The sequence below is a fragment of the Quercus robur genome, chromosome 6, assembly GCF_932294415.1.
Source record: "Quercus robur chromosome 6, dhQueRobu3.1, whole genome shotgun sequence".
Lineage (NCBI taxonomy): Eukaryota > Viridiplantae > Streptophyta > Magnoliopsida > Fagales > Fagaceae > Quercus > Quercus robur.
Genome location: NC_065539.1, coordinates 22,660,931 through 22,733,019, shown reverse-complemented (window position 1 = coordinate 22,733,019; position 72,089 = coordinate 22,660,931). Strand labels below are relative to the sequence as shown.

General features: G+C 33.7%; 5 protein-coding genes across 5 annotated transcripts; 1 reads left to right on the top strand and 4 right to left on the bottom strand.

The window, feature by feature from the left end:
• Window positions 1-10,343: 10,343 nt before the first annotated feature.
• On the bottom strand, window positions 10,344-12,384 carry LOC126689681 (cytosolic Fe-S cluster assembly factor NBP35-like). Its single transcript, XM_050384888.1, has 3 exons — window positions 12,342-12,384; window positions 12,107-12,208; window positions 10,344-11,272 (listed from the first exon to the last, which is right to left on the bottom strand). The coding sequence occupies exons 1-3, from the start codon at window positions 12,382-12,384 to the stop codon at window positions 10,344-10,346; spliced, it is 1,074 nt and encodes a 357-aa protein (XP_050240845.1).
• Window positions 12,385-22,379: 9,995 nt separating this feature from the next.
• Window positions 22,380-28,302, bottom strand: LOC126733296 (glycine-rich cell wall structural protein 2-like). The gene is made up of 9 exons (XM_050436530.1): window positions 28,136-28,302; window positions 27,830-27,964; window positions 26,028-26,108; window positions 25,857-25,945; window positions 25,690-25,764; window positions 24,449-24,510; window positions 24,255-24,329; window positions 23,558-23,815; window positions 22,380-22,758 (listed from the first exon to the last, which is right to left on the bottom strand). Exons 2-9 carry the CDS (start codon window positions 27,950-27,952, stop codon window positions 22,670-22,672), a joined length of 852 nt encoding a protein of 283 aa, XP_050292487.1. The 5' UTR covers window positions 27,953-27,964; window positions 28,136-28,302; the 3' UTR covers window positions 22,380-22,669.
• A 2,494-nt stretch (window positions 28,303-30,796) lies between these two features.
• LOC126733295 (polypyrimidine tract-binding protein homolog 3-like) lies at window positions 30,797-37,580 on the top strand. Its single transcript, XM_050436529.1, has 15 exons — window positions 30,797-30,969; window positions 31,406-31,474; window positions 31,591-31,662; window positions 31,795-31,871; window positions 32,078-32,156; window positions 33,304-33,436; window positions 33,697-33,761; window positions 33,861-33,910; window positions 34,018-34,059; window positions 34,155-34,206; window positions 34,339-34,396; window positions 34,492-34,505; window positions 35,797-35,904; window positions 35,991-36,134; window positions 36,843-37,580. Exons 2-15 carry the CDS (start codon window positions 31,418-31,420, stop codon window positions 37,236-37,238), a joined length of 1,347 nt encoding a protein of 448 aa, XP_050292486.1. The 5' UTR covers window positions 30,797-30,969; window positions 31,406-31,417; the 3' UTR covers window positions 37,239-37,580.
• Window positions 37,581-40,660: 3,080 nt separating this feature from the next.
• LOC126733292 (uncharacterized) lies at window positions 40,661-47,890 on the bottom strand. Its single transcript, XM_050436527.1, has 13 exons — window positions 47,073-47,890; window positions 44,918-44,996; window positions 44,736-44,792; window positions 44,204-44,259; window positions 43,090-43,321; window positions 42,871-42,957; window positions 42,709-42,783; window positions 42,449-42,532; window positions 41,914-41,978; window positions 41,642-41,840; window positions 41,482-41,570; window positions 41,049-41,163; window positions 40,661-40,968 (listed from the first exon to the last, which is right to left on the bottom strand). Exons 1-13 carry the CDS (start codon window positions 47,651-47,653, stop codon window positions 40,927-40,929), a joined length of 1,761 nt encoding a protein of 586 aa, XP_050292484.1. The 5' UTR covers window positions 47,654-47,890; the 3' UTR covers window positions 40,661-40,926.
• A 917-nt stretch (window positions 47,891-48,807) lies between these two features.
• LOC126733294 (protein LIKE COV 2-like) lies at window positions 48,808-55,323 on the bottom strand. The gene is made up of 7 exons (XM_050436528.1): window positions 54,915-55,323; window positions 51,857-51,909; window positions 51,656-51,765; window positions 50,718-50,885; window positions 49,924-50,021; window positions 49,351-49,477; window positions 48,808-49,217 (listed from the first exon to the last, which is right to left on the bottom strand). Exons 1-7 carry the CDS (start codon window positions 55,029-55,031, stop codon window positions 49,117-49,119), a joined length of 774 nt encoding a protein of 257 aa, XP_050292485.1. The 5' UTR covers window positions 55,032-55,323; the 3' UTR covers window positions 48,808-49,116.
• Window positions 55,324-72,089: the final 16,766 nt, after the last annotated feature.

Below are 72,089 nucleotides of genomic sequence, written 5' to 3'. Positions count from 1 at the left end.
CACTAGAAAAGACAGAAACAGACTTCTAAAATAAAAACCAAAATACAAATGTTCATTTTATCATCAGTATCCAAACAAATACTTGGTATTACTTAACTTAAAATGTCAAATGACGCGTAGATACCTAATAAAATCTTAACGGTTACTAAAAAAAGAACAAATAAGAAGAAAGGAAAAAAGGACAGATTCAAGCCGTCGGATTAATTGATAATCAAATAGAAGAATTAAGTCAACGATGTCATATTGAATTAATCAACGGACTATAATTTTGTGTTTTTGTGTGTAAATATAGGATTGAGAGCACAGGAATGAATGAAATGTAATAAATTAAAAGGCACATAATGTTCCAGCCGTCTTCATAGAACCAACGCTGCAGTTTCTTTTGTTTTTTGATCCCTCACACAAAACTCAAACAACACGTACCCTCAAAACCCGCTCTACGCCAAACCCTTTAAAGCAAAAACCGTCCAAAATTCATAAAGAGAGAGAAAACCTGAGAGAGAGAGAGTTGTTCAAATCCACTCTCCTTAGCTTTGTTGTCCAATTTCTTCACGTTTCAATGGCAGAATCATCATCTTCCGCACGTAAAACTAATCCCCAGAAGGTGCTATTGGATAGGGATATGACTGCGGTTCAGCAACTCATGCAGCTAAGCGATGAAGATAACAACAACAACAAAGATAACAAAAAGAGGAACAAGCCGGAGAAAGAATTAGGAGAGGTTGATCAACGCCTGAGTGAAAAAACTTCAGCAAAGATTGAAGAGATTTTCGGAAAAGAAGAGGCGTATCGGCCACAGAAACAAAGATATCGGTCTCTTGATAGCATTTACATGGCAACGAAACCGATGAAAGCTATAGGTATGGGAAGAAGGTGATCAGGTCTTAAACTAGTTTAATGGGGTTTTGACATATGTAATTTAGTATTTGAGTTAGTGTTAATGTAAGGGTTTTTCATAATTTTCTTAGAAAAGATAATTAGAGACAGTTTCTTTGTTTGCTTGTTAATCTCAATAATAGTTTAGCTTTTTCGACAACATATATAGTGTGTGTTGCATGGTTGGTGATGATGATGGAGATCGATGATTCAGTTCTTTTCTTTTTCTCCCCCATAGCCGCCTGCTTAATTGATTTTATATTTTTCTCCTTATTAGATTGGTTCCTTTGAGTGATTTAATATCATTATGGAGAGTGGATTGGGGAATTGAACCTTTACTTACCATTTATCATAATTCAGTGGGACAAGATCTTATTAGAATAGGCCAGACAAATAGGCTCATAGACAAGTTTGAATTAATGTTGCATGTGGTAATTGTAGTGATGGTGAAGTTTTATTGTATGGAAATTTATTTCTCTTTTGTTTACTATGGCAACTATGAGTTTTATAACTTTTATACCATTTAAGAGAAAGAGATCAGAGAAGGTTTTAACTTGTGTGTGTGCACACGCATGCGTGCGTGTAAGAGAGAGAGAGAGACTTTAATGTTGTGTATGTGCACGCAAGTTAGAGTAACTTAATTTGCCATAGATGGGGCACAAGAATGTGTTCTGTCCAATATTTGTGTTGTTTGGTTTTCCAGCAGTTAGGTATAGATTACAAGGGGTGGAGAGAAACTTTTCCAACACTGGTGAAATTCATTCTTTGTTTCAAATGAAGAAAGTATTTTTGAAGTTTGAACAAATTGTTATTGCAAAGAATTAAAATCTCTCTTTTTTTCCTTTTTTTTTTCCTTGAAGAATTAAAATCCATTTTTATATTTATAAGCTTTCTATGGTAAAATCAGTAGTAGTTTTTACATTTTTCTTTGTGTATATCAACGGCACATTAAATATTTTTCAATAGATAGCGCACTAATTAAATATTTGAAGCTAGCAATGATTTTCACAAAGACAACTAAGTTTAATCACATCTGAATTTTTCAAAAAAAAAAAAAAAAAGTTTAATCACATCTGTACGTTACTGCGTGCTATCCCTTTTCCACACAAACTGATCTTCTTCTCATTGGATATCATTTTTTTTTTTGGTAGGATAGATGTGTGTATTGATCAGTTCAAAAGTGACGTAGCGGTGTCTAACAATGTTTAACCTATGTTCAATTCATAAGCTCCGAGTAAGGAATGTCAAAACTTGCAGAGGCACAGTTTTTGGTTAGTTCATCAAGCTCTTGAGCACAGAGTGTATAACTTAATTATTACACTGATTTCGGTCATCCTAGCTAGTTCTTTTAACTGCTACTTTATATATGCACTAGTGATTTGTAAGATAGATAGGAGTAAAACAAAATTCCTAATATACAAATGAGATTGTGCAGTTAAATTGAAGCTACAGATGATGTTTGCTTCTTCAGTCTTATGAGAGAAATGGCAGCATATGTAAAGAGCAAGCGAAAACTATATACATGAATTAGTATACAGATAGTGCACACGGCACAGCAAACGTGCTCTTTTCGATTTTTTGGCTGATCAAGTATATTAGTGCACGCTGAATTAAGTAGCAGGTCAATATCATACGCATCAAAACCAATAAAAGGCCTCCTTCATGAGATAGAGATCTAACTGAGGATAGTACAAACTGTACTTCATATATCTTACATTTTCTTACAAATCAATGTATCAACTTAGTTCATATTCATTGTCTTGACACTTTCGTAAACCTTTTGTGGTAAAAATTTATACTAGTTTTAACATTTTCTAGTAGGAAAAATAAATTACCTCCAATACAAAGTTAATTGATCAATAGAGAGCATTTGGAAGTGGTCAAACCAAGAGACTTCCAAAATTGTGTGGCTTATCATATATCTGGTGTGGTTTGATTTGGCAAAATTGAACCTCAACTTATTAACCTGTCCAAACCCACACCTGATTTTGACCCATTCCGATGCAACTGGATCAAATCGGTACCTAACTCAACTTGTCTCACTCATCAAGCCTTTATTTTTGTATACTAAACAGATTAAATTTTCTATATTGTAGATGAAAATACTAATGATATTACTCATCAAATTGACGAGTAATTCTCAAATTAAAAGTTTCGGATCTACTACTAACATTGAGTAGTTTTTTAAACTGATTATAAATTTCCTTCCTCTTTTTTCAAAGAAAAATTGAAGTATATAATTTTGCCAACTTTCATCAAAGAAGCAAATAAGCTTTATAGAAAAATCTAATCTTTTTTTTTTTTGTGGTGATAGAAAAATCTAATCTAAAAGCACACTTATAGGTGTAACTTTATTTCATGTTTCTGTATATGTATTTTTTTTTTTCTTCTTTTGCAGAATTATTAGACTAGTAGACTATTATAATTAAATATTGAATTATAATCCTGAGGGTTTATGTATTATTGGACTTTTGTCCTCTAAGTTTTATTCTTTGTTGTTCTTTTATTTGTATTGATATAAATACACACACAAAAAGGTTAGAAAGTATATTAAAGTTTTTAATTTTTTTGGGTGAAAAAATGCGAGTCACTTTAGATTGACCCAGCCTATTAAAGTTTGAATAAAAGTTATAAGAACAATATAACCATTTTAGTTCAACAAATTTCAACCTAAACCCGATTGACCCAACTCGTTTGCCAGATTTAGTCCTTGAAGATAAAAAAATAAAAAAATGGAATTTTCCACAGCATATACTCATATGGAATAGAGATCAGGTCTTGGTAATGTTTAATGCTCTCTATGTAAATAATGTATTGTAAGGTAAAGTACAAGATTCAACCTTTCCAAAAAGTTAGGACTTAGGAGTAATAATACTTACCTACTGTTATTAGCACATATGTTATTGTTATGATGTACATATGTTTAGGCATGAATATTGATTTGACACAATGTATATCAATTAAACTTGTTTCAAGAAATAATCAAGGCTCCAAGGTCGAACACTATTATTAATATTATTACTCTTTTCGTATGTCCCATATACAAATAAATATGAACTGAATATAAGCGAATATAGAGATTTGCATTTTCAGGAACGCTTGTTCCTTTTTCCTCTATTTACATGGGTATCAATTCAAACATTTGACTCCTTTAGTAGCTACATCGCTATTTTGTTGAATATATGTACTCAAACATTTTCTTGGTGTTTTCTCTGCCCAAAAAGCACAAACAAATGTCTCCTGAGATTGTTCCTACACGTCCTTGATGAGATGGAGGTCTTCCCCAGCCCCATATTTTGACCTGTGACCACATGAGATGAATGATATTGTTGTATCAATCAATCCTGAATCCATTAAGAGGGTTATTATAATATTAAAATATCTATTTTTTTTTTTTTATAAAAGATAAGAATTTCTACTCTAACCTAATCTAAATGTATATATGTGTGAAACTCTCTTCTAGAGAGTTGAACCTTGGCCCTTTCCTCTCACACTCCACAAGTATTTATACTAGTGGAGTAACCACCATACAAAGGGTACATAGTGGTGTCTATTTTTATATTTTAAATTAGCTTAGGCTTGTACCAAGTGCTTGCTAGTGGATAGGTGACGATGCTATATAGCTCATGTGAAGTTTGAGAGATTCGGCTTCAAAGTTGGTCATGTAATGTGATTAAATAAAGTGAAAATGTTCTCAATTTGAATAAAAAGAAAGAAATAAAGATTCACTCGTTCCTGTTGATCAACAAATCGCAGCTTTCCAACTTTTATTAAAATGTATAAATGGTTGGAGAGGTGGACTTACATTCTTACCATAACACTTAACACCCAAATTATGAGGGTTTAAAAAAAAAAAAAATCTTATCCGTTTATTTTGAAACAGTAGATTAGATTTTAACATTTCATCAATTAAAAAAAAAAAAACTGACAATATATCATTATTTTTATATCTATTTAATTCATTTTAAAATGAAGTGATAGTATTTTGGAAAAATTTCTCCTATAATAAAGTTACCTTAAAAATTTTTAAAAATCTTATTCAAGAAAAAGCAATGGTTACCAAAATTGTTGTTTCCATCCTTACCTGAAAATATGGAAAATATTGGTCTGCTTGCTACCATTAGCCATTAGGGCTGGCAAATTCTCAACTAGTTTAGAAATCTCTGGGCCATGTTTCCCCAAGCAGTTTCTATGTAAACTGCATTTTATAAAATCACTTACATCAGCTATTGTAAAATATAAAAAAGGGTCAATTTTACACATTTTTTCCACACAAAAAACTACCCACATTAATGGGTCTATAACATTGTACATATACAAAATTGCTATAGTAACTATATAAATATACATGGTTACTGTAACTTTCTATTTGATTTTTTAAATCTTTTTGCCTCTCTCTCTCTCTCTCCAGACTCTTCAATCCAAAAAAAGGAGGAAGAAGAAGAAATCAACCTAAAATAAACTAACTCAAACAAACCTAATAACTCATCACAAATCCAACTTAAAATCAACCCCCCCCCCCCCAAAAAAAAACCAATAGAAAACCCATTTGAAAAACCCAAATCAACCGAAGATGACGCTTCCGTTGCCGCTGCCATGAGAGAGAAAGTGAAGATTCAAACCATATCGTAAAGGACCTAAATCGGGTTTGTGATGGTTGGTCCAAGGGTCTGATTTGTCTACAAATGCAGAAAATAGACTTGGATTGATATGGGTTTGTGTTGAAGTGAAGTTTGGAGGTTTGTTTATGGAGTTTTTATGTGAAAGAAGAGGAGAAGAAGAAGAAAAAATGACAAGTAGAGAAAGAGAAAGAAATTTCATAAATGAAAGTGACATGGTGAGAGAGGGAGTGTGTGTTTTGACGTGGGTAGGTGAAATAATAAAAAATGAATAAAAATGATTATCTAAAGAAAATGAAGTGTATAATAAATAATTTGATGTAAGTGTTTTTGCAAAGTACTTATGTAAAATAAAAAAAGTAGGTTCTTATGTTAAAATAGATAGAAAATTTTAGACAAATTGATGTGATACGAATGCACTAATCATCTAAAAACTTGACAATTTTCGTTTCTTTCTTGCCATAAAAAGAGTAAATAACAAGCAAATATTCATAAGGAATGTCAAAAGCCTTGTAATACATTTTTTGGTGTTTTCAATGAAAAATAAAACCAACTCATAAATTAGTGTTATACAATCTTTAGAACACTTAATACAACTAGTAAAATCTCTTGTCGTCAAATAAAAAATCTATGATTCAAAATCCAATTATACAAAAAACTAATTGGTATCTTAACTTAATCATGATAATAAAAGTCATCATTATAGAGTGGACATTATATATTTAAATCCTACCGTGTCTATCAAATAAATAAATAAAATACACTTACTACAAAAGATTATGTTTTATTCATGGACACAGACCCTTAGGAAGTCAAGCCCTAGCTACACCAAAATGCAAAAATCAATTGACGATCATAATGATAAAAACAATCATTATGGAGTGAAAGCTATAAGTTTAATTCTACTGTATCTATCAAATAACTAAAAAATACACTTAGGTGGCATTTGGATTCAGATTATCCTAAGTTTGCGTTTTGCGTTTTCTGCTTTTTTTTTTTTTTCACGCATTTTGCTTTAGGGGATAATTATCACTGTTCATGCACTGTAGCAGCACTGTTCACGCACTGTTCATGGGACCTACAACCACTTTATTCAAAAATATATATTAAAAATAAGTCACACAGCACTATTCATACATTTAAAAATTATTTTGCTACGTGTTTTCAGTTTTTAGCAAAATAAGTTGTATCCAAACGGACCCTTAATACAAAAAATTATGTCTTGTTTAAGGACTTAGACCCTTTTAAGAAATCAAATTAGGAAGGAAATTTATGGACCATAATGTTCTAAAAAAAAAACTCTTTCAATTTAAAACGTATTTGTATTTATGGCTCATTTTAAATATTATAATTATAAAGGTATATATAATATCACATCATTTAAAATTTTAAATAACAACACGCTTTATAATATTTATATATATATATATATATATAAACATACACACACCAAATAAATACTAAAAATTAAATCCTAGCCTTCACAAGAGAAGAAAAAAAAATGAGACAAATTCAAGCCGTCAATTGATAATCAAATGTGATAATTAATTAATTAATTAATTGTCTATAAATTTGTGTAAAAAAATATAGGACTAAGACCATAGAGTCAAGAAAAATAATAAATAATTATAAATAGAGAAATAATTATAAGTGACAAGTTGTTACTAGTTGTTATTGTTGAGGCAAAAAAGTAATCTTAGCGTTAGTTTGAAATTTGAACCAATAATAACTAACCACCTGTGATTTATTGTAAAAATATTGTAGACTTAGCATCTCTCAAATAAATATGGTGCAGATTTATATATTCCAGCCGTCTTCATTGGAATTTCTCTCTCTCTCACAAATTAAACTCAAACAATGCGTACCTCCAAACCCTTTAAAAGCAAAACCGTCCAAACACCATTAAAGAGAGAGAGAGAGAGAGAGAGAGAGAGAGAGAGAGAGAGAGAGAGAGAGAGAGAGAGAGAGAGAGAGAGAGAGAGAGAGAGAGAGAGAAATAGTTGTTCATATCCGATCGATCTCTCCCTTTCTTATCCAATTTTCTTCAGCATTTCAATGGCAGAATCACCATCTTCTACACGTAAAACTAATCCCCATAAGGCACAAATGGAGACTGACATGACTGCGGTTAAGCAACTCATGCAGCTAAGCGATATAGACACCACCACCACCACCACCAACACCAACAACAACAACAACAACAAGAGGAAGAAGCCGGAGATAGAAGAAGAGGTTGGTGAACGCAGGAGTGAAACAACTAGTTTAGTAAAGATTGAAGAGATCTCTAGTGATGAAGGAGAGGAGTATCGGCCAAATAAACAGAAATATCGGTCTCTTGCTAGTATTTACATGGCGACAAAACCGATGAATAATGATAGGTATGCGGGAAGAAAGTGATGAGGTCATAAAGAAGCTATAGATCCCTAATGGGGTTTTGACATAGCAGGCTAATCTAGTAATTAAGTTAGTGTTAATGTAAGGGTTTTTAATAATTTTCTTTTCTAAGAAAAATTATGAGACTGTTTCTTTGTTTGCTTGTTATTAATCTTAAGAATAGTTGAACTGTTTTGACAATTTATATAGTGTGTTGCATAGTTGGTGATGATGATAATGATGGGTATGATTCAATAGTTCTTTATTCTTCTTCTTTCCTCTCCATCCTGCTTTATTGATTATATATTTTCTCCTTTGTTGATTGTGCTTGAATTACTATCATTGTAGAGTGGGTTGGGTAATTGAAGCTTTTTATGTAAGCACTAATCAGAATTCAGTGAGAAAAGATCTAATTAGAATATTCTAGACAAGTATCTAGGCTCATGGGCAAGCTTGATTCAACTGGGAATGGTGATGATGAAAAGCTTTATTTTATGGAATTCAATTCCTTTGTTTACAATGGTAACTATATGAGTGTGTATGTGTACGCTTGCATATGTGTGTTTAAGAGAGAGAGATTTCACTGTTTGTGTGTGAGAGAGAGAGAAACCTCTCCAACTCCAGTGAAATTCTTTGTTTCAAATGATCAATATAGTATTATTGAAGAAAATTGTTATCGCAAAGATTCTGCAATGGTTTTCAACTAAGCTAATTCATGTTTATGTATGTTATTGCTTGCTATATAGTATATATCCCTTTCCCACACAAAGTGATCGATCTCCTTCCTCTCTATAGATATCATAATCTTCAACCTTTTCTCATTGCCTGCATGTTTATGTATATATACGTTAACATTCCTGCATGTGTGTATTGAGTTCAAAAGTAACGTAGCAATGTTCTTGTGCATCTTAACAATGTAACTTGTTCAAACTTCTTTACCTAAAACGGGTTTTCAAAAGGAACCTATGTAGTCCTTCGAATGAAGAAAATGCATTAAAAAAAGAGGGTATCCCCTTTGTATCTTTGTACATCAATAAGTATTTTCACCTGGTGGCTAGTATACTTTTTGCTCAAGACCGGTTTAGGAGAATTTTACATCTCCGTAATATTACTAAGCAAGTTGGCGGTTGGTAGATAAGTTAAACTGGATTATAAATAGCTTAAGAGGAATGATAGTTGCCTTGGTTTTAAGGTTTGTCTAGAATACTATTTTTTTATTATTTTAGGGAATGAGAGATATCTTAGCATCGATCAAAACTCAAACAAATTTTTTGAGTAAGTTGTTGGGATCGATTTTAATAATTTTGGATTTTTTTTTCTTTTTTTTTTATGCAGAAAAAAAAAATGACAAGAATGTTCAAACAAATTCTTCAATTTTGTTTGGCTTGTTAAAGACACTTGTGAACGATTTCTCTAGTCATTTTTTGGAAAGATCAACATTATGCTTAGTCTGTCTTACTAAATAACAACTTTAATTTTTTGAATAAGGTTGATTCTACACTACTCCCCAATCATTTTTAAGTGGAGTAAAGATTAAGCATTTTTTTCTTAGGTGTAATACACTAAATTTACTAATTAAATTCAAATGTACAACTGAATTGAATTTAATCACCCTTAAGAAAGATAACATTATTAATGTTTTATTGGTCAATTCATTAGTTGAATCAAATTTGAAAACATAATGTATTACACCTCATAAACTATATATTAGTTTTACGCTTTAGTGGATTCTATGTTTTGGATTATTACTCTATATGATGATAAGAGCAGTCATCATAAAACCAACGTCATAGATTGAAATTCTACAATATCTATCAAATAAAAAAAATTACCCTTTAAATGAATGTGTTAATGCACTTGACCCACCTTTGATCAATGCCTTAGATGATGAGTACAAATTCATTTGGTGCCCTAATGTCACTACGAAATAGGATTTTGTTAGTCTTGATATGGCAATGGACGCAAGAAAGGACGGTTTTTAGTCCTTCCTTTGAAACGGGGTGATGTGAAGATGTATGCATTCTTAGTTCTTAATTAGTAGCTTCAATTCCTCTCTAGTTACCCTCAGTTGGTCAGGAATTGATATTGGCCACTGGCCATTAAATACAACCCTCATAGGGTTAGGATGCAATTTGGCTTGAACCAAGATATCTCAGATGAGAATTCTGTTGTTTATGATCGAAACACCGTGATGCACCACCTGTCGGGAGATAAATTGTGGTTTTGATGTGCGAACAAATGCTTAGGGAGTATGCATCAGAGATAGATTATCCCTAAAAAGCATCATCACTTGTAAACATATCAAAGGCATATGCACAACGCCTGTTTAAGAAACCCCAGAGGTTAAGTATCATTACATTCACGTAGCAGCCATGTTTTGAACAAAGACATATTTAGTAATTCACACTAAAGAATCCGTGCTATAATTAAAAATAAAAAGGGGACAGAAAAACACAAACAAAAACACTAACTTGCCTATGCATTATCTAGCAACACTCTTAAGAATCCATTATTTTCAATCATTTTTTCTATGATGGTCTTCAGTGCAGGAGCGCCCACCCCGCATTTCTGATCAATGAAGCAGGATCTACCTTCTTCAGCTGCCTTGCAAAGTTGTGGATCCAATGGCACCTTCCCAAGAAGAGGCACACCCATTTCCCTACACATTTTTTCTGCACCACCACTGCTACTATCAAACACTTCACTGCAAGCAATCAAATCTTGAAGTTCTAGTGCTTTCTCTCTAAAATATTCCCTAACCCACTTCGAAACATCTATATGTTCACCTGTCTCTGTCATCCTCATAAACTTGAAATCCATCACTAGCTGGGACAAGCCGCTCATGTTCTCAACAACCCCAAGAACCTTAACACCAACCTTTTTGCATAAATTGATTTCTTTCCGCACATCAATCAAGGAGACTTGCTGTGGAGTGGTGACAATAATTGCACCATCTATTCCAGTAGCCCCAAGGCATTGAACAATTGAGATGTGCTCATCTGAGGTCCCGGGAGGAGAATCAAGAACCAAAAAATCAAGTTCATTCCAATACACTTCCTTCAGGAAATTCTTGATGAGCCCATTCTTGCGAGAACCCCTCCATATGATAGCTTCATCAGGATCAGGAAGCATGAATCTAATTGACATGACCCCAAGATTGGAATCAACATAGACAAGAGACCAGCCGAAGTTGCTCTGGCGGATGTCTTGACCTTCTAGGCCAAGCATCTTTAGGATGCTTGGGCCACAAATGTCAACATCAAGTAGACCTACCTGGAAGTCCGTGGCTGCTAGGGCGAATGACAGTTGAGCAGAGAATGTGCTCTTGCCAACTCCACCCTTCCCTGATAAAACAAGTATCTTATGCTTAACAGTAGCCATCCTTTCTGCAATAACAACCAAGTCTGTAGAAACAAGAGCGTATGGAACATTAAGACAAAAGGCATACCACATCTGTGACATAAAATATGTTCGCGGATTTAGCCACACTTTAAACATGTTATGCATCTGTGAAACGCCATCCTTGAATATTTAATCCATGCGTATACCATTCTTTTATTTCAGAGAGTGATGCTTTTTTTGGAATATTCACTTAGTTCTAATTGTGATTTTTTTTTTTTTTTTTGGCTAAGTGTATGTTTAAACAAATAGGTAAATCAAGTAATTTAATGCTCATCATCAGCAAACACCATATCAGGGTAAAGAAATAGAAGTTGGCACTGTGCCACATGCTTTCTATGGATATTAATATCAAGGGCTAACTAAAACCATGCTTAGCTGCCAGGATAAGAGAACTAACAATGCAGGGACTTAAATAAGTCACCTTTTCTAATCGAGCTCGCTCTACGCACCATCTCAATTCCCTCATTTTCTTTTCTAAGAGTAAGAAAAACCCTTCTATCTCCTTTGTGTTTTAACAGAAAATTTCCAAGATTTCTTTTATCCAACCACCACTTCTCATTGTCACACCTCTAAATAATTTGTCCAAAGTTGTCAAAAGTTCATTGTAGTGATTTCCTTTTCTTTCTACTAAGTAAATGGACAATTAATTACATAGTATTGCTTAATCATATACTAGCTTGGTATATAGGCAGCAAAACTTAACTAATGTAGGAAGATACCCATTACCCACAAACATAATAACCACCACAACAACATAAACAAAAAACAAAAACAAAAAAAAAAAAAAATGAAGAATTTTAGAGAACTGGGAAAAAAATGAAAGAAGAAGAGAGAACCTGGGTCAAGGCCTTTGGGGGCAGTAGCACAAGCTTCTTGATTAGGACAACCTTCACAAGCGTCAAATTTTCCTGCTGACTCTGATTGGGGACCAGGACAATCTGACATCAAACATAAACACATAAACAAAGTTTAAGAATGAATTTTAGAGGTTACCCAATTGACAAATCCCAACGATTATTTTTTGGAAGGTTTAAGGAGATGAAAATAAAACGAGGGAAAAAAAAATCTTACGCTCATTGGCATTTTCGGGAATTTCGCCGTTCTCCATAGTCATGACTTTTTTTGCTTCTACTTTTGCGATGCTATGGCCTATGACTATGAGAAAGTTGAGAGACCCAACAGGGAATGCGAATATATATATCTTCTAGTTGGGACTCTCTGGATGTTGAATCAAATCAATTCCCACCGTCAGATTGACGCGGAAAAATACAGTATACTAATTTCCAAGGGGTAACTTAGTAATTCTAATATTGAAGTTAGCAATATTTATACCCTAATTGTATCATGTAAACACCAAAAATAATAATAATAATAATGGATCATGCTAACAAGTGCCCTTAGGGCACTGATTAAGAATTCAGTTAAAGAAATTTTTGATATCACTTTTATGGGAAATGAAAAAAGCTGTCAAAACATTAATTGTTTTTTTTTTTCTCATAAAAATTTTCTTTAACTAGATTCTTAACAAGTGCCCTAAGGGCACTCGTTAGTATTTCCCAATAATAATTACCCCTGAAAAAATTGTATCATGTAAACCCTAGCCACCCTAAGAGCATCCCCATCAGTATGTGTAAAGTTGTGCAAAATGAAAAAAGTAACTGATTTTACACATTTTAAGCTAAAAAAACACCCACATCAGTGGGTGTAAAAGTTGTGCAAAAATGCACAATTGCTAAAGTAACCGTGCATATATGCACGGTTACTGTAGCATGTGCATTTAATATTTTAACAATTTTTTCTCTCTCTTGGTCTCTGTTACTCTCACTCTCACCTCACTCTCCGTGATCAACATCAAACCACTACCGCACCAAGAACTCGCCTAATCAACATCAAACCGACGACAGAGAATGATGAGAACTGGAAAAACAAAACATTAAGGCAAGTTGGGTCAGCTTCTTCCTTGGTCCTAGATTCTATTCTGGTTCTCAAATCTCAATCCTTCAAAGACCTTGCCATAACGTCTTCGCATCCCACCTTGCCATAACGTCTTCGCATCCCAGAACGGTCCAGTTTCGCATCCCAGAACGATGGTGTGTCGAGAAGTTGAGTGGGTGGGTAGGTGATGATTTGGGTTTCGGATTGAATAGGTTTCGGCTTGAATGGGTTTCTGATCTTGGGTTGGTTTGATCTTGAATGGTTCGCCGATCAGGTAGTAATGATGATGGTGGTTGGGTATAAGAGGGAGAGAGAGGCAGTGAAGAAAATAATAAAAAATGGTAAAAGAATGAATATTTTATTGAATAAATGTGTAGAATAGATAGACCAATGTGAGTGTTTTGTAAAATTAGATGTGTAAAATAGAAAAAAATAGATTTTTTTGTGCAAAATAGAAGGAAAATTTGCACCCACTAATGTGGATGCTCTAAGGATTTTGCTTTTCACACCTAAAGATTTCTAAGAGGAGTTGACGTCCACCCCCCACCCCACACCCCCACCCCCCCCCCCCTCTCTCGTCCTTTCTCCTGTTTAAGAGCATTCTCATTAAAGGTGCTAAAAATATTAAATGCTAGATTTTAGCATTTTTAGCACATTAAATGATAAAAATACACTTCCATCAAACATGCTAAATCTTAAAAAATTTAGCACTACAGTGAAGTGTTATCAATAACACCACTGTAGCTAGATTGTAAATAAAATAAAATAAAAAATTTGTTGGTTAGCTTCCAACAATTTACTGATGTGATGAAGTAAAAGGAACAATACACAGATCTAAAATTAAACAATAACACAAATAGATATAATAGGCAAAAGTAATAAACAAATATTGAATATAAATAATAAGAAATCTGCAAATAATTGAAGACTCACAGACCAGATACTTGAAAGGATGAACAATTGAGATCAAGTCTTGTGTTTTACACAATCTCCTTAAAGTAGATTTCGCCCCTCATACTTTCACTGTGGTGCTTTGAGACTCGTGGACGTCTGCCTCCCAGGATAAAATGATCTTTCAGTACGAAAACAAAGCACACAAGGTCATGCTCTGCGAACTACTCAATGCCTCTTTCTCTCTCTTTGACACAAAAATGAATGAACAAAAATCTCATTGGAAGAGTTTTCTTTGAGAAGTTCTTTTTCATGAATAAGGGACCATGAAACTATACGTAACTTAAAACTGAAACACTATTTCAGAGATAACTGCTATGCACAGACTAACTGACTCAATAATAAAATAATAAAATATTATTATTAATTGGATAAGTGGGCCTAGTCCACACATGCCTAAAGCCCAACCCAATATTCAGCCCAAAACTCATATTTTCTATTACTTCCAATGTGAGACTCAAGGATTTTCACCACTTATAATAACAACTTCAAGTGAACATAGAAAACATCAATTTCTTATTCACTCCATGCTATTTTTCCAACAAAATTTATATTCTCACCAACTCTCACTTCTCAATTCTCTCTTCTCTTTCCTCTCTCACTTCTCTCTTCTCTCTCCAACGGCTGTGGTCCGACGATGGTTGTGGGTCATGGGTCGTGGGCCTCTAACTGGCATGGGCATCAGCGTTGAGGGGAGATCGGCGTGGGTTAATTGCTTGGAGTTCGATGTGGGTCTCCGATCAGCGTGGGTCTAATCGATCCACCCAAAACACCTAGACTCCAAATCAGAACCCGGCAAAGACGCTAAATCCTGATGCCACCACTCAGTTTCACTGCCTGTCTTTGACCAATCAATTATGTTCTTCATAGGTCAGAGTTTGTGAAATTTTTGCTTCGTGGGTCTGAGTTTGTTCTTCATGGGTTTGAGTTTGTGAAATTTTTCCATTTATCATGGGTCTAGGTTTGTGAAATTTGTTCTTGGTGGTTCAACAGTTATGGGTTAGAGTTTGTGACTTGTTTGTGATTTGATTTTGGATTTGTGATTTGGTTTTGGGTTAAAGATTTGTTTGTGGTTTGATTTTGGGTTTGTGACTTGTTTGTGGTTTTGGTGGTTGGGGTTTAAGGTTGTGGGCAGTGGTGGTTGTGGTAGTGGGTGTGGGTTATGGTGGTAACAGGGGCGGCTTGATGTATTTGGGAGCCTAAGGCGAAAATTGATTATCTTGTTTTAAATGCAAAATTACTACTAATTAACATAAACTATGTAGAATTTTTTCTTTTTTTAGAAATTTTATAAACAGAAAAAATTTGACAAAATTTTTCATACTTGTTGATATAGTAGATTGATAATAGTATGTAAAAGAGTGGTGTTAGTGGTTGACTTAAATGAGAACTAGTAAAAGTTTGCTAACTAAACTCTTATTATTATTCTTATTTTTTTTTAAAGTACAACATTCACAATATTTTTTTACAACACATCCTAGGTTTTAAGTTACTTTTTTTTTCTCTTTGAAAATATCACTATAATTATTTTTTTGCCATCAATAACAAGTTGTAACAACCTACTACTTAGCATAATTGTAAAAATGTTGTAAAAAATATTGTGGACGTTGCATTTTTCTCTATTTTTTATTTGCTTTTCATCTAGTAAAAAAATATTATTTTATTTATTGATTATAAATAACCCTATTGCTTAAAATTTGGGGGTCTTTTTTTTACTTGGGGCCTTAGGCGATTGCATTTTTTGCTCCACTGTTCAGCCGACACTGGGTGGTAAGGGCAGTGGATTTCAGTTTTGCAATGGCTTGGGTTTTTTTATGGTGGGCGGTAACTTGGGTTTTCTGATAATGGTTGTGGCTGGCGGTGGCCATGAGTGATAGGTTGGGTGTTTTTGTTTGGGAGAAAAGATATACACAGAGAAAGAGAGAGGAAGAAAGAAAGAGAAAGAGATGCATTGACAATATAAAAGTAATAATAATAATAATAAGAAAAGTAATATTTTAATGAAGTGTTAAAAAATATAAGATGTTTGATGTTGGGTATAATATAAAGTGAAGTGTTAAAATAAATAAATAAATAAAAAAGTAGTGTTTTGAGTTGTTAAATGGGAATGCTCTAAGAAGCCAACCCATACGCATCCAGTTAAGCAAAATTTCACCACTAAAAGCACTACACTTTTATCCCATGATTCTTATTAAGGGCAGCGTAACTAGATGTTTGTTGGCCATTATGGGCATTACTGACTTGTCATGTAAGGGTCCTTATTGGTAGATAAAAAATGAAACCAATACCAATTATTTGAAGATTTCTAAGGACTTAGTCTTTTCATGTGTAAGGCATCTTTGCTTTGTTGTCTCTATGGTGTTAGATGGCATTGAGATTTGAGGTCCAAGGATCTAAGTGACAAACTTGTTTGGAGTAAATTCTTTATTTGGTTTGCTAAAAGGTTTACATTGGATTGTCTTGGGAAACTACAAGGATTTTGAATAGGCTTTGGATTGATGTAAGTAACCTTATCCGATTTGATTTTATTTTGCTTATACTACTGTATTTTAACTATTGAATTTTGTTTATAATTGTTACAATTTTATTTAATTGTTTTAGCTACATTGATTTAAAGTAAAGAATAAAGAATTATCACAAATATATTTGACTACTGAATATAGAATTTTATATATATGTATGTATATATGTATTTAAATGAGATATATTCATGTTTGAACTACAATTTGATATATATGATTTTGGACAATCTGAATATATTTTGACTCTGATACCCAACCAATGGGAGTTATTCATTGGTACTCTGATACCAAGCCAATGGGGGTTATTCATTGGTATTGAAACTAGTTCTATCTGGGGCATCACGAGCCTATCGTGTTTCTGGACCCAGCTAATGGGAGATATACATTAGAACAAAACTAGTTTCATCTGAATCTGATGCCCAATCACGGGGATATAACGTGACCATAGTCATAAAGATTGTTAAGAATATGAAGTATGTTTAAGTATTTGAACTATTTTAAAGTCCTTAAAACTACTTATGTGTTTTTGGAACCTATTGTAAATTACAGCTTTTGGTATATGGAAAACTGATTATTTTCTAATCCATCTATGATATATTTGTAAGATTAAAATATTCAATCTATGTACAACTTATTATTTTACAAATCTATTTGCTTGATAGAACTTAGGATTTTAGTTACTTATTGAGTTGTCAACTCACCCCCCTTTTCCCCCTCCAGTTTCAAATTGTGAAGAATAGCAAGTTTTGAGAGTTTTCTGTTGTGTTGTGAGCATGAAAGAAGCTTAGCGATTTTGGGATTAGATGGTCCTGTAATAGTCTTATATCTTTTGGCCAATTGGCATTGTGTACATGAGGTTTGAATTTTGTTCCTTTTGAATTATTGGAGATCTATTTATAAAGAAATTGTTGTGGTATTTTGGATTTATTTGATATGATTTTGAGGATAAATTTTAGTTACTAAGAAAGCCTTGCACACTTGTAGGGTACTTACTTTATAAGAGTGCAGTCGTTGTCACGTGTCTATCTTTATAGTTGGGTATGGGGCGTGACATGTGGGGTGTGAGGGCTAGGGCTAGGGCTAGGATTCAAGTCTCCTAGAGAGAACTGTACATACATTATTAGATAATAACATCAAGTTTGTTAGGTTCAAGCATAATATTAAAAGTTCAACTTGTTCATTTAATTTATTTTTTGAACATAAATCGAGTTCAACTTATCACTAAACAAAATTTTATATTCAAGCTTGGCTCATTTTTTTGTTGAGCAAGCTCTAATTTGTTCAAGAGCTACTTGATTAACTTAATTTTTTCTTATATACTGTGAAATTATGACTAAATTGTTTTACCTCTTCATAATTTTATAAATTTTTACTACAAATAGACTATATAATAATCTACAAATAAAATCAAAATTGTTTTACCTCATCAATAATCTACAAATAATAATTTAATATCATATAAACCTATTGACAAATTTATACAATCCAATTTCAAGGCTATATAAACATATTTTTAGATAAATATACCTATAAAAATATATTATTACATATAGCTAAATAGAGCTTTTGTGTTGACAAGAAGATCACACTGAAAACTACTTTTAAAAATTGAATTCATTAGTAACTGCTTAAAAATTAGTATAATTATAAATCTGTCAACAGTCGAAGTAACTAAGGCTAAAAGTGAGGTCAAAGAGCCTAACAACAGCAGTTTCCAAGTGGACTATCAAATCCCCCAATCCATCCTAGAATAATAGTTAGCCTCTATACAAGTTCGCTCATAAACAGACTAAATTCAGGTTGACCTTTATGGGTCCTTTATCCTACCCTTTTGTTCCATTTAAATACATGAGAATTCAAGTTGTGATAATCAACCTCTCCAAAATTGGGGGGTAAGACCGTAAGACTCCCCAGAAACAGGAGCCTTGTTTATGCACAACCAAACACGCATATGGTTTTAGATTTAGGTTGATGGTTGTTTCAAAGGGTCAGGCTTAAATTTTCCAATCCATTTTATATTTGGATTAGATCATATCAAAATAAGCTATCAGTACTAAAGCTGCTTAGTTCAACGAAACAATTGCTTTATACTCATGCATCCATGATCCATGAAACCTTTCACTTTTCCAAGCCCAAGAAAAATGCCTGAATTTCTTTGGGAAGTTCCCTATAATGGTTCAACTTGTTTTGCGTGACACGCAGTAAGTCTCGAACACTATCAAATTTATACCACCTATAATGGCCAATGTTATTGATAAATGCAGCCTCCATCTTTTCATCTCATTTCCCACCCAAAGCCACTGCTCCGGTACTTTCTAACACTTACAAGAGATCAGAATTAGTCTCCCTATCTTCCAATTCTACTCTGTCACTAGTGTCCCGAAGAAATGACAATCTCATCTCAGAAGTCCAGAATAGAGGATGGTGCAACACCTCCATTGCCTTTGGCCTGAGAGAAAATCAGAGGAAATCCGTCAATGAAAATATTACAGAAGGAAGCATTTATAACTGAAAGGGCAGCAAGCTTAAATGAGAGCGTAAGATCACTATATATAATGTACCAATTAATGCATAGTAGAGTCAACTAATAACTAATTCATTGTGTTCTATGTTCATTCAAGACAGGAAATTTTTCTCATAAGTATAAAATCATCTCTGGCAACTCCTAAATTGCCATGTAAGAACATCGCTTAACTATATATTTTTCTAAAATATCAGTTCAAAGTAAGCAATCTCTAAGGTCAGACAACCCTCCTGCCAGTAAAGCCTATACAAAGTTGACTAGAGATCAAGACCAATCATGATATGTCAATACTCACTATAAACTAAACCAGAAATAGTTGGTAACGTTGGTTCTGCTTTTGTGCCTTCAAATGCTATCAGAAACAAAATGAACTCTTCTTTTTTGATGGGGCATCCAAGTGCTGCCTTACCCAATGACCAGTAGGTTTCAGTCTAATGGTATACTTTTACCTCGGGGACAATCACTCATCATAGAAGAACAAAACTTCAACAGCTAGAATGGTCAAAAATGATTTAAGAAATAGCAGGCTGAAAACCCATTATATGGTAGAAAAGCATTATTGCCTATAAAATTCATAAGAAAAAAAAAAAAAAAAAAAAAAAAAAAAAAAAAAAAGAAGATATTGCCAGGCAGGCCGCAGGAGCACGTATTGAAGAAAAGTAATACCTTAATTGTGTGTGTGTGTGTGTGTGGTGGGGAGGGGGGGGGTGGTTAATAATTACTTGTAACTTAGGTATTAAATGAATGAGTTCCACAACTATGTCAACTGATCCACCACCATATTGGGAGATGTTTGAGCAATAGAGTGGCAGCTTGGTAAGAACTATAGTGAGTTGAGACCAAATTTTCAGTCTCAAAACTCATACAAGCCCTCCATGATTAAAGACTTTGCATTCAGATAAAAATTTGACAAGAACGAAATTTGCTTTAGCGAGTTTGGCAAGTCCCACTCACAAAAAGAAAACTCCACTCCCTCCCTTTTTTTATTATTATTATTATTATCATACTTTCAACAAATAAGCAATTATTTAAGCACATCCAAACTAACTTTGATATTTTAAGAGGAAACTAGGGCTGAAAGTAATTCATTCAGGATTGAAGATGACAAGTCTACTTTATGAATATTAAGATAGATTGACAAATACAAATTTGACTGAACCAATTCCACCAAACAACTTTGATAGTTGAGATCAGAGTATTAGATACACACATATATTTATACTCTCTCTATTCCCAATTGTTTGGCCTTTATTCCATTTTAGGATGTCCCAAAACTATGTCTTATTTGAAAAGTCAAACACCATTAATTTATTAACATTCCCCTTATGCCGTTAATTTATTTGTGAGAGCATTTTTTTTTTAATTAAAAACCTAAATTTTGAAATCCACTAAAGCTATTGGTTTGCCACCAGTAGAGTTTCTAATCTACCGTTTTAAAATTTGATTTAAAGATAAAGATTGAATTTGGATTAGGCTTGGTGGCTATAGAATTTGAATTTGAATATAGGTTTGCAAATTTTAAGAGTAGTACACTTAGAGAATTTGAAATCTACAATAACTTTGAAAGTTGCTTGGCAGTAGGCACCAATATTAGAATTTTTTTTTTTCTTAAATAATTTTTTGATAAATTTGTTTAAGGGTATTTTAGGGAATTTCTAACTTTTTTTTTAAAGAGATGAGGCAATTAATGATGTTTCTCTAAATAATTAGATTTTTCTAACTAGGCCAAACAATTTGGGATAGAGGAAATATATATATATATATATATATTTCTTGTTTTTTGATGAAATTTTTTTTTCTCTTGTTTGCTTCAAGAGGAAGTGGATATCTAAGTAATAATGTCTTGACTGTATTGATCGAGCATCAAAAACCAATCTATCGTCAATTTGATTTAAATAGCCCAAACTTTTTTAAAATTATCAATCCTTTGCATTATCCATTTTTGTATTAATCTGTCTTCAATTACTTTAGAGTTATCAAGTATTTGTACTAAAAAAATGTACTTGAAGTTCCGGGTAACTCAATTCACAAAATACATTTTACTAAAACTTAGGTTTCTGTAAATTTAATAATTGATGATCCTATATAATTGCCAATTAGCCATACATTTGGCTTCAAATCTGTTCTAGCTTGAATGAATAACATAAATGTCCTTATTTATGTGTCATGTACTATTTAATTTGTAGTGTGTGACTATGAATAGCTACTGGTAGAAGTACATCAAATATCACTATTGGTGATAACATATGAATTTTACCTTGGTGTTTGTGAGTTACTGGTTCATCCTATTAGTGATTTGGTTGCGTTTAAAGCCAATGTGAATGAATTAGTTGGTTTGGCCCCTATTAAGCAAGGGCTTGAGAAGAAATTCCATGATGAACTGAATTGCAAAGCTTGTAGATTTGAGTTAGACTCGTAAAATTTGTACATTATATAACCATGAGAGAGGTCTCAATTAGCCAAAATGTTTTAGTTCAAAAATAATGAGGCACTAATAATGCAAAACTAAGCGTTGCTTGATCATGCAAAAATTGGTCTTTAGAGTGGCATTAGCCAATGGTTCTCCAATGATTAAGTCAGTAGAATTCTCAATATCTCTCAGAGAATCAGAATGTAATTCTATATATTTAAATGTGCATACCTTTCTCTTGGTGCATGATGGCTTATTTAAATAATAATAACGAACACAAATAAATATAGCACCAATTGGTGCTGTCCTTGTTTTCTCAAAAAAAAAAAAAAAAAAAAAAAAAAATGGTGCTGTCGTTGTCTTATTCAATTATGAACAGATTTTTTTTTTTTTAAGCATCTTCGATCCACTTATCATTTCCACATAAATGCAGTTAAATGCCTCGACTTTCTTCAAGTACCAAAGCTATGCAAATACCAGAATCTTATGTATCATTCAATTCAAGACAACTTTTTTCACAACTAGTTAATGTGACAAGCTATTTTTAAAACATCACTTTTAGATGAAAATTTTCAACATGCCTCCGACAGAAGAATAAAATTACTATTGGATGGAGTTGCAATCTTTCCAAACCAAATCCAATTGGGAAAAGGAAAGCTGTTTAAGGCAATCAAACATATTAGGCATCAATTACATAAAAGTTTTGAATCAAGAACCATAAAAACCCAGTTCTCTAGTGACGTTTTTTTTTTTTTTTGGCAACTCAGTTCTCTAGTAAGTTTAGCTTGCAATATCTATTGAACTTAAGAATGAAAGAATGTACTGCTATAATTCCTATCCAGGAAAAAAAAATGTACAACCTTTTTTATAAAATCTTGGCCAGCAATAACTACGAAAATATTCCTAGTCCACAACCTACAAGAACAAAACTGCATGCCCATAATACTTGAGTTGAAACAAGATACAAAGCCCACAAATATCAGCAAACTTCACTAAGATCCAAACAGAGCACACAACCACTCGTTCTTCAACTCTGCAGCATAACACCACCCACTGCTCAATTCCCAGCTGCTGCTGCTTGTGCTGGACCATCTGATCTAGGATTACGACCACGTCCACGACCCCTTCCCCTGCCACGACCACGCCCTGCAAAACCACCACACATGTATTACCAGAGTACTCGCAGCAAAATTCCATTAACCAAAAATGTAACAAGTAACAAATAACAAATTTAAAGAGCAATCGGCAAGTTATACCCAGCAAAGGGGAATTTAAACAGAGCAGGTTAAATAAGAAAATGAACCACACCATATGTGCTCTTTTAGCAGGGGGCTCTATGTTGCCTTTATCACTTGAATTGTATGAGTTGCTTATTAACTAATAATAATGAAAATCCTATTGTCCACAAGTTGTTACTGAGAACTGCCATTTGAGTGACCAAGGTTTTGAAAGTTTCCCTTTCAATTAGACCTCAAATCTCAGCTCTGTTATTTAGATTTAATTTCCAAAATATTTATAATTATAGAATTTTTTTCTAATCATCTATATTTTAAGACACCAAAAATAAAAAATGCTAATTTTGATAAACATTTAGCATAAAGCATCTTAATTACAAAAGCTATAATGGCTTTAACAGACACTGCATCATGATTTAAACATCAAACAAACAATGACATTAATGAGTGATTGGCTAGCATATATACCCAAAGGAAAGAAAGAACAGCTGAAATACACAACCCCCTGCCCCAACCAAAAATAGGGACCTTTTTCTTCAGCTACAATAATAATATTCAAGAAACGAATCTCATCCTCCAAATGTTATCATTGGATCTCTCATGTGAAAATACAGTGCAACTTATGCATGAATTATAGCTTTTATCAAGATTGCCGGAAAAGGGAGAATAAAATAAACAGGAGGTTAAAACTGACTATTCTGCATGCTTACCACGTCCTTGGGCAAGTGGTGCCTCTGATTCACCATAGTCATAGTATCCACCTGACTGGCCGTATCCACCCGACTGACCATATCCACCTGACTGACCATATCCACCCGCTTGGCCATATCCACCTGACTGGCCTCCATATCCTCGTCCTCGACCCTGGTAAAAACGGCCTCTTGCACGGCCACGACCTCTGCCACCGAAACTACGTCCACCATCCCACCCATCCCCATTATTATACTCCCCAGGCCCATTATAATATCCTGCATGCAATAAAATGAAACACATCACAACCAACAAGAAACTTTACCAACTTGTCATAGTCTTCAGAGTTCAATATGAATTATAACAGTCAACTCAAACAGCACGTTCCAGTTGATCATCCAGAGTATTTAATTCTTATTCAAGAACATTTTTGAAGTTATAACTTTAGAAAAACCTAAAGAAAGCCTGAAATAAAGTCTAAAGCCAAAATCTGTATGCATCATATGTCCAAACAAATGCCATGTGCAACACAAAGTTAAAGTTGTTTTTGTGTGTGCATGTGTGTGGAAGGCTGTTTCAAAAACAAGGATACAGTTCAAGGAAAATAGCTCATTTTTTTTATTAATACTTTTATATTGTGATAAAACAACTATAACAACTAAAATCATTTGCCAGCTAAAGACACACATGTGACTCCAATAATGAGCAGTGGTATACCTCTACCTCTACCCCTACCCCTGCCCCAACCCCTTCCACGACCGCGTCCCCTGCCTCGCATCCTAGGTGAGCCCTCTGCATTACATCAAATTAAAGATTATAAATTTAACTACATCCGTAACAGCATCAAAGGACTTGAAACTATAAACACATCCTGCAAAAATAAATAAAAAAGGTAGAAACTATCTCATCACCTCCTTCATCTTCATATTCATTTAATGGTTTCACTTGATCATCTGGAAGAGGAGGCTGGTATCTGCATAAAAGCAGATAAACCTAAATTTAGCACTATCCAGGAAATTACAATTAGAATTATACAATAAAACCATATTCCAAATGGCAACAACATTTCAAATGCGGTTCAACATTTCCAGTTTACATTATAGTGTTTCTTTGAATTCAAAACAAAGTAGTATTTCAGACCATTATGAGTAAAATTGTATTCAGGCACCATAAAAGTTCGTTTCAAATTATACATTGTAGGTCAACTTAGATGAAACTGACTAAGAAGCAGATAAACTATATACTGATACGGCAGATACATGGTTCTTTAATTGCTTCTCATGTTTCGGAGGCTATCACATGCAACACCATTGTCTAGTATGATTGTGTCCTCTTGGTAAAGTCTTTTTTCACACGGCAATAAAATATAATATACATGCTACCCACAAGGAATGGCCGTGCGTGCCATCAAAGTTATATCATTCCAATAAATTTTGTAACTCTCCTCCAACATAGTAACTTTGTTTGTCTTTTCTTTTCTTTTTTAAAGAGAAATAAAATATAAACATGGTCTATCTACATACCACCAAAAAAATGAGTGCAATTTCTTTCATGCAAAGTAACACTTTTGACATGTGGCTGACCCCAATTAGTCTATTGAGGATAAATAGTCAAACCTAAAGTTTTAAGGCCTGTTTGTTATTGTTGTATAAATGTAACACTTACAAGTTACAACACATTACAAATATTCAAAACAGAGGATAAGATATATCTTAATCTTTATCCTGAAAGTTTTAATGCATTAATGAGCCACACCAGGCAGCAGTCTGTTGCTGTGGCTCAGCTAAAAAAAAGTGACTAGATCGGAGATAGATTGAGTTTGTTGAGTTCATCAAGTAGGTTGAACTAGAATTAAAAACCAATGAGCTAAAATTATAGAGCTCGGATTTAACTCACAAACTAGTGTTGAACGAGACTTTTAACTGGTTATCTTGAGCCAAGCTCAGGTAACTTAATGCATTTGTAAGAATCTAAAATGATCTGTATCTTAACTCTTAACAATATGTATAATTTCAACTACAGAACCAAATATACATATGTATAATCTAATGCACCAAGAAACATTGAAAAATTAAAAATATGAGACGGATGGGGGGTGTGGGTGACAGATTTTTCCTGATGTCAAAAAGGCATCCAAACCTAAAAAACTTACCCAGTGGATGAAGTATCCAACTCCCTCTTTGAAAAAGTAATTGTGATCATTGAAACATGACGAGTGGTCTCCAGACTGAAACAGAACAGAAAAATAATTGTCCCCATATATAATAAAACTATAGCACTTGCATGAACTTGATAACAAAAAAGAGTAATGTTTCATACGGAAGAAGGCCTTCTTCTAGTGGCTCCCACGTGTCAGTTATATCAGTTGATCCAATTGAAGTATTTTGATGTAGACCAGCAATCCTTCTCTGAAAGGGGAGAAAATTGATAAATAAAAAGTTCTCAGAGAGAGAGAGAGAGAGAGGGAGGGAGGGAGCACTGTCATCCCACCTTAATTAGTTCAGCAATCATCACAGTCTTATTAATTGCTCTGCCCATTGCTTTAAGGACAATTTCATCGGACCCTTTCTCCTGCAAAAAAAGATGGGATAATGAGAGAGAGAGAGAGAGACTTAAGGGTGAGTAGTACAAAATTGAGTAGAAGAAATTCGATAGTGTACAAGAAAAAAACATCAAAATCAAAGGTGAGTTGTTCGAGTCAAATTTCTCTTATGGGGGGAAAAAAATACATAATTTAGCAGGTAATAAAATAGAACAGCAAGTCATGTCAAATCTGGAAAATAATAAGTCATAACCATGTATGGTAAAGATATCGTATGAATTTAAAGCACATCATTACCAATGAATTATTTCTCCAACAATCTCACAAAATAAATTCATAGAATCAAAATCACAGTAAGTATATCCATAATCCAGCACAGAAAACGTGAGTCAGCATCAAGTATCAAGGTCAAGAAGTTAAAGGCTGCAATCCTTTCGGTTGACACACAGCTATTGCACCATTAGTTTTCTTAAAAATTTTATTCAATTAGCTACAAAACAAGCCATAAGTTAAGACAGTAAGGTAAACAAGGATTACGTAAATTCCAACCAGAATCAAGTGAAGTCGAGCTCAATGGGTGACAAAACAATTAACATTTCTACATTCTTCTGGTTAGGCAAGACTCAAGGAAGTCTAAAAAAGTTTAGCATGTAGACAACATATGTCATTGTTCAGTCCTAACACCAAAAAAACTAAATGGGTGTGTGTTTCAAGTTTGACTTTAAAATTGGAAATCTAACCCCAATCAGTCTTATAAGAATCCATAGCCGACCCAAAGTTTTGAGACTATGCCTTTGTTTTTGTTGTTGATGTATTTAGTATACACATTAAAAATTAATTAAACAATTTCAATCCCTCAGAGAAATAACTCGATTAACAGGAAAAAAAAAAATGTCGCTAGAGTATATTTCTAGTCATGTCTGTCATATACTAAGGTGTCATACTGTAAAAAGTAGTTGGTGACTTCAATTGCATGACTTCCAGGACACAAAGAGCTGTCAAATTCAAGTACTGCCAACACATACAACACCCAAAAAAAAGGGCTGTTTCTAAAGCAAGAGGAAGACTCATTCATAATAACAGTAGTGCAATCCCACCTAATGCCTTAATTAGTGGGACTCCAATAACACCCCCAAATAAGATCTATAATACATACATTCATATTTAATAAATAAATCTTGTGATTTTTAAAATATACTAAAAATAACGCCCAACCAACCAATACCATCAATAGAGTTATCTTCTTCTTCTCTTTTTTTTTTTTTGGGTGAAAAATTACGGGCTAGGAGCCCGATTAGCCCTGAGATTTCATGGGAAAAACTGGCAATTTGCAGTTTTAAAACTAGGCATAATGCGAAAATTTCATATCGCAGTTAGTGAGGTGCTGTTTTACAACATATATATATATATATATATAAATTAAAAATAAAAAATAAACCCTACATCTTCGAGTAAAGTTTTTGACAACAATAACATTTCACAGAAATTTTAGCGAACGGCTCTCCTTAAAATTAAACTTTCATAGAAATCGCTGCGCTTTCAAACAGTTCATAAAAATCCAAAGATATGAACAGAGTATTTGAAAATCAGCTCTAGAAAACACAAAAAATAGAGAGAGATTGCTAGAACTTTGTCCATAAAACTTCAGTACACAATTAATCAAAGGAAACGCTTACAATTACACATAAACCAACAAATAAAACGAAAAAAAAAAAAAAGCGAAAGCGAAAGAAGAAGAAGAAGGAGGTACCTGGAGGAGAGTGGTGGCATAGGTAATGTAATTTCTCATTCGGCCTTGCGTAGTGATTCGAATCTCGTTCTCGTTTATTGATGTCTCCGCCTTTGGCTTCTCCACTCTCTGGTACCTATCCATCTCTTTCTTTCACTTATTCACAACAACAACAACAACAAAACAAAACAACAAATCAAAAACTCCTTCTCATTCACTCACACACTCACTTTTTGCTTTTTGATTTTCGAAGCAAGAATATGAGAACAGAAAAAGCAAACAAAAAACAAAACTAGGGTTAGGGTTAGAGAAAGAGACAAAGATTACCTGTGTGTGTGTGTTTTTTGCTCAGAGAGAGAGAGAGATTGGGTTTTTGGGGTTTGGGCGTGTGTTGTGGTTTTTTTGGCTAATTTTGAATTTTACGGAGCGAGAAGTGAGGGTCGGGTGAGAGAGTTTTTAAGTTACTATTTATATGAGAGAGAGAGGGAGAGAGAGATAGCAAAATAAGGTTGGCCAAGTAGGGCTTTCAAACTTCATCACGCTCCTATCGCCGTCCATTCCGCTTTCTTATCAAAAAGGTCCCCCTATATGGGCCTAAGGCCCAAAACTTTTTTCTATGATTGGACAACAACAACAACAAAAGGCCCAAAAAAACTTACTAATTAAGCTTTGTTTATGAGTTGATGTCGTAATGTGGAATATAAATAATGGTGTTAGGAGGAGAGAAAAATATATAGATGAATATAAAAGATTGTTGCCCCTTTAGGGTCTTTTAATGCCACTTTGATTTAGTGAAATCATTTGTTTAGATTGGTTTGACGTAGACCTTTTTGGATATATACCACTATTAGTTTCTTTAAAAACTTTCTCTCCTCTCCCCTTATGTATGTGTGTTAAAATATATAAAATTCTCAAAAAAAAAAAAAAAATTGGTTTGACCTTGTGATGTTACTTTTTACAAATGGATGGAGTTAACTAGGTTTTCATCTCATTGAATAACAATAAAATGAAAAATAACAAGTCATTAATTTTAAAACTTTAAAAGTTAAATATAAATCTTGTGTAGATTAATTGGAATCAAGCACGATTCATTTATCTGTCATTCATCCAACATCATGTTATTTATCACATCATTAAGTAGCATGTCCTTTTCATTATTTCTATCCATGTTGTTTCAGGTGTTCTGTTAACTATTCTTGTCTCATTACTTCAATCGATTCACTCCTCCTCACTAGTTTATTAATTGCTTTCTTTTTGCAAATAATAAAATCATTCCAAGTGATTTTTCTTCATGTTTTTCTCAATTTAAGTAATCTCAACCATGTCTTTAATCAAATTTCTTAATTTGTTTCTTCATTTAAAGATCATAACTATTATTAAAAACAATTAGGGTACATCTAGTGCTTAAACAACATCAAAACAAGGAGAGGCATCAGGCATATCCTCCAACCATACTTTTGGCACTCCACACGAATATAATAAGAAGTCAACCAGTGAGCTACCTAGTACAACAGTATGCAGTAAAACAAACGGCAATATCTAACTATTCTCAAAATCCTCTAAGGGTCTGTTTGGATTGAACTTATTATTGCTGAAACTGAAAACTGAAAACTGAAAACTGAAAACACTGTAGCAAAATAATTTTTAAATGTGTAAAAAGTACCGTGGGACCCATTTTTAATATTTTTAAATGCGTAAATAGTACTGCACAGTACATGAACAGTATATAAACAGTAACAAAACAGTATATGAACAGTGAAAATGGTCTCCTTAAACGCGTGAAAGTGAAAAAAAAAAAAAAAAAAAAAAAGAAGAAAGGGAAAAAACGTGGACGCGGATTCAGCAAACGCTGAATCCAAACCCACCCTAAAACTCCTCCAACAAACAACCATGCATTTCAAAAGAAGTTTATTTGCATCACAACACTATCATAGTCTTTATATCATCTTTAATATCAAATCAAAAAATTTTAAAACTACACAAAAATATAATTGTTTCCAAAGCACCAAACACAAAAGGATAAACTCAGTGCAAGGTTGAACTACTTTGTGTTTCGTGCTTTGGAAACCATTATATTTTTGTGGAGTTTTTTGAATTTTTTATTTGATATTGAAGATGATATAAAGACTGTGATAGTGTTGGGGTGCAAATAAACTTCATTCAAGAGGTCAATAATAAGCTTGTTTAACTAATGATTAGTTAAATATTGCACCAAACAATATTTAACTAATAACTTCATTCAAGTAATGTTTTATACTACCTCGATTCCAAGGGATTTATCACTTTTAAAGAACCAAGCTTCGTAAACAAGAGGTCAATAATACTTCACTTTCTTTAGAGTCACTCACTTGATTATATATTCAAGTTCAACATACAAAGTCATTTTTATTTTATTTTTGTGTTAAAAAAATTATAACTCAATGACATTTTTTTGTTTGTTTTACTTTCTCAAATAAAAAAAAAAAATTACGTTGTTTGCTTTTCTTTATCCTCTTCTCATCCTAAGTATCAAATTATTTATAATAAAAAAAATGTATATATATATATTTTTTTTTGAGAGAGCATTTATATATATATATATATTTATTTATTTATAATTGTACTCTGGTTAAATAATATATTATAAAACGGATTTAAAACACTAATATCACTATTTTAGTGTGTGTTATAATAAATATTACTGTTTACTAAAAAAAAAAATGTTTATTCTACATTAGTTGTATATGTATAGTGTCCGCGGTTTATAACCTTAATCTACAACTACAAATATTAGGTTTTTTTGTAATTATACTCTGATTAAATAATGTATTATAAACCTGATTTAAAATACTAATATTACTATTTTTGTATGCTTATTAATTCTAATAAGTATTATGATATATTTTTAAAAAAATAAAAAATTACGAGGATACGCATAAAATAATAAAATAAACCTAACGACCGAAACGGCAAACCTATCTCGTTCGTACTAACGAGCAACGACATTAAAAGCTCCAAAGTACTAATCTTTACCTTACCAAGGCTAGGGCTCCAAATCTCTCTCTCTCTCTCTCTCTCTCTCTCTCTCTCAGCACCAACTGAGAGACACATACACACACTCACAAACACACTATAAATTCATAGAGATCAGACTAAAAGCTCTCAAATCGGTCAATTTCACTGTAAGCTAATTTCAATCAGCCATTTTTTGTTGTTGTGATCTTCTTGTTATTGTTCAAAATTAAAAGGGTTATTAGAGCACGCCGTTGAAGCTTCAAAATTGTCTTTCTTTTAATACAGTTCCCAATAGACTTTCATGGGTTTGTTTGTTTTATATCAAATTAACAATCTTTTCATTCTGTATCAGTTAAATTTCTTTTCTTTTTTTCATTGAATTATTGGTTTGGTTGCTGAGAAATTATAGAATAAAAATTCGAGCTTTCTAGTTTTAAATCAACCAAGAAACTAAACTTTGGGTCCAAAGATATATAGACATAGTCACTATTTTGTTTTTCTTGGGTTTTCTTCGTAGCCAAACATACCTAATGCTGAACATTTCTTTTTTTCTCAGGCATTGAAAAAGTTTATATATTTAACAAGTTTTATGATTTCTTACAGTAATTGTCTAAGATGACTGACCCTTCAAAAGTTCTTCATATACGAAATGTGGGTTATGAAATAACCGAGGTAACTCTTGCATTAGAAGGAATTTTTCTCTGCTTTTGCGTTATGTAATGTGTATCATACTGTTCATTGCAATTTTTTAATTTTGTTTATTTGTATTTCTTTGTTGGATTTGCCAGAATGATTTGCTCCAGCTGGTTCAGCCATTTGGGGTCGTCACTAAATCAGTGATGCTACGTGCTAAGAACCAGGTTACCATTTTAGGCTCCATTCTATTTTTGAACATTTTAGTGTTTCTATGCATATTGGTGTATATGGCTGTGGCAATGGAACGGTGTAATTTATTTAAGTGCTTTTCTGTTTTTATTGTTATTGTGAAGCAGGCTCTTATCCAGATGCAGGATGTAGCATCTGCTGTCAATGTAGTGCAATACTACACGAATCTTCAGCCTAGTGTTCGGTAATAAGATTTCTATGAAATTTCTATTTTTCTTATATGCATGGCTTTGACAATGGGAAACTCCTCTAGTCAAAACCCCTTTTTCAGATCACATGATTGGGTGGTGTGAAGAGATTAAAACCGTCAATGTTTTAATTAATATTTTTTCAGTATATTTTTGAAATGTTAAGCTGAAAATTTAAGTATATGCTGTTTTGTTATACTAGGGAGAGAAATGTTTACATTCAGTTCTCTTCGCATCAAGAACTGACTACAGTGGATCAGAACACTCAAGGACGCAGCCAGGTTGGTGATCCAATTTTGAATATCCTTCTGTTCATGTGGCTCTTAGACCAATAATGTTTCTCTGAATACCCTTGCACTAGGGTGATAGTGTTACGAGACATGAATAGAAGTCATGGTTTTGGACATGGAATGCTTTGTGTGTAATATAACTGTTTAGTAATAGAGATCTTCACAGATTCATATGCCTTTATCTCTTTTGGTTGGAAGAATTTTATTAAGCAACATGAACAATTTCTTCGATGTTTTTTTTTTGTGTTGATACATGTACATGTTGATAATGTTCCTTTAGAAAGTTTCTCTATATCCTAAAGTGGATATTAAATGAAATGATCAAACAATTACACCAACATAACTTTTAATTTTTGAGAGCCATGATTACTGAAGAAATGAATTACAATGTTTCAAATATAACTTTCTTTCAAAACAGTCGAAGTCTCACAGAACCAAGGACAATATGTATTTTACTTTCAAACTTGAGCTTATTATTCTTGTGCAAATGGAGATTTTGTCTTCCCAACCCACCCAGTCTTGGTTGATTTCCATCAGTAGAAAGTAGAAAATATAAAAACATTCCTTCTAGGTATAGGTTCACCATTAAATTTCAGCAAAATCCTTACCTTTCTCTGTAGGTGCATGGCAACTGTCCGGCAACATATTTTAACAAGCATAAATATGCGAAGATTAATATTGGACTTAATTATTTTGGCTACTTGGTCCCTTTTTTTCACAAAGTCGTCCATTTTCATTAAAAATTTTCTTACTTATATATATAATTAATATAGGACATGACTTATTTTTCCTTTTTTTTTAATTTTTTTTTTATAAGATTTATGGGACAAGAGTCTCTTTTCTCAGCAGCATGTCTGGCTTTCCCCTATGGGCAGTACCTAGGTTCAAATCCAGGGTGTCTTCCCTTAGATCATTTATCTATCAAAAAAGAAAATGAAAATTAATATTGAGGTTTTTATTTTATTTTATTGTTCTTTGTTTCATTTGCAAATGCCAAATTACTAGGTAATATAGTAACTTATAACATCTCTTAAATCTTTTCTTCTATCTTCTATTTCTCTATTTATTTATTTCTCTCCTCTCTCTCTATCTCTACATTCTCTCCTGTGTCTGCTGGTATACTGCTGGGAACTCTCAGGATGCGCAGCCTAATCGAATTCTCTTAGTTACAATTCATCAAATGCAATATCCAATAACAGTGGAAGTGCTTCACCAAGTGTTTTCTCCTTATGGTTTTGTGGAGAAGATTGTCACATTTCAGAAGTCAGCTGGTCAGCTTCTTCAAGTCTTCTCTCTCTCTTTCTCTATCCCTTAAACTTGAAAAAGTATATATGCTGTTTATTATGGATAAGGAGTTTCATTTTAGCTTCTTCATATTTCTTTCTGCTTTGGAGTATAGAGTATTGGAATTTTAACTTGTTCATTGTGCCAGTAAAGCATATCCTGAGTGTCTGTGACTTTATGCAAGGACTTGTAAAGAAAAATTTCAGAAACATATTAAATATGCTCCATTGGCCTTCAAATTGTGTAGGTTTTCAAGCCCTTATCCAGTATCAGTCACGCCAGAGTGCTCTTTCTGCAATAGATGCACTTCAGGTGGGTGGGTCGATGGGTGCTTGCATGTGCATGGTTCTTGAAAGTTGATTTCAGAGTTTGTTCTGATTAAAGCTTCAAAACTTTACAACTACTTTGTAGGGACGAAATATATATGATGGCTGTTGTCAGCTAGATATTCAGTTTTCAAAGTAAGTGTTATCATTTTAACAGTCTTCGATCCAGCAGGATTGATTATCTGAGAAGTATTAAGTCTTATGTTCTTCTTTTTTCCTTTTTCTTTTTATTTATTTATCAGCCTTTCTGAGCTACAAGTGAACTACAATAATGAGCGCTCCAGGTGTGTGCAAAACACCTTAACTTCATTTTGCTTTATATGCAACCTCAATTCATTCTGGTTAATTATTACCGTTATTCTGATTATCCACTGTGTAGGGATTTCACAAACCCAGCTCTACCTTCAGAACAGAAAGGCAGACCCTCACAAGTATGTTCTTCTGTTGATGTTGTTTTTCTTAAAAGTGCATGTAGTTTTTCATCACCGCTTTCACTCTGGATGTCTACAACATCAGCTCTTTGTATTTCTGAAGTTTGTTTTTGTACTGCTTATCTGTAACAGTCTGGATATGGTGATATGGGGGGCATGTATGGTCTTCAACCTCCTGGAGCTAGGGCAGGTGCATTTTCATGAAGCCATATTTTTCTTTTTTCCACCTATATGTTATTTTATTAATCAATTACTGATAGATGTGCTGTATCTTATCTGTTGCAGTAACATATCCACAGGTTCGTATTGCTCAAGCTTTACTCTGAGCCATGACCAGGTTGTTCTGTTCATATCTGAGTGTTTTATTAACTAATGGCTTTGCCTCAGAGTATGAATAGTTAGTATGCTTAAATGCTAACCTTCCTGTCCCACAAATTATTTAGTTTGCAGTTTTTTAGTCATGGTAAAAAGTCACAAATATAACACAATTGCAAAATGTCATTCCAAATGTTATATTTAGCTCTTGCTAATGAGCTCTAGCTCAAAATTAAAATGGCACTTACTCCTTCCCCAGTAATGGAATGGGTGAGGTTTTGGGTTAGTGTATGTTTAACTTATTAATCAAAATATTATGTTTAGATCTTTCTTCATTCTTGACATTTTTTTCATTCCTTTTTTTGGTTATAAATTCTTGGGGCTCAGAATTTCTAATTTCACTATTAAGCAAGCACACATTTAGCTGAAAATAAGTAGGCAGACATGCAAATATGGATGTGCGTGCGTGCGCACACAAAAATATGGCTTTTTAACTGTGTAGATTTGCACAGGATGCATACTGACCTTGGCCTCCACTCCATAAGTCTCACAAAGATATGTGTAGTCGTGTGTGAAGTTAACAAACCAGAAAATTCATCATTGTTTTAGTTATGGTTCAAATTTGTAGTCAATGTTGTAAAGGGACTGGTTGAATGACCCAGTCTGGCACAGGGAATGCCTAGTTATGTCATAGACCTGAGAAGGATAGATTGTACATTACCTCATAGAGTCACTGTTACCTAATCTGATACCTGTGCTTATTACTCTTAATGGTTTTGCAGAATGGCCTTAGAAATGTAATTTTGTTTTATCTGTTTAGTAGTTTTTTTTATGTATAAACCTTCCTCATTGTATCATTTTAGATGGGAGATGCTGCAACCATCGCAGCTGCCTTTGGTTTTAACTGTGTAGATTTGCACAGGATGCATACTGACCTTGGCCTCCACTCCATAAGTCTCACAAAGATACGTGTAGTCGTGTGTGAAGTTAACAAACCATAAAATTCATCATTGTTTTAGTTATGGTTCAAATTTGTAGACAATGTTGTAAAGGGACTGGTTGAATGACCCAGTCTGGCACAGGGAATGCCTAGTTATGTCATAGACCTGAGAAGGATAGATTGTACATTACCTCATAGAGTCACAGTTACCTAATCTGATACCTGTGCTTATTACTCTTAATGGTTTTGCAGAATGGCCTTAGAAATGTAATTTTGTTTTATCTGTTTAGTAGTTTTTTTATTATGTATAAACCTTCTTCATTGTATCATTTTAGATGGGAGATGCTGCAACCATCGCAGCTGCCTTTGGTGGGCGCCTGCCTCCTGGTATAAGTGGCACAAATGATAGGTGCACTGTCTTGGTGTCTAATCTAAATCCTGATGTAAGTGATTTTTCTTTTTTCTTTTTTTCACAGCCATTTCCTCTATTTAAAGTTCATTAATGCTTTATGAAACTTTCCTTGTTCAGAAAATTGATGAGGACAAGTTATTCAATCTATTTTCCCTCTATGGAAACATTGTGAGGATCAAGCTTCTCCGTAGTAAACCGGACCATGCCCTCATTCAAATGGGAGATGGATTCCAGGCTGAGTTTGCTGTAAACTTCTTGAAGGTTTGATTTCTGTTTCCCATATCTTCATCATAATCCAAATTAGAATTATAATTAGAAAGAAATCAAAACAAAACTGCCAAGAGCCATGTAGCTCAATTGGTACTTCCTAGTGTTTCCAAAAGAGACATCCAAGGTTCAAATCCGCCCTCCCTCAAATATCGAATTATCAAGAAACAAATCAAAACTATTGGTTTTCCATACAGCATTGATTTACTAAAGTTGTAGTTCATACAATATTGTTTATTTCAATAAAAAGAAAATTTAAGCTACACCTCACACCATTTATTTTAATTATCATCTTATCAACTTCTTCTTTAGGTTGAGAAATGATTATCTATATCCCAATTGAGAAAATTTTCTCTGTGGATATTGAAGGGATCTGGTTCACTGTGCCTTCTCCAACTATGACCTAGCATTAACCATCAGGCGATTATTCTTGTGTTCTTCTATGCATTCCAATTATTATTTTTTCAGAGAGCTTTCTTAAAGTTATTGACATTTGATCATAGGGGATTAAAGTTTTGTAAGAAAATTCATGTCATGGCATCATTTCATTGTTCTTTCTTCATATTGGTTGCCAACAAAAGTGGATATGTAGCCTCATTCCCATCATTGGATATTCCTTTTAAAGATTACAACTCCCGAGATTTGAATGGTTCAAGTTTTTAGTAAGCGGGCATTTAATTAATGCTTTCTATTTCGATGTAGGGAGCACTGCTATTTGGGAAACGTTTGGAAGTAAACTACTCCAAGTATCCGAACATAACGCCAGGCCAGGACACACATGATTACTCAAATTCAAACCTTAACCGCTTTAACCGTAATGCTCAGAAAAACTACCGTTATTGCTGTTCACCAACGAAGATGATCCACTTGTCCACCCTCCCTCAGGAAATTACAGAGGAAGAAATAGTGGCCCATCTGGAGCTGGAGGAGCATGGGACTGTTGTAGGCACCAAACTCTTCGAGGCAAATGGGAAGAAGCAAGCCTTAGTCCTGTTTGAGACTGAAGAGCAAGCTACTGAGGCACTTGTCTGCAAGCATGCAACTTCCATTGATGGATCAATTGTCCGAATCTCCTTCTCCCAATTGCAGTCCCTTTAGATATACTGCATGAAGCAGTGGAGCTTCATTTAAGGACAGATGTGTACAATAGCAGGTTTTATTGTTCTCTTTTCTTTTAATTTGCATCTGCTATTCAACCTCTGACAAATGTTGGGATGATGTTTGTCCTCTCTAAATTTATCTAGCTTTAATCGTTTTCTGTTCTTCATTTGTGTATTCATTTCTGGGTCTGTTGTTGGGGTTGGGGAGAATTTTTTTTACACTTTGGCCGGCTTAGTTGGGGAGAGATTATTTCCTCTGCATTTGTGGGGAACTCAAAGATAATTGCAGCTTTGGTTTGGAACAATATTTCATTATATTGGGTGCCAAACCTTTTTCCAATGTTGTATCTTTTTGTCCTTTTAACCCCTTTTTAACTTATGTTAAAGCGGAAGGAATGTCTACAACTTATAGTAAAATTATGACTTTTGTGCAATCACCTTCCATCTAACTTGGGACTTTCAATGTGTTCCTGGCAAATTGGGTACAGATACAAATTCTAAGTTATGCTGCATCGTTTTGAACTGCAATTTATGCAGTTAGTAGGGGAAAAAGAAGAAACTATCCAAGATATGTATTCCCATGCATGATTGCGTTGATGGAAAAAGTGTGCTCCCTTTTCCAGGTTAGTTTTGACCAAGTTATACGTGAATCCTACCAAGCCAAGCCTGGTTATCTCCCAAGATAAGTTCTCTCTACCTTTAGTTGCCACCAGTCCTTCCATGAGCCAATGAGTTACAACTGAAATGGGTTTTTTCCTGATGGAAGATAAATTCATGCATGTATTAAGAACATCAATCAAAAAATCATTTATAGAGTGAAAAGTCATGTGGCTCAGTGGCATTGTCTGGTTCTCTCATGGAAGAAAACCTGGGTTTGAATCTCCCCTCCCACCTGTAAGGGGAAGAAAAAGCAACATTTATGAATTCATTCATTTCTTCGAATTTAAGTTGTTTTTCTTATCACAGTCATTTGAGTTTTTATCGACTTCTATGCAGACCACCAATTGATGCTTTTTGCCCTGTTTGAAGTAGCATGAAAACGATGACAGAAAATGGACAGGGTTTGGTGTTTTTATCAAGGATATATGGGAATAAGTTTGCAGTTGCTGCAATGTCCTCTCAATCTAGTTCTTCTTTGATGACCGAAATACATGATTGCCTCACTGCTAATAGAAAAGTTATGGAGAGTTCAATAATCACTAACAATTGCCTTACGAACTCTCTGCGCCTGATATAAGTCTAGAGTCACTAATTCAGGCGTCACTAATGAAAGTAGTCACTAATTTCATAATTGTCAAGATGATGAGTTGTGAATGGCAAATTAATGAGTGATGTCAGTGGTGAAAAAAAAAAACCTACCAGCTCAATTGTTGTGAAAACTGGCGTCTCTAACTTAACTCATTTTCTACATCATAGAAGGGATATTAAGAAAGGTGTTTTGAATTACCCTTTCACATGGTATTGTGCATTTGTTTTGTTGTCAATGGTAACCTTCGCTGTCTCTCATATTATAGACCTATACAAGCTTCAAAATACAAATTTCATACATAGTGCCTTTGTGCATTAAGATTTATGCATAAACAAAGTCTACCAATGGCCTTGAACCCTTGATATGTGAGCTTTTAGAGCAAAAAATTTAGGGTATGTTTGGTTAGGGTTGGAATAGGGTGGATGGAAAATAATGAAGAGAAAATAAGTTTGTGTGTTGTTTGGTAAGAGGGGGGGGGGGGGGGGTATGTTTGGTTAGGGTTGGAATAGGGTGGATGGAAAATAATGAAGAGAAAATAAGTTTGTGTGTTGTTTGGTAAGGGGGGGGGGGGGGGGGGGGGGTGGAAGAAATTTTTTGGGTGGGGCTCAAGTATTTTCCACCTGGGTCCAGACAAAACTTGTTTCTCCAAAATGAAGAAAAAACAAGCATGAAAACACTTGTTAAGAAAGAAAGACAAAACTGACCCTCATTTTTTGCTCTCACCTAATTCCCACTTTCCCAAGCTCTCATCATCAATCTTCAGACTTCAGCCTCTTCACAACTTAACAGTAATAATCTCAACTAATCTTCTCTGCTTTTGTTTTTTCTGTTTTTTTTTCTTCTCCGGCCAAAATCTGGTATGACCCTTCTCATTTTTCTTTTTTTTTCCTTGTCCTCATTCTCTTCTTTTGTTATTAATCTATTCTTTGCTTCTCTTTTTGGTTTTTTTTTTCTGGGAAGAAAAACTACCCAGCTAAAATCTTTTGCTGAATATATATTAATTTTGCCCACGATTTTAACTAGATCTTTTCTGCCTAGTTAAAGTTTTTTTTATAGGAAGTTAAAATTAATTTGTTGAACTTATATTATCGTTTTTGTTGCCCACGTATTTTTTCCCAGCAAAATTAACACGTCAGACAGTTTTTGTTGCCCAGAAAATTTATATTCTCTATAATAATAAGGAAAAATAATATAAATTTATGTGAATGATGTGTTAATTTTTATACTATTTAATGAATACAAATAAATCTATTTCTTACGTATTATATAACAAAAGCATAATATTCAATTTATATAGTGTAAACTATATATTTAGTACTTATCTTAGATAAAAATTGTTGACATGATAAACGATCAAAATAAAATTTAAGTTTATTGTCAAATTAACATAAGCTAATTTTTTTGTTTTGGCCATGAGACATGTCATTAATTTTCATCCAAAAGATAATGGTAGAGATTAAATTGACACGATACTAAAAAGTTAAGAACCAAATTAACATAATTGAAAGATTAGGAATCAAATTAAAATATATAGAATAAAGATAAAATACATAATTTTACCCATTTATATAAACTATATTTTTTATCCTCCCCACTTTTCTCTTCAACCAAACAAAAAGTTTTCCACCCTCCCACTTTTCCACCTCCAACCAAACACACACAAAGAAAAACTAAAACTAAATATTTTCTACTCCAAGACTCCAACCAAACTGACCTTAATTGACTCATTTGGAAGGAAATTGTAGGGGGAAAAGTTGGAACCACCACTCCCATATTCGTAAGATATTTTTTTTAATTCTTTTTAAAATGTACGGCAAAGAAGGAAATAAATCATACTTCATTCCATTCCCACCAAAAAATGAAAGAAGCACCCACTTCTTCAATGAAATGATGATATAATACTAAAATCCCAAATTTATATATAAAAAAACAAACAAAATGCAAAGAATATAACAACAAAATTATATATCTCTTCTTTCCATTCCTTCTCTTATGTAACTCCAAAACACACCAAACAAAAAAATAATAATATAGTCCTCCACATTCCATTCATTTATAACCTATCCACTCTAATTCATTTCATTCTGTTGTGAACTCTCCAAACAGTGTTAGAACTTTGAGAAAGCAATACAAATGCATAAAAACCAACACAAGCACTAAAGAGCCGGAAATGAAAAACAATGGCAAGATATCTAAAGTTTTACATTACAACAAAATGCTTAGTCGTGAAACAGATTACAGCAATCCATTGCTGGACAGAGCTATCACTGTTATCATACATAGGATGCATTGTGTATGAACAAAAATGAATTATCTTGAAACCCAGGGAAAAGGGGGAAAGAGAACAGAAGAGGATTGTTTATCTTCCAACTTTAACATATCCAAAAGCACTCGTCAAAAAAGTTTTTTTTCAGTAATCCTGCATGTAAGCACTTCTTCAAGCTCCAACATTAAACTTGGCTTCATACACATGGGGTTGCTGCAAAAAAGAAATATTCTTTTAAATTCTGAATGGATGCAACTAGTTGAACACAAGAAATACAGGCAGCAAGACATTACCATGTACAAGGCAGAAATCGACCTACAGGCAAACCACCTCATATGCATTGCACGTTGAGCACCCATTGCACCCTCTACAGTTTCAAACCGCAAATACACACAACCAGCACTATTTCTGTATGCCAAAAATCTAAGTTTAAATACATCATACATACACATATAACTATAACATGAATTGGATTCAATAGGATATCATTTACTATCCAAAATAGAACACATTTATAAATATTAAAACTCTAATTTTGAACATTTTTTAATGAAATAGTTCTGATCTCCAAATCATCTTGATATTTCACAAGCATAATAGATATGCAAAAATCCTGCAATCCAATAACAGGTTCACTAAAATAATCATACACTAGATAGATATATATATATATATATATATATCAACCTAGGGTACAATGAAATGTGATACAGCTGATGCACTCACCTATCTACATAAATATGTTTCACTCGGCCATATTTAGAACATTCTTCTTCCACATCATCTTTAATGTCCATATCAAAGTCTGGATCCGTCTGCATAAAAATATAAAACATTAGGTATGAAGGATCTAACAGGTATATAAGTATACAAGAAAATCACAGACCTCAGTTGCTGGATCAAACATATTCTTCAACAGTAAGCATTCACTGGGAGTTCCAACGGGTTCTGCAGCTGGAGTAAAGAGAGCTTGTGCTGGAAGAGCTGGCACAGAAACTGCAGCTTGCCCATTGATAGGCAAGCCCATGGCTTGTGCATTTGGAGCTGGCCCATTCACCACAGGAGCTCCAAGAGACTCCGCAATACTATCAAAATTATTAGAATTAAGCTTAGTACTTGCATATCATGACATGATGCAATGATAGCTAACAGACAAACCTTGTAGCAATGCCAGAGCGATCCAGCTTCTGCATAAGTAGTGCTCTTGATTGAGCATTGAGAGACTACATGGAAAGAGAATTATATCAGTGAATAGCTCATACTGTAAAAATTTGACCACAAGGCTTTAGTACCAAAAAAAGGCCACAAGTTGGTGATGCTACACAGGACCTTGGCTTTCTAAGTTTAATTTATCTACTTTGAGACAAATATCTATTTTGTATATAACAACGCCATAGTCAAACCTCAATGCATCCATAACATAATTATTAGCAAGCTAAATTCTTCAACTAAACTGCTCTTATAAAAAATCAATCACTATGACTATGCACAAAAGTGTTGCCAAGAGACAAGCCCCCTAACAGCCTAACTACATTGAAAATAATCTTAAATTAACCATACTTCTAATTGCATTATGCAGCACTCTACCTATGGTAAATGAGTATCAACATAATCTAATAAACTGAACCACATAGATCACCCATCTTTATGCTAAAGCCAAACTCCCTATATACGATAACAAAATTTAACTCACCAAACCACCCCCATCATCATCATCAAAGTCCGCTGATTTTGCTCCAGTATCTTGTGTTCCAACATGCTCTGTAACTGATGAAACCTATATATACAGGCACAGGATTAGTCAAGAAGATATTCACACAGAACTGCAAAAATAAGTAATGATGGCCACAAAAGTACAAACACAGATAAATAACAGCAATATCGATGTAGAATGATCAAGAGGCTCTAGATACTTGTAACATCCAAGTTAAAGCTTCATAAAGAGAAACCTACCTTGATAGTTCGACCAGCAATTTCCACTTTTCCATTCAAAGATTGGGCTGCCTTTGCATCTTCAAGTTTGGCAAACTGCAAAAGCATGAAGATCAAACAACTACTTGTATACCACCTTATCAATTAAAATCAATCTTTTACAAAACTAGAATTTGTACTGACTTGAACAAACCCAAAACCCTTGCAGTGTCCTGTCTCAAGATCAAGGGGCAGTTGAACAAGCTCCACAGGACCAAATGGCTCAAAAATCTGAGTAACAGAATGATTTCAAGAATTGCATCGATGAAAATTTATAATTATCACTTCAATTAAAAATTTTAAAAAAATTTAAAAAAAAAACAATGCCAATGATAAACCAAATTAAGTATGCAATTGCAGTACCGCTCTAAGTTGGCTTTCAGTCATGTTAAAGTGCAAGTTGCCCACATACAGTTTTCTATCAACTGCTCCATATGGACCTGCAAGACCACTTGAGCCCCCAGTAGAAGCAGTAGATTGAACTAGGTTCTTTTCAGCCTCAGAAGGTTTAACCATAACAGGCTGTCCAAGAAGTAGGTTTCCAGAGAGAGCAATTGCCATTGGCACAGACATTGCATCATAAAATTCTATATACCTGCAATTCCACCAAGGCTTATGATTTAATTTTCACAGTATATGAGACTAAAGGACTTGCAACTAAAACTTACAAAGCATATAGCAAAGAGATGTAGGGAAACAAAAACTCTAGTGCAGAGAGCTCAAGCTGAGTTTCTTTTGATGAATCTGATGGACTCATGTAAAAGAAAATGTTAGCTCAAAACAGAAAAATACAAAACTACAACATATATTAAATGACACAGTAACAAGGACAAACAATAGAGAAATATACTCAAAGAGGTGGAGCAAAAACCATATCAAAACAGGAGGAAGAAGTGACCGGAAGATCATCTTCTTGTTCAAGTGATGTCAAAGTAGATGTGGGCATTGCAAATCTAGAATAAATGATTTATGGGATAATTTACTAAAACTTTACATACCACTAATAGGAGACTCAGCTATCAAGTAAATCCTAAGAACTACTAGATTTAAAATAAATAAAAAATTGTGAGCCGAGAAAAAATGGACAAGGAATGATGGGCAATTATCATTATCTAAAGTTGTTACCAAAAGTAAACTCCACCCAAATTAAGGAAATTCTTTCAATCTATAATCGGAAGGCTATAAATGGAAGATGCAAGGGGACATCCTTACTATAACAAGAAAATGTAGCTGAAGAAAATTACAGACGGACCCAAAAAAGTTCAAAAAAAACTCAGGTTATGTCATCTACCTTGAGTACGCAGCATGAATTGATTAAACATGAGTGCAAGGTATTCCCATCATCCCTCATCATTATCGCAATGCTAGTCCATTTAAGAATACAGTTAAACTTGATTCTTGAAAAGTGATATCCTAATAATTATTTTAGGAGATTACACGCATAAAAGTATAACATTGTCCAACAAAAGGGACATACCCAACTCCTTTAGATCTTCTTGAATTCCTGTCCATGATTAGTCGGACATCCCTCACCTAAAAATGAAGAAAAAAAAAAAAAAGTTTTACCAGATAGGACCACAATCTCACTTGAAAGGATAATATATAAAGGAGAAACTAGACAATCACACTGCATATAGAAACACCTATGTCGGGGTGCTCACAAGATCATCGCATAACTCATATGTACGTTTTCACTCACCCCACATATACAGAATGTTGAAACACAAGAGTCAATATACTACCTCTTACTGAAGGCATGGGAGGATATACTGCAATAGGAACCAAATTTTTTTAAATAACATGCATTCATAATGTTTGAAGCAATGTCTCATGCAAAAAAATTGTAAATATTTAATATTCTTACACATGTAAGAAGAAATAAACAAAGCTGAAAGTCATTAAAGCTTCACAAAAGGATAATACCACTATTGAGATTAAATACAACATATTGTAAAAGAAATCCAACTATGCTAATGATCCGTAGTTTATCAAAAATAAACCCCACTGACCTTGCCCGCTTTTGAGAAGAATTCATATACGTCCCTCTCGTTTGCCTTGAGAGGCATCTGTCAACACCAAATTCACATCATCAGATCAAAGTAATCAATAAACACATGCAAACAAAAGATATTAATAAATATTATTCCTTATAGCACTTCAAGAACATAAAGTAATGGGAGCAAGGCTCAACCTGGTATGCAAAAACAGTTCTCTGATCCCTTTCTGGGTCTGCTTCCGGCTCCACCACTTCTTTCTTATCTTTAAATCTCCTATTCTCCAACAGGAGTTTCAAAATAATTAAGATGACAATTTTTAAAAAAAATTATAGCAGGAAAATACATTATTATAAAAAAAAAAAATTACAAAATATGCTGGTGATAATCAAACAAGTTCATAGATTAAAGGATGCATAAGACCAAACTAATTAATTTGCTCCTTATATCAATACACATGCTAGTGAGAGTTTCTGAACCCACAGGGATCACACAGATTTTTCTATGCTTTTGTTTATGTCATCATGTCAGTCAAATAACTAATCCTATCTCAATGTCCCTATCAATTAAGTAAGCATATCAATACAAGAACAATTCTAAAACATTCATACAAAACTTCCCATCTGCATGTTGTTAGATTGCAAGTAAATGCATTTCTTTCGTCTATACTCCACCTTCCTCAAATTTCAATGCCCCTGAATGAATGTCTTGTTTCAAAATGCCCCTTCTACTGGTGTCCCACCAATTGAGATAACAAATATTGATCACATGACTATCATGTGACTACATGGACAATTAAAATATCAATCAAGGGCAAATCTTAAATAATCAATTTACCCTCCAATTATGATAAATAAAATCACCAACATCACTCTAAACCAAGCCAGCCCAACGCGACAAAGCCCTTTTCACTAGTAACATAATAGGCTGACACGCCTTCCTAATTATAATATCCAGATGCTGATAACAGTTACCAGGCTGTCGGCTATGCTTAAAGCAGTTCAGCATGCATAGAGAAAATCCAAAGAATCAAATTTACAAACACCTAATATGAAATTCTGAAAAGAACTAACAAGTTTAAGGATGAAGAGTTTTCTCAACGTCTTAAAACAACCTCTTACTATAAATATATATATATATATATATATATCACCCTATCATATACAATCGCCGATAAAATTTTATTAAATTAATGATTATTCTAGGTGAGGCATATTATCCACACACATATACACTCCATATGTACAAGTTACAGAATATGGTGAAATGGTAGTGAATATTGAATGTCCTAAAAGCTTAAGTTAATAGGAAATGGTGAATTTAATCAATTAACATTTTTTTTTTAATACCCCTCACAATTGGGAATCAGGACTAGACTTTACATGATTAACAGCTTGCATAACACGTGTCTGATATGCACTGGAAATCCTCAAGTTAAACTTATTTGATCTGTCTTTGGTTAACAAAATTACGCCGTCTCGTGTCATGTGTTCCACTTAAATCTCTTTTAATAGAATGAAGTTGCTTCACTGTTTTTGTTTCTCTTCAGTATGCTCAATAGACAAAACGATACTGTTGGATATTTCTTTCTTTCCTTTTAACACTCCTCCCTCAAAATAGCCCTGGTTCCTTTAGTTGCTTGCTATCTTGAAGTGATTCAGATTGAAATGAGGTCTGGACCGTCTGGTATATGCTTACTAGCCCCATCTTCTCTACAAGACTTGAGAAAATTAGAAGTCCCAGTGTGAACCTAATGGCATTGATGATTTCTTGCACAGAGAGACTTTCAGTGCATGAGATTGGAAGTAAAATGATTACTCTGATGTATGATGTATCAGTAGTAATCTATCAGATGATTCTTTAGTGAAGATATCAGCTATCTGACTTGCGCCTAAAATTTAGAGGGTCTTTATAATTCCTTGTTGGTTTTTTTCTCGAATTGAATGGCTAAAATTTGATGTGTTTAATTAGTGTTTATATTCAGATCTTTCAAGATTTGAAGTAACCAAACTATCTCATGTGTAGTCGATGCTATAGCTCAGGTCCAACAAGTTAGAAGTTTAACTTTTTAAGAGTTAAGGCACTTTCTCTGTTACTATGATAAACTAATTCTAATAAGAAAAGGTGAAATTTAGTCATACTCTAACATACGATTAAAAGTCATTTTACTCATACCCAGAAATGTGAAACAGTCTTGTCATTCTCTAATGTATTGCACAATGCAGCTATGAACATTTGAAAATAAATTAATGAAATGGATAAAAAAAAAAAAAGAGCAAAGATAAAGTAACCAATTAGTTGCAGAAACCATAAACAGAGAATTAAACCTGTAAATCAGAAACAGAAAATTACCTAGTGTCTCTTATCTCTAAGTCTCTTTCTCTTTCTCTCTCTCTATCGCGGTCCCGGTCCCGTTCCGACCGGCTCCGGCTTCTCCGAGACCTTTCTTTCTCTTCTTTCTCCTTTCTATGATCCCTCTCTTTCCTCTCTCTCTCCCTCTCTTTCTCCTTATCTCTCTCCCTCCTCTCCTTCTCTCTCTCCTTATCTCTCTCTTTGTCCTTATCCTTATCCTTCTCTTTCTCTCTACTACTCCTCTCTCGCTCGCGATCCTTTTCTCTATCCGAATCTCTATGGTGCCGATCCTTCTCGCGATGACCAGACCGTTCTCGTTCTCGATCTCTGTCTCTGTCTCGGTCTCGGTCACGATCTTTTTCTTTCTTATCGCTTCCATTCTCTTCATCGGCGGTAGCTCTGGAGCGCTTACTCCGGCGTTCATCTCCGTCAGGTAGAGCAGGTTCCTCCTGATCAACCTCTCTCTTCCTGTAACTCCTCTCACTGCTCTCCTTGCTCTTACTCTTGCTCTTCTTGGAGTCTCGGTCCTCTTTCTCCTCCACCACCGTCTTCTCCAAGTAGTCGTAAGCGTCGAAATCCATGGGAGGTTTCAACAAGAAACCCTAGGTTTTTTGCAGAAAAAGAAAGAGGGATGAAACGGTGTCGGATTGGATATCTCAAAAGTCTAGGGTTTTGAAGAGGGGTTTGTGTTGTTTGAGAATTGAGATACAGAATGAATGAAAATGAAAGAGATAACAGTGTAAGTAAGACTGACTCTAGTCTAGAGGAGGAGAGGAGCAGCTTGGGTTTACTTTCTCCCTATGATCTGGAATCTTGGGACTTGGATGTCCTTTTTCGCTATAACGCCTTGGCCTTGTGGGAATTCTTGCTAAATTTTAATTGGGCTGGTAACACTCCTGATGGATCTAGCCCAAACTTAAGGACTTGACTTGGGTCAAGTACACTAATAAGTCTTACTTTACCCTACTCTTTAATTGTATGGATCGTTTCATTTGTGTCAACAATCACAAGTCCAAAATTATTATTTCTACTAACTTTTCAAAATCCTTTATTATATTCTTGGGTTTGTCTTCTCTTGTTTTGGATTGTAGGAAGTTTCTGGATTGCTAATGGACTGTGCATCCTCATCACATGTACGAATGAGACCAAATAGAAGAGCAAGAAAACATCCCAGTCCCAGTGTCCTACTTTTGTATATCACTTGGTAGATGTAACGATTCTTAGTAAGTAATGTTGGCACTTATCACATCATCCAATTCCATGAAAGTTAATGGCAAATGGCAATGCCTCATAGAGCTAATCACAGGGGAGGTAAGTCTCAGAAAATAAAACGTGTATTGATTATCAAAAATTCAAACGATTGTATTGGAAACTGTTTCTTATTATTGAGTAACGAAACACCTTGAAAATCCTTTTAAAAAGTATTCCAAGTCCAACACTCCGTTCCAATTTGAGGTGCATTACATTTCTCCTTTGCAGGAGAACCTTGAATCTCCATCCCCCCATTGTTGTGGAAAAAGCAACACCTATAGGTTATGGCACTGAATTACTAATAATATTATCAAAAGGCATCATCAGGTGAAAATGCAGAATTGGTTACCCAATATGAACGGAAGAAAATTTTAGTGATAATGTGTTCACAGACTTGCAACGCACCTCAAAAATCACCTACTTGATCATTAATCGACTGCACAAGGGTAAAGTGAGAGAACAATTATTTTAAAGATGTGTGATATGCAATAACTAAAATATATTGGCAACTTTCCTCCTTTGTGACCAAAGATGTAACAGACCAGACAGTACTAAACATTGTATACACATGCACCAACAAAGATGCCCAAGTAGACTTGTAACTAAAAAATAAATTTTTTGACCTAAAAGAATACAAAATAAAGCAACCATAAGAGCTCATCCTAAAACCTGCTGCTACAAACGAACATAATCGCATCATCCCCATCATCAAACGTCACTATTATGCTTGCACACAGTTCTTGGATTTCAAAGTAATTACAATTTCAACAGGCATGCCTCTTCTCTGATGTCATTAGGTTATTCTATTCAAAGGGATTCTGTCATTCTGTCGAGCACCCCTTTCCAAAGGAGAAATTGTTTGTGGCATTGTCATACCCCCAGAAACAATGATCTCTGCAGTATTACCCGAAAATGTAAGTAAAAACAGATAAAAATATATGCTCAAAGGTAATAGAAAAATGTTCAACGTTCATATACCGTGATTTACTCAACAAAGTGGAGATAGCAACATAAACAGAAGACATACCTATGCCTTCTCGGATAGAAAGATTTGGTCTGATGATTTCATTGGAGTTAACTAGAAGTATATCACCAATATATAGATGATTTGTTGGGACAAAGACACTACATAATTCTTCATCTTCATTATCTCTCTGCATTAAAAATCAACAAAAGAAAGAAAAAAAATTAGTAACTTGTAAAAAAAAAAAAAAAAAAGCAAAAGGACAATATGATTCATGTAAATAAATGCCTGATCCCACACAAATCCCATGTCAAACAGTTTTACCTTTTAAACTGAAACATATTAAAATGGAGATGACTATTAGAAAACCTATATCAGAAACTATTTCCTTCATAAAAATAAATATAAATAAATAAAAACTCTCAGAAAAAAAAGACCCGTCATGTGGACCTTCTTAATTATAATTCTTGGTGTGCTCAAGTGAACTTCACAGAAAACAGCTTACAAGATGATAATAAACAAAAAGAAAGATAAATTACTCAAACTTGACTCAAACATAAAGGTTCAACATGTTCAAGCAAATTTGTGTACTCATGAGATAAGTTGTGCAAGTCAAAAAGGGAGTATAAAGAATACCTGAAGGATGACAGTTGATGTGATAAAACCAAAGGCATATTCACCAACACGTGGATGACGGATAATTGCAACCTCTTTGAAAGCCGTGGTATTTTGGTCTGCAGAAAAGGTAATGATACAGGCCAGTTTAGAGTATATTTATAGAGTTTCCAGAATCTGGCTAACAATATTGATTGAAAGATCAAAACTCAGGGCCAAAATAAAACTAGCTTCTATACAACCATCCAATACCAACCAAGTGAACCTAACTCGATCATAATGCATCCAAAATTACCAGCCATACTGGAAAGAAGCAAACAATTTCAGGTATGGAGTCTATGGACATGGGTGTTCAGTATGCATCTTAGCAAATAATTTATGCAAGATTCAATCACATCATCAAAGGAGTTGAAGAAACATATATCCTTTCCATGTTTAAAATTTGAATTTAACCAAGTTATACGGTATAAGTGTATATCCCATATAAAGACTGCCACAGCAAAATGCTGAATAAAAATTTATTGATAATTAGCTGTGAATATAATGATTACATATCAAGTGTAATAGTTCATGTAGTACGATCACCTAAGCAAGTCACATGTTGTGATTGCAATGTAAATGCATAAAAAAGAAAGTATTAAGTGTTTTTTTTGTAACAGAACTATCAACAACAATACAATGACCTGACCGCTAGACATTCCTAGTTAAACAAAGCCTGAGTGGTCCAGAGAAGAGAATGATGTCACAGCATTTTGATTCCCTTTATCCAACTAGATATAATTAGTAAGCAAGCAAATATTAATGGAATTATGTACCTGGAGAAATCGCAGAACTAATTTGTTTGGAGGCTGAGTATATATGCCTAATGAAAGGCATTCGCTTTATAAGCCATTCTCCAATTGAGAAAACAGTACCACCAATCCATGACGAAACAAAAACACCAACAAGGAATACAAAGAGTAAAGATGTGATAAACCCAAGTCCTGCATCATAAACCAAGCGTCTTGATACATATAATAAAAGATGGAGAATATAAAAGCAAATTGAAGAACGATCGCCCAAAGCATAATAACAACTAGTTAAGTCCACTTAAAAACTGGGCAAAGCATAAAGATGGTGTGCTGCAGATTTTTACATCAACAAAATTTCTAGTTAAGTCCACTTAAAAACTGGGCAAAGCATAAATACACTATCATACGAGTAAATATCTTTTGAGACATGGCCAAGGCATTACAATCCAGTCAAATTATAAGCAGCCAGTGAATCAACGGAATCCACGACATCATTTAATTCTCTAATAATGCCCACAACCACCAAGGTCTCTAAATAACTTGGATATCCAACCAACCTTGTACCTTCTGGACAAATTAAATTACAACCACCACACTGAAAACTTCGTTTTTATAATCAATAAAGTCTGCTCATAAAAGTGAGAGATAAAAACTACAAGGGTAATTCATAACTTGTGCAACAGACGAACCAATGTTGACTAGCCTAGTTGTATTCATGGCATTTTCTAAAACAATTTGAATTATTTTTAACTGAACTTCCTCATTAACAATATACATTCGCATTCAAAAAGGATGCTCTGTTCCTTAGCAGGGTTTACAAATTGTTTAAATACTGCTGAAGTTGAGCAGTTGAGCTATATAAGTTCACCATACTTCTTAAAAGGCAGCATTCATCAAAATTAGTTATAATGCATCCAAAATTTACCAAATATGTACTCTATGCACCCTAAAAAAAAACTTACCAAATATGTCAAAACCAAGCTGGTCGTATATTGGACTGAAGAAACCATCAACAAATTGAATAAACCACCATGTAATAAAAAATGTAACTGCAACTGGAAAAAGAACCACACTGCAATTTCACAATTCAATGCAATATTAGGCTTGGAGATAAGAAATTGATAAGCAATAAGAAATTCAAAAGCAATGCTAAAGTTTATTACCATCCAGTCATAAATTTCTTTGAAACCCAACTCTGAAGAACAAAACAGCATGCCTGAAAAGTGATTGGAATGGGAAGTCAGAAGTGAAAACATTGTATGTTCCTTTTCTAAACAACATAACAAAACTGCCTATTTATGACAATGTAAATTAGAACACTTTCCAAGGAAAATAGTACCAATGTGCTTAAGCAAGACCACAAGGTATGCATATTTAACATGCAAAATGTCCTAATTGGAACAAGACTAAATTTAATCTGGGTAAATTTCTTTCTAGGGAGATCCAGGTCATCTTAAATCATATTGCATAAGTTCAAATTTGGGAAATATTTTTAGGCTAACTAGGAATAGAAGAAACAAACTTCAAAAACATCCTTCTGGAAAGAGCTTTCTATAATGATTCCAATTGTTCAAATAAGCCATTGATCCCTCCCTTGAAATTGCTCCTTGTGATCATTGAGTTGAAGGAATTGATGCTTGCATGTTGCTACTTGATGATACAAATACTTCATAAGATCACTCTAGAATATCAAGAGGTCCTCCAAAAATTCTAAATAACCATCAATTCACTTAGATATCCCTTTGCAGCAAGGAAGAGGGTACCATTTTATGCAAGAAAATGATTGATGAGGACCCAAGAGACAGATCAATGTACTGCTTGCAATTATATTTGCAAGTCAGTGAAACTTTTCTTCCCCCCCAAACTGCGATGCTCTCTAGTTCCACCTAGTGTACACTTTAGGAACATCACCTCTTAAAATATTTGAGATGGTGTTCCTATCTTAAGGAACTCATTGCCAACTGATCAACGTATTGCTTGCAATTATATTTACAAGTCGGTGAAACAATTGGCAACCATAGAATCTATTCCATATTCAACCATAACCTTCAGTAAGTATATCACTTGATATAGTAGGTGTTTCACCCAAAGAGAGGGGGGTAAACCTCCATAATGACAACAACAAGAAGAAAAAGAATAATAATAACTATAACAAAACAGAGATTTTGCCTCCTGGGCAAGAGGATAAACTACTTAGCCCATCAAGGGTAAAAAGCCCTTGGATTACCCAATAACTAGTTCTGGCAGGGTGGGTCAATTGCTTGTAAGAGTTTGATTAACATTGAAGATTGTTATACAGTATGCTTTGCAACGCAAAACTAATATGAGCGAAGTTCTCTTATGTCATCAAAAAATAATAATAATAACAACAGAAACCTTTCAATGGAAGCTTCTCTTTGCAGATAACCATCTATCTAATTAATAACAACAAAGACTTTTCAAAGGAAGCTTCTCTTTGCAGATAACTATCCATCTAATTAGTATTAGATAGTTAGTAGTGGGGTTAATTGTACAGCTGGACTGTTGGTCAATTAGTTACTAAATCTGGCTTCCTATTGGCAGTTGTAAAGGTGAGCCTAGCTTAAATACTTGTGATGTACCTTTTAGAAAAGAATGGGAAATAAGACTACAATTTGTTTCCTCTTCTTCTCTGTGTTCCCTCTCTATGTTTCTTGGAGGGTTACTCCCTTGAACCAGTCAAAATTCCTCTTCATTTCTTCCATTAATTTCCTTTCAATTTCTGTTCTACTTCATTAGTTTTACTCCACTATTACCAGAAAGTTCACTGCACAACTACCCTATGGCAATAAAATATGTAAATCTTATTCCTAACAGATTTTGATCAGAAACTCTAAAATGAAAAGGTCTTAAATCATTTATTCCTGTTCCCCTCTTTTTTTACTACATTTGCTCCAGAAAAATAGGACTTATTAAAATGCAGAACACTGAATATTCTATGCCAAGCAAAGACCAACCAAATCTCAAAAGAGGAACAATGGTCCTTTTTTTTAATTGGCAATTACCTACGCATTTGGTGGGTCTTAAACCCAAGACCTCACTCATCATTGCACTCTTATGAATGGAGAAGATGTCATTTGAGCAAGAGCGCTCAAAAGAGCAACAATGAAATGATATAATGACTTTATCACACAATCGCTCATCAGTCACCTCAGCTGTATTCTCTGAACATTCTTCCTCAGTAGTAAATTTAACTTCTCTACTCCATGAAAATTTATGTTTCTGTCACTAAGAACCACAATTAACCCACATATGTGGTCTCAACTTCACACGCAATCTACAATATAATTCTACCATCCTCAAAACTCACGAATTAAATAGGAACCACAATAGAAACTGTAGTTACTGTACATCCCTCATCCATTGTATGTTACTTTCTTAGGAAAACCACTTCCAACAACAACAGCCGAGCCTTACTCTCAAAATTTTAGAGCCAACTACGGATCCTCAACAAACTAATGAGGCTTGACCACATGTCTAATTTACAAAAACCACCTCCCTGTTCCATATTTATTTTCATAAAAACCAAACCAATTTTGCTTGCTACCAGCATATACCAATTCTATATTCACTCTTTAATTACCTCAAAATTCCTAAACTTGCCTCAACCATTCTGTTATCTAAACAAAAGCCCATATCCATTCCAAATTACCATCAAAAGAAAAACCAATAGCATTTCAATAAACCCATCATCCCAAACACAATGTTTAAAATAGTAAATTACGAATTAAGGTCCTCTGAGTCTCCAAAGTTCTAGGGAAACTCCACTCTGGAATTGTTAAAATCTTATCCATATATTTTAAAAATAGCGGATTGGATTTTACCACATCTACAATAATTTAAACAGAATCCAAAATACAATCCTAATCATAAATTACAGCACATCCTACTCTTTTTCCCAACTTCAATTCTTGCATTATAAATTATTTCAAATCCACACCTGGGTTTCTTTCTTTTTTTCCTTTTTTAACAAAAATACATCTGGGTTACCTTTTTCAAGCATCAAATCCAAACTAAATACTATTTCACCATAAACCAAAGTAAGCTTTAAGCACTACTAACATCCCTCTACTACTAAACACAAATTCCCAGTAGCTAACAATGATACCCAGTAGATCCGTACAGTTCAAAGTCAACAACTTAGACGGTGCAGATTGAAATAAACACACACACACACACGGAGAGAAAGAAACAGAGACAGACCTTGCGAGTGGAAGAGTTGGGAGAGGAAGGAGGAGACTTTGCTGGATCCTCTGGATCTTCACCACCATTAGCAGCTTGACTCAGAGGAACTGAAGTCGATTCCTTTTCTTCCGCCATTTTTTTTTTTTTTTCACTTGCTGAACAGTGAAAACCGATGAGAATTCAAGGCCGAAAGAAACGCCTCCTTTCTCTGAGAGAGAGAGAGAGAGTAGTTCTGATGGGTCAACGACAGTGGAGATGGTTGGGAAGTGAGAAGTAATGATAATAATAATGGTGATAGATTACAGAGACTTGGTATCCAAGCGATGGTTTTTATTGGGGAATTGGGGAAATTGTATTCTAAGTAATGTTTATGCACTTTTGCATGTAGGAATTGTAGTTAGCATAGATAGAGTTGGGTATGGGTCACAACTTCCCATCGATGTTTATCTTGGTGGTGTTGGAATAAAAATGTTACCAAATTAATCTTTCACTTCACTTAAAAAAAAAATGATGTTCAAAATTTTGAATTGATGATGTGTGGATTAATAAGGTTTCCATGATATATGAATGTAAGTTGGTGGATTCGCATTATGATTAATCATTTATGTGCACAAAAACTTTCACAATGGTTTACGTTGAACATTATTTTTGGCAATATTTTTATTTTCTACAAATCACAATAAGTTAGATCAAATTGTCAATAAGAAATGTTCGTGATAAATGATATATTACTAAACCTATTTTTTAATAGATAAAACTTTTTTTTTCAACATATGGCAATTGATTCTGATAATTGAGCTCTTTATCGTCGAATCAAGATACTAATCGGTTTTTTGTGTATGCGGAAATTGAGCCTCAAATTTTTTATTCAATTATCAGAAACTTTATTAGTTGAGCTAACTAAAACCCATAATAAAGCACTTTATTGACAAAGAAAAAAAAAAAAACAAAACCTACACAAAGGGTCAACCTCCTTTACAATTACATCTTCAACACTATGAGGGCAATGACCAAGACCAAAACTACCAAAATAAAAATGGCTACAAGACCATTTGGCTAGTTCATGAGCCACTACATTCGCTTCATGATAATCCCAACTAAATGATATAGAACCAAGATCAACAAATATATAACCCACTAATACAAAGCTAAGCAACCTCCATGGAACTTGATTAACAAGAGCTCTTATAGAATCTATGCATATTTTGGAGTCACTTTCGATTGCAAAATAGGAGGCATTAAGCTTAGTAGTAATATTAAGTGCTAAAATAATTGCTGCCTCAACCTCAACTTGAAGAGAGATGTGGGTATTTACCTTCTTTGAGTGAGCACAAACCAATTTCCCTCTCCAATATTTGACAACCACAACAATAGAAGAGACTCAACCCAACAACAGCATCACAATTAAGTTTCAAGGAATTATGTCTTGGTTTTGACCACCTGCTTGGACTTATATTTTGCCACCTCATTACCTTCTTCTTCTTTTTCTTTTTTAAAGATAGTTTCCACTTATGAGATTGAACCCTGGATCTTTTGTTCAATGATAAAAGATTTCAGGGGTGTAACCAACTCGCCAAAACCGACTTAATCCAACCCAATCCGCTGAGTTTGGTCGGTTTTTATGAGTTGGTGGGTTGGGTTGGGTTGTTATTTATTTTTTTCTTTTTTTTTTTTTATTTTACCATGGGCTGAGTTGGGTTTGGATCATAAAATTCACAATCCGCCTAATGCGACCTAACCCACCTATATTTAATATATATTTATAATTAAAAAATATATATTTAAAGATATATTATACAATTTTGTTATTTACTTTTTTGCCCTTCTTCCTAAATAAAACTCAAGGCCTAAGTTCTCCTCATATAGTTTGTGTTGAATTTTTGTTATAAATTTGCTCTTATTAATGATGGTATTGTTCTAATGCTCAATTTATAATAATAAAAATAATAACAATTAAAAAAAATTGTCCAACCCATGGTCCAATTCGATCCACGTGGGTTGGGTTGGGTTGGATCCCTATGATGATAGGTTGGCTTAAGTTGGATTTTTGTAACCCACCATGGTGGGTTGGGTTAAAAAAACCCCTTAATCTGGCCTAACCAGACCCATGCAAACCCCTAAAATATTTTATCTAGTTGAGCTAATTGGAACCCACTTGCTACCTCATTAATTGAAACCATGGTATGAAAATATATTGTGAAGAATTTATTGTAGGATAGATTTGTGAAGGATTAATTACCATATTTATTTGTTTTATTTTTTTATAATCTATAATTTACAATAATCTATATAGAGTAATGCTACAGATACAAACTATTCTACAAGCATTTTACAAACCGCTGATGTGGCATGCTCCACATCAGATTTTTAAAAAACCAAAATGCCACATAAGATATTAACAAATTCTAACTAAAAAAACAAAAAGAAACCCAAATCAAAGCTAACTTCAACGATTCTACCCTAAACACAAAACATATTCACAAACCTTGGCCTCTTTGCCTTGCGATAGCGCAGCATCCTGCCTCCCTCCCTCCTTGCCTCTTCGGTCTCTAACCCCAAATCAGAAATTTGCTTCCTCTTGCCTCCACCCCACCACACTCTGACTAATGCTGCCACCACACAGCTCACCGGAATCGTTGCAGAAGCCGCCGGAACCATGGCTAAGAATGGTGTTGCAATCCTGTCTAACGAGAATGATGCACCCACAATGCTATCTAATGCTTCTAATTCTTCTACTACTGGTAATTCCTTGACTACTTGTGTGTGTGTCAACTCAAACGGAGACTACTATGAGTAAATGCTATTAAGTATATACTAGTATATACTACTAGTAATTTACACCTATTTTGTAGCATCTAAATTGTATTGTTCAGTTCCCTTATAGAATTTACACCTATTTATTTTGTATTTTCTTATGCATAGTTTGTAGTATGTGCCCTGAATATCGAACCAAATAGCATTTGGAATACGGGTAACTGATATTTAACTAGAAAGAAAAAAGAAAGCCCATCCATTGATGAATATGATGAAGGAGAAATGATCATATAAGAGAATAATAATGTATGTTGTAGTGTGTGGATGATGGGGTTGTTTGGTTATTGGTTTGTATGAAATAATATATGAATGTGCTTGTTGAATGTGTGGTGGTTTTTCAAAAAGCAACATCTTTATTTTTCTAATTTTGATTTTTTAATCGTTTCTAAATACAATGCATGTGTTAAAGTTTTGTATGCTCGGCTTCTAAATACAGGATGATAGAGTTGTACGCTCGACTTCTAAATACAATCCATGGTTTACAGTTTTTATATTCTTTACTAGATAATTGAATAGTATTTCTAATGGAAACAATCATGTGATTGTCAGACAATGAAGATGGATTGTCTTCAGATGAAGAAATTGTCATTGATAAGGAAGAAAATGAGCAAAAGTTAGAGATTGAAAATCTTGAAGAAAATGAGCATGAGATCAAAAAGACTTTAGATGGAAATGAAATTGTTTTAAAACCAAAAGTTAGGATGATGTTTAATTCAGAAGAAGAAGTTAAAGCATATTATATGCAATATGCTAAACAAGCAAGTTTTGGTGTGTCGAAGAGAACCTGTAAACTTGGACATTATGGGAATTTAAAATATTTCACTAATTCATGTGTTAATCAAGGCAAGGCAAAAAGTAAGGCAACTAATGCTCTTAAACCGAAACAAAAATAAAAATAAAAATCTCAGGTGCAAGGCCAAGATTAATGCTACTTGTTGCCCTGATGGAAAGTTTACATTGACTACTATTGTGCTTGACCATGTCCATACTTTGACTGTGTTTGGATTGCACGTTTGCGCGTCCACGTTCACTAATTCTGCGTTTTCCTTTTTTTTTTTTTTTTTCTAAGCCGCATTTGTTGACCAGATTTTCCATGAACAGTGCTCAGATGTACTGTTCATGGACCCACAAATTACATTTTTTTAACAACTTTTTCATTAAAAATGGGTCCCATAACACTATTTACACATTTAAAAATTATTTCGTTACAGTGTTTTCAGTTTCAGTTTTCAATTTCAGTAAAAATAAGTTCAATCCAAACGGACCCTTTGAGTCTTGGAAAAACTAGATAATTTAGAAGTCATAAAAAGATGGATTCTTGTGTGAAAAGAATGCTTGAATTAAATGACAAAGTTGGAATTTGTATCAGTAAAAATTAGAAATCTATTGTTATTAAAACAAGAGGATTTGAGAAGCTTCCATTCGGAGAGAGACTATAGAAATCATGTTGACAAAGTAAGGTGCCTTCGACTTGGGGTGGGAGGTGCAGGAGCACGTTGTGAATATTTTGTTAGAATGCAAGAGAAGGATGACCGATTTTATTATGCAATAGATGCGAATGATAGATCTCGATTGAGGAATGTGTTTTGGACGGATGCAAGAAGTAGAGCCACATGTGAATATTTTGAGGATGTTATAACATTTGACACAACATACTTAACAATTCCTTATAAAATGCCATTTGCTCCATTTGTAGGAGTGAATCATCACGGTCAATCAACACTTCTTGGGTGTGGTCTAATATTAAACAAGAATGTTGATACTTTTGTTTGGTTGTTTAAATCATGGATGAAGTGTATGTCAGGCCGAGCCCCAAAAGCAATTATAACTGATCAAGACCAAGCTATGAAAAGGGCAATTGAAATAGTATTCCTCAAAACTAAGCATAGGTTTTGTTTATGGCATATAATAAAGAAAATTTATGAGAAATTTAAAGGATATTCTCAATATGAGGCGATTAAGAGGGATATAGACCGCTATGTATATAACCCCTTGAGTCGTGATGAATTTGAAGACAATTGGCAAAGATTACTTGAGGTGCAAAATTTTCAAGATAATGAATGGTTGCAATGGTTGTATTATGAGCGACATCATTGGATACCAACATATGTTAAAAATACATTTTAGGCAAGAATATCTACTACATAACGTAGTGAAAGTATGAATGCCCTTTTTGATGGTTATATGGGGCCGAAGACTACATTGAAGCAATTTGTTGACCAATATGACGAGGCCTTAAAGAGTAAGGTTGAAAATGAGAACACAAAAGATTTTATTTCTTTAACATCAAAAGTTCCATGTATAACTCACTATGCCATTGAAAAGCAATTTCAGGATAGTTATACCAATTCAAAGTTCAAGGAGGTTCAAGATGAGATTAGGAGAAAAATGTATTGTCATCATTTTCTTCTTAAACAAGAAGGTGCAATTTCTACATATTAAGTTGCTGATGAGATAGAAATTGATGATGATGATACAAAGGAAGTAACCTTCCATGTTTACTTTAATGAAGATGAAACGGAGGAACAATGCAATTGTTGCTTATTTGAATTTAGAGGAATCCTCTGCAAGCATGCCTTTTCTGTGCTCATGATGATAAAGAAAATTAAAATACTGCCATCAAAATATATCCTTCCACGGTGGAGTAAGGACTTGAAATGGAGGTATACATTTATTAAATGTATTTACGATGAGTTGAGTGGAAATCCTAAAGCACAATGTCATGATAAATTGCACACCTCTTTTTATGAAGTTGCATCAATGGCATCAAAAATTGAAGAAAGTTGTATGATTGTGATGACAGTTTTAGATAAGCTGAAGGAGAAATTGATTCTGAATGTGTCATGTAGTGAAAGTGGTCAAACATCTCATCACACACCGGGTGCAGTGATAATATCTAATGAAGTTATTAATGGGACATCAAAGGAATGTATTAAGGTGTTTAGTCCTTTAGTGGCTTGAAGTAAAGGGCAACCAATTTCAAAACGAAAGGAATTTAAAGTAGACCAAGAGATTAGGAAATTGAAAACAAGAAAGAGATAAGAAGGGAACAAAACTAGCAAAAAAAAAAAAAAAAGGAAAAGGAAAATAGGTACTTGCTTATTTAATTTTAGCTAATAATCTATTTTATTAGTTTATTTGTTTATCTGAATTACTTGTCTAATTCATCTATTTTCTTTCTAATGAAAGAATTCTCAAGTGGCACAAGAAATTGAAGTCAATGTAGGTGAAATCGGTTTACCTACTTTAAGTACTACACAAGAAGATCATGAAATGGGAACACAAGAGAGAAGGAATGTTCAAGTATTAAAAATAAGGAAAAACTATAATATTAATTGTTTGAGATTTTAATCTACTACATAAATAATTTACACGATTGCATTTTATTATAGGCATATAGTGGTAGCTTCATGGGAGATGGTTTTGTTGGGTTACAGTCAACAAATTATAGTTTAAACCAATTCTAGGTAAAGTTTTTATGTATGTGGGTTTTTATTTTTATTTTTTTTTTTGGTGCATAATTTTTTCTCTTGTGATTGATATTTAAATTTTAAAATTTATTTTCAATTGCACAATGTCATCTGAGTCAAGTTTCAAGTGGTGGATATATGATGTCATATTTCGGCACTCATTTATTTCTTGGAAACCAAATGCAGGTATGGTTTAACATTTATAATTTATTTTATACTATTTATTTGTGTTTTTTTTTTTTTTTTTTGGGTTAGTATACGTGATTTGATTGCAAGGTCTTCCTAATCAAATTGCGGTAACTAGTATTAACCCGACATATTTTGGCACTTCGGGAAGCAATATACACCAACTATCAATAATTCCTTAACTTTTATTTAATGTTATACTTGTTAGCATTTTTTTATTTAACCTCTTTTTTTTTTTTTAAATGAAATTTGTATTTGTAAGGTCATCCAAATCAATTTTGGGGAAGTGGATGTCAAGTGCCAAATACTGATTAGCTTAGCGTTTATGGAACATAACAACATCATATAATCAACTTTAATTATTTGGATCTGCTACAAGTATTGCTATTACATTATATATTTAACTATGTCAATTATAAGCACGTCGATTTCTAAATAATTTAATACATTTTCTTTTATACTTTTTGTAGGCTCAACATCATGTGCATCAGTTTAAAGATCAAGATGCTAGCAAGTTCAATAAAAATTAAGTTCGACTTGATCAAGATGATAAACTTTTTGTTTTTTCTTTTTGTGTTGAACACAACATGGTTCTTCATTTGTAATGGATATTATGGTATTATTTGTGTGGGGAAAAGCTTATATTTTTTTAAGCACATATGGTAACTTACAACAAGAGCTCTCTTTTTTTATTCAACATTATTTGAGCTTTACAAATATGGATATCTTTGCTCTTTATTTACGTTATTAAGATATGGACATGTTTGATCCTCGTTATGTTCAAGTTCATTGCATAACCTACTTCGACAAAAACTAGATACAAATACAATAATAGAATACCAAGGGGCATACCCTGTAATACAACAAAGCCTCTACTTGAATAGAGGATAACTCATTATCAGATTCAAAAAATAGCTAAACCATAAAGCTAAAAATAAGTAGACCAGGAAAAATACTGATAACAACTAACTGTAATTGGACAATAGCGAATTTTATCAAGGTACTCCATTCCTCTTCTTCTTATATATATATATATATACACACACAATATTAAGGGGAATACTCCTTGCCAAGTTAAAATAATGCAACCCTTAGAGCATTAGCATCAGTATGTGTAAAATCTTACAAAATATAAAAAGTTGCTTATTTTACACATTTTGAGCAAAAAAACACCCACATCAATGGGTATAAAATTGTGCATTTATGCACAATTGCTATGGTAACTGTGCATATATGCACGGTTACTGTAGTTCTTCTATTTATTATTTTATATTTTTTCTCTCTCCTCTTTCTTGCCTTGTCAGACTCTCTCTCACCCACTCTTCAATGCCAAGAAGAAGAAGCCGACCATCACAACAACCCAACATTGCTAACCACCACTACTGCAACCCAGTACCGCCAACCACCACCACAACAACATGGACACACCACAAAATCATCAAAATCATTCTAAATCTAGATCCAAATTCATCAAACCCATATACAAATTCATATAAATAATCAAACCGAAATTGAAAAAAGAAGAAGGAGAAGAAGAAGAAAGAAAGAAATAAGAAGATGCTGAAGAAGAGGAAATAAAAACCCAAACCGAAATTTTGCTTTCTCCGCCCAAAATCACTACCCTTAATCAAACCCAACCCAAAATCATCATATATAATAAAAGTGTAAAACCCAAATTGTAAAAGAATAAGAGGAAAGAAAAAGATTCTCAAAAAAAAGAAAAAAAAAAAAAGAAAAAGGAAGGAGAATAAAGAAGAAGAAGAAGGGAGTGTATTCAGACTCTCAGAGAAAAAAGAAGTGTTAGGTGGGGGTAGGTGAGAAATAATAGAAAAAGTGAGGAAAAATATTATTTTTATAAAAAAATGTGTATGATAGATAAACTGATGTGGATGTTTTGTAAAAGTGATGGTGTAAAATATAAAAAGTAAGTTTTTTGTGTAAAATATACGGAATCTTTTAAACATACTGATGCGGTTGCTAAAAACATCCACTAATCTATATACATCTTCTAAAATTCTGCTGTCCATAAGACTGACAGTTATCCAAACTAAATAATAGCTTGACATCTTACAATTAAAAATTAACTATCTAGTGCATAGAATTTTATTCGAAGTACTCTTGATTAGAGAGCTGATGAGGCAGCACCAAAGTAAATGAAAGTTAAATGTTGAGCCCAACATAGCTCTTTTCCAATTCCATATCCATATGATGAATGTGCTGAAGTTCAAAACCATTAAACTGTTTTGCCTCCCTTGTCATTGTTGTAGTTGCTGCTGAAATTGTAGAGTATAAGTTGATAGAATAGGTTCAAAGAATAACACAAACACATCCTTTATTGTCATCACTATCATTATCAGTATCTTCTATTTCACTGTCGGGGGAAAAAAATAATGAAATGTAAGCAAATCACAAACACAACTACATAATGAGCATAAAATGTATATGGATCCCTCAATTAGCAATAGCTAATGTGCAATGTGCTATTGAAAAGCCAACAATATCTTTAAGGCTGGAAAACTAGCAATAGTCAAAGTTTGGAAAAGTCAGGATTACTTCCTTATGAATCTCCCACTTGCAAGACTCAAAATATGAATAAAACAAATTTGAGCAAACATTTAATTTACATTTGTAAATACATAAAATCTCCACATTATTCACAAGCTCAAAATACATAAAAATTCTTTTTGGTTATTAGTTATTACGACCCATTCCATCCACATGATTATATAATCCATTGGATTGCCTTAAGGCCATAAATGTTGCAGTACTCTACACTAAATTTGCATATGAATTATTTAAATTAAAACAAACAAACAAATTTCAACACTGAAACAAAGTATAATCATTGTCATTGTCATTACCAGGAGGGAGGCAAATGACATGGAGACACCATGCTCACGGCGGCACTGGTAGTGATGGGATTGCAATACCATTCTCAGCCATGGTTCTGGTGGCTTTTGCAATGATTCCGGCAAGTTGTGTGGTGACGACGTTAGTTGGAGTGTGTTGGGGTGGAAGCGTGGGCAAGAGGAAGCAGATTTCTGATTTGGGGTTAGAGACCTAAGAGGCAAGAGGGAGAGAGGCAGGATGCTGCGTCATCGTGGCAGAGAGGCTAGGATTTGTGAATACGTTTTGTGTTTAGGGTAGAATTGTTGAAGTTAGCTCTGATTTGGGTTTCTTTTTATTTTTTTAACTAGTCGCTAACCCGTGCGATGCACGGGATAGTTAAACAAAATTTATACACATTCACTTTTATTGGTACAATCATTTGAAAATAATTCTAACTAATACCCAAATGTAAGAGACACATTGACTTACTATTTAAAGTAGCCTTCTGAAGAATTTACACATATTGTGCAACTGAGCCTTAATTTCTCATCAACAATAAAAACATGGAAAGAAAATAAAAATTATAATAATTAATTCTATTATCTTTTATGCTATACTTTGTAATTGTACGGAATTAAGTCAACTCAATTTAAGTAGTTGTAATAAAATTGGCTTCTACTATTCTCTATTCTATAGAGATATGAACATATTGGATTTTTCAAACAATTACCGGTATTGTAATAAAATGATTTATTATTGAAAATAAGAAACAAAGAAAATTTGTCTATAGCTTAAGAAACACAATATACTAAAATTAAAGAGATAAAATTTTCGGAGAACAAAATATTATAGATAATTTTAGAAACAGATTATACACTTAAAAGGGTTAGTAATTTATAGCACTTACCCCCCACTATTAGTATACAGACATCAAGTGCGGTCGTCGTAACCCTTTGAAAGAACCTTTCCTAATTGGACCCTATCAAAAAAAAAAAAAAAAAAAAAAACACCCAATTAACAAAATTGATCCAAAAGGGTCTAAAAAGTACACAAAATCAATTCAAAAAACAAAAATATGAGACAAAGTAATTACTTTCTGTTGCCAATGAAATCGTCTTTTGTATTGCTGTTCCAAACTGCAACACTTATCTCTTTAAGACCTTCAATTAACGAAAACACAAACTTCTCTTGGAATACCAAAGTATTATGACCATCTATACAAAAAAAAAAAAAAAACAAAATCAGCATAACTCACTATAACTCTATAGAAGCCTAAAAAATATAAAGAGAAATTAAAGGGGTTGAATTTGATATTTACGTTTGGAGAGAGAGAGTTTGCAGAAACTGTGGCTTTATATTTCTTAACTTGAGAGAGGGGTAAGGTTGCTAGGGTTTTGAGGTGTTATAATGTTTTTATTTTTATTTTTTATTTTTTAAATATTGTGCTGAAGTGGAAAATTGTGGTGCCAGCAGAGGCTTCGGTTTTTTATTTTTTAAATATTGTGCTGACGTGGAAAATTAACTGTGGTTTTATATTTCTTAACTTGAGGGAGGGGTAAGGTTGCTAGGGTTTTGAGGTGTTATAATATTTTTATTTTTATTTTTTATTTTTTAAATATTGTGCTGACGTGGAAAATTGTAGTGCCAGCAGGCTTCGGTTTTATATATATATATAGATTATAATTTGTTAATATCTTATGTGGCATTTTAGTTTTTAAAAATCTGATGTGGAGCATGTCATATTAGCAATTTGTAAAATGTTTGTAAAATAATTTGTGTCTATAGCATTACTCATCTATATAAATCACAGTGGATTTTCTGTTTACTTCTTCTAATGTTAACTATATAAAATTTTGAAATCTCATAATTTACACGTTATTATTTTAAATATTTCTATATTTAAACCCTTCATTAGAATCTTGTTGAATCATAGAATTCATATACAATTTAAATCATAATAAAAGTTTTTGATAACTATCATCATTAACAAATTCCATATGTTAGAATCTTGTAATTAAGTTGATTGGCACCTTCTAGAGTTTCCAAATGAGACATCCAATATTCAAATCCTTTGTCCCTTATTGTAACTATGGAAAACATCTTTTTGTCTATTTTTTTGATATTCAACAAATTTTATTAACAAAGGAACTAGAAACAATAACTAAGAAACCAAAATCCTAACTTGCTCAAGAGTTAATACATCACAAAAGATAGAAGGAGCAAAGCCAAGAACAAAACAACCTAAATACTAATTTTTAAAAGATCAAGAAGCCAAAACATGGATAGCTTGATTTGCCCTTCTAGCATCTATTTGTCTATTGGCAAGGACATTTGCTCCAATGAGAATTTCTCTATAGTTGTGCTCCATTGTGTATTGTCTAAAAAGTAAAAAGTAATGGAATGGTCTTGCATTCGATTGCTATGTTTTGGATTCAATTTGTTGGGTTCTCATTCATTCTTAAGAAAGGATGGTTAGGTTGTGCTTGTTTGGATTGGACCATATTGATATAGGCGTACATGTGGGCTTACTAAGTGTTCCCTGCCCATACGAGAGCATTCGCATTTGGAATGCTAAATGCCATATGTTACCTTTATTTAGCATTTGTCTCTCAAAAACCTCCCACATCCAGAATTGTAAAAATAAAGAATGGTAAAAAATTTTCCAATACTGCTACAATGCCATCCTACTTAAAGCATCTCCAGCAGATTAGGCAAATTTTGTATTGTTTGGAGATGAACAATGACTTTTACCTTTTAGCTATCCACTTTTTCAAATAGACTTTCCAACGGATTCTCTATCTCATTTAAATATTATTTTTTCATTAATTATTTATTATTTATTATTTTTTTAACAACTACACATCTTCCAACATTTTTTTATTCAATACCTGATTATTATAATAGAAAAAAAAAATTGAAGAATGAATAGTAGCCCATCAGACTTGATGAGCTACTGTTCATGAGCAAAAAAAAAAAATTCCGGGAATAGAAAGTCCATTGGAGACCTATTTTGTGGGTTTACTCTCTATAATGGAGAGAAATTTGTGTTTAGCTCTCCTGTTGGAGATGCTATTATATGATGGCATTGTAGACTATTGCATTTGTTTTTAAATTTGTTTTATTATTTCTCTCTCCTCTATGTCAGACTTTTCAACTCTCTCTCTTTCCTCATTTTGTCTCCCTCTCTCTCTCTCTAAATTGCTCTCAACTCTCACTCTCTTTCTTTGTGTCGGTGGTTGGGCCTCCACACCGGTGTGTGGGTCGTGGGTTAGTGGATTAGTGGATTGCTCTCAACTCTCATTCTCTCTAGTTGAAGGTGGCGACGATGGCAGCAGATGGAGATGGACATTAACAGCTGGGTTTTGCTGTTGTGGGTCATTTTTGGTCATGGGTCATGGGTCTACTGCCGTGGGTGTGTTTGGTTCATGGTTTTGCCGTCGTTGGTGGGTTTTGTCATGGGTTTGCCGCTGTGGGTCAGTTTTGGTCATGGGTCTGCTGCCGTGGATGGGTTTTGTTCATGGGTCTACATCCATTGGTGGGTTTGTCATGGGCTTGCCATCGTAGATGGGTTTTGATCGTGGGTATGCCATTGTGGATTGTGGGTTTGTTGCCATGGATCAGTTTTGGTCATGGGTTATTGGTGGTGGGGTGAATGTGAATGAAGGGTTATGAAAAATCTCCTCGTGCTCTGCCATAAGAACTTGGAGTCCATATCATGATGAGGAGATGGGTTGGTGATTGGTTTTAGTGGCTTGATGGTGGTGGTTGGGTGGTTGTGCTGAGTTAATTTGGGTATGGGTGGTGGTTGTGTTGCTGATGGCTTTTTTGTTATAGTGGTAGTGGGTTATGTTTGGATTGGAAGGTTGTGTTTTTGACTGGTTGTATGAGTTTGAGAGGAAGAGAGATGGGTGGTGGTGGCTGGGTTATTTATTTATGGGGTGGTTCTTTCAAACACATAAATGGTGAGGAAGAGAGAACACATAAATGTGTTCTGTGTTTGGTTACTAGTAGGAAGTGGGAGAAAGAGAGGAAGAGAAAGAGAGAGATAAAAATAATAAAGAAAGTTAAAAAAATAATATTTAAATAAAATGGTAAAAAAATAGATGTAGGGATAAGGGCCCAAAATTGTATATTGGGCCTTGGACTTTAGCCGAGGACGTTAATTAGTTTGAGAACGAATAAGCAGTTTTGAGGGTGTTAAGTTCAGAGTCTCATGAGTAATGTGCAAACGGAAAGGTTGAGAAAGGTGGTCTGAGGAGGATTGTCTCCTCGGATAAACGAAGCATGTTTTATCACTCAAAGTGACCTTCCAGGAAATGCCATCGAAAGGGACATGTCTTATGAACATACTGGAATAATAGGAGTTCATAAATATCTAAGGGAAAGTTGTTACCACCGCATTAAATGCTCTGCAAATAACTTTTTGGCTGCATTAATGTGGAGAAGACTCCTAAACAGTGCTGTCTTGGCTACCTCAACTCACAGAAGGCCTGAAGGGATGTCTGATGGGACAGACACTCAAGTAGTGGCTTAAATGATCAACAAGTGTAGGGTCAAGATTATTAAAAAGGAACTATATAATGTAAGAGAACCTCCATGGAAGTGAGATCGGAAAATAGAGAGAAAAAGGATGGTAGCAATCAAAAATTGTATTAGTAATCTGTTTAATTAATTTATATTGGAACTTACCTCCTCGGACTGTATCGAGAGTGAATTTATTTGGATCAATCCTTCTTGCTTTTGTTTGATTATCTTTCAAACTCATTTTGGCTGTTGTTCATTAGGGCCTAGTTCTCTAACCCATTCTCTACAAATTTATTGTACTGGGCTCGCTGGGCCAATATCCCTTTACATTTTGGGTTTGGGCTCCAAAACGTGCCCCTACAATAGAGTTTGGGATGTTGTGTATATTGTAAAATGGTATGATATAATTGATAAAGTAGTTTTTTGAGATGGTAAAATAGGTTATGATACAATTTTCGGATGCGATTGCTTTGAGTGAAGGTCATGTTCCAGTGGTGTACTATCGGGTACCATGCACATACCATTTTCCATTGACGAAATGGTAACATATTATTATTAGGTGTGATTTGGATGTTAATTAAAGTACTTTTTCACTTATTCAAAAGAGAATGTTAATTTGAAATTCAGGGGTTTACAATTTTAAATTTAGAAGACCCATAACTCAAGAGAGGTGTTTTTGCAATTTAACCAATTTGATTTTTATTCAACATTTTGATATTAAAGAATTTAAGCACAATAAGTTGCTCCAAAATAAGAAAAAAAACTTTAGACAACCTCAAGTAGCTAGTTAACATGGATTGAGTCGATATATCATATTCAATCATAATTCACCCTCTCTAGCAAAGAACATATTACAAAATTACTTGTAGTTTTCCTCATTGTTCCTTGGTCATGTTTGAAATAAAAGTAGAAAAACTAATTATATTATTTTTGGCAAGACAGAGAAAGATAAATGAAATGATTAATATATTCTATAGTTTTTAGGGTAACTCCATAATAAAGTTTCCAAAAATATATCAATTTTATTTGGAAACAAATGGAATATATTTAATTACATAATCAACAATTTAAATAGATAAAAAAGTGTGATAGATAATATTCATTTAAAATTTAATAATATAAAATAAAATATAACATATTCATTTCAAATTACTAGATAAGTAGTGTAATGACCTGATTTGAGATCCTAGTCCAAGTTATGAATGGACTTAGGCCCAAAACAATGAATTTGTAGAGAAATGGGTTGGAAAACTGGGTTGGAAAACTGGGTTTTAATGAATTAGACTAACTAGAAAATAGGTTTAAAGGAGAAAAAGATGTGAATGAACATGTTTATAATGAAAAAAATTGTCATCGGCAAAGTCCAAGGAGATCTGTTCTTATGTATTTCTTTTAAGTCTGATTACAAAGTCAGTTCTAGATGCTACAGTAATTTTCCCTCTCTTTTTTCGATCCCCTCTCTCACTCACTCCTTCTTCTTTTATACTGTCTTTCATTTTCATCTCCACCTTCCACGTGCATGCTAGACGGTTGGTGTGGATACTTGTCCCATTAGCACTCCCCATAAGTCCTTATGTAGTAGCTGTAAGGCTGAAATCCACTGTTTAGGCATCACTTCCATATTAATGTGGTCAGAGAGTTAGCTGCAGTGTATTTAATGCGGAGGCAACATATTTCTCTTAAAATATTTGAGGACTCCTCCCTATTTGACTTCTCTGCAATGCTTATTCGCTCCAACTGAATTTCTAGGATCGTCACCCTTGTTGACAGACCATCTTTGAGGACCTCAACTTTGTCTAGCCGAGGACATATTCATCCTCGGCCCACTCTCTTGAGCAATTATGACCAAAACTAACCTTTTTATTCATCAACACAGTCTCTTTTGACGAAGACTTTTCTTCCTCAAACAGATCCTTGTCCTCGGCTTGGGTCACAGACCCAATATACAGGTAGATAATGAACTTTTGGGCCCAAGAGCCCTATAAGTAGGATTTTAATAATTGAATTATGATGTAGAATAGACAACACATACCTTATTAGGAGTAGTAGGAGCGCCAGAAGTCACAATGCAAGATCAAAGGGAGGTGCTAGTAGAGGCCATCGGGACGACAGTGTTGGAATTGCATGAAATTTGGCAGATTGAAGGGAAATGGCATTCTGATCTAGACTCATGAAAATCATGAGTGTCACCTAAATTTAGGCGAATTCCTTCATTAAGGCCTTGAAAACATTATTTTTGTTATTTATAGTAATATTTGTTTTTCCTTAACAACTTTTAGTTTAAAAGTTAGAATAAGGTTTTGTCTGTTTTTTGGGACGACCTTTATGGTCAATAGTTTATGATTTTGCATTTAACTCAAAATTTTCATTTTTGGTAAATTTCGGTATTTTGTCACCTAATCGTGTAATTAGTGTGAATTTGAGTTTTAGATATTTTTTCTCAGTATTTATATGTTTTGTAGCCATCAGAGACAAATCAGACTATTATCAATAAATACAAACTTTTTGTCAAATTATTTATCTGGTGGATTCCAATTTTATTCTTTTTGTGGATTCAAGGAAACCCCTTGTGGATTCGAGATTTACTACCAGAAGCTAATAGTTTAGTTTTTATTCCATCAAAAGAGTATCATGTGTGCTTTTTACAGGCTTCTGCAATATCAAGTTACCTTAAGAAATTTTTAAAAATTATGTTTTGAAGAAAAATAAAAGACATATAAAAAATAAAAGTGAAAATTGTTCACGACAAGTAGTACTTGTGGATCAAATTTAAAAAAAAAAAAAAAGAAAAAAAAAAGAAAAAGAAAATTGTGTATTGAATAAGGAATTTTTTATATATTTTTTTAGAGAAGTGTGTTGAGCAAGGAACTTTTAGTTTAGAGAAGTGTAGCGAAGAAGGAACACATTTATATAATATACAGTAGTTTTTAGAGAAGTGTATTGAGCAAGGACATAGGAAATATAGGTAGCAAGTGAATAACTATATTATTTGTTATTACTATTATATATTATTATAGTCTGTGTTTTAAACATTTGTTTACCAATCCCTCTCAAACTTTACAGTACATTTTAAATTCAAACCTTTTTTAATTCAAAATTATTAGTTTGCATAAATCTATCTTCCTAATCCCCATGTGAATGTGATTCATAATGTTCCTAATCCCCACCTGCACGCAGTTCCGTCCCCAAGAAGCTAAGATCAGACTCACTCATCCAACGGTTTACATTAACCCTCTTCACAACAAAACCCGCGCCACAATCATCATCCAACGGCCCACATCCAACCCCACCAACCCTACGCGCCATTTTGCATTCCAATAAATAAATCTACTTTTTTTTTTTGACTTGAATAAATAAATATACTAATTTT

Excerpts from the sequence above, each read along its gene's own strand:
- LOC126733295 (XM_050436529.1), top strand. The coding sequence starts at position 31,418 with ATGACTGACCCTTCAAAAGTTCTTCATATACGAAATGTGGGTTATGAA. Across the intron at positions 31,475-31,590 it reads TGGGTTATGAAATAACCGAG|AATGATTTGCTCCAGCTGGT; the intron begins GTAACTCTTGCA and ends TGGATTTGCCAG. Across the intron at positions 33,762-33,860 it reads CTGCAATAGATGCACTTCAG|GGACGAAATATATATGATGG; the intron begins GTGGGTGGGTCG and ends ACTACTTTGTAG.
- LOC126733296 (XM_050436530.1), bottom strand. The coding sequence starts at position 27,952 with ATGGATAGGTACCAGAGAGTGGAGAAGCCAAAGGCGGAGACATCAATA. Across the intron at positions 25,946-26,027 it reads TGATTGCTGAACTAATTAAG|AGAAGGATTGCTGGTCTACA; the intron begins GTGGGATGACAG and ends CTCCCCTTTCAG. Across the intron at positions 22,759-23,557 it reads ACCACTTGCCCAAGGACGTG|GGCGTGGTCGTGGCAGGGGA; the intron begins GTAAGCATGCAG and ends GTGGTTTTGCAG.
- LOC126733292 (XM_050436527.1), bottom strand. The coding sequence starts at position 47,653 with ATGGATTTCGACGCTTACGACTACTTGGAGAAGACGGTGGTGGAGGAG. Across the intron at positions 42,784-42,870 it reads AGGGTTTTGGGTTTGTTCAA|TTTGCCAAACTTGAAGATGC; the intron begins GTCAGTACAAAT and ends ATGCTTTTGCAG. Across the intron at positions 42,533-42,708 it reads TTGCTGGTCGAACTATCAAG|GTTTCATCAGTTACAGAGCA; the intron begins GTAGGTTTCTCT and ends CTGTATATATAG.
- LOC126689681 (XM_050384888.1), bottom strand. The coding sequence starts at position 12,384 with ATGACTATGGAGAACGGCGAAATTCCCGAAAATGCCAATGAGC. Across the intron at positions 12,209-12,341 it reads TCCCGAAAATGCCAATGAGC|ATTGTCCTGGTCCCCAATCA; the intron begins GTAAGATTTTTT and ends GTTTGATGTCAG. Across the intron at positions 11,273-12,106 it reads CCCCAAAGGCCTTGACCCAG|ACTTGGTTGTTATTGCAGAA; the intron begins GTTCTCTCTTCT and ends TTGTTTCTACAG.
- LOC126733294 (XM_050436528.1), bottom strand. The coding sequence starts at position 55,031 with ATGGCGGAAGAAAAGGAATCGACTTCAGTTCCTCTGAGTCAAGCTGCT. Across the intron at positions 51,766-51,856 it reads AAGAAATTTATGACTGGATG|TGTGGTTCTTTTTCCAGTTG; the intron begins GTAATAAACTTT and ends GTGAAATTGCAG. Across the intron at positions 49,218-49,350 it reads TTCTATCCGAGAAGGCATAG|AGATCATTGTTTCTGGGGGT; the intron begins GTATGTCTTCTG and ends GTAATACTGCAG.